At 43.7% G+C, this 71,866-nt stretch overlaps 4 protein-coding genes and 2 pseudogenes across 4 annotated transcripts in view; 4 read left to right on the top strand and 2 right to left on the bottom strand.

Moving 5' to 3' along the window:
- LOC115374348 (protein asteroid homolog 1-like) overlaps window positions 1-10,424 on the top strand; it is a 10,783-nt gene extending 359 nt beyond the window's left edge. Inside the window, exons 1-4 of the mRNA XM_030073205.1 lie at window positions 1-853; window positions 1,798-1,993; window positions 4,286-4,430; window positions 10,142-10,424. The exon at window positions 1-853 is cut by the window's left edge and continues 359 nt beyond it. Of these exons, the coding sequence (XP_029929065.1) occupies window positions 1-853; window positions 1,798-1,993; window positions 4,286-4,430; window positions 10,142-10,424 (1,477 nt within the window). The remainder of the gene's footprint in view (window positions 854-1,797; window positions 1,994-4,285; window positions 4,431-10,141) is intronic.
- A 15,493-nt stretch (window positions 10,425-25,917) lies between these two features.
- Window positions 25,918-27,222, top strand: LOC115374347 (protein asteroid homolog 1-like). Its single transcript, XM_030073204.1, has one exon. It carries the CDS (start codon window positions 25,918-25,920, stop codon window positions 27,220-27,222), a length of 1,305 nt encoding a protein of 434 aa, XP_029929064.1.
- A 10,432-nt stretch (window positions 27,223-37,654) lies between these two features.
- Window positions 37,655-45,440, top strand: LOC115374346 (protein asteroid homolog 1-like). Its single transcript, XM_030073203.1, has 4 exons — window positions 37,655-37,872; window positions 43,156-44,185; window positions 45,087-45,260; window positions 45,411-45,440. Exons 1-4 carry the CDS (start codon window positions 37,655-37,657, stop codon window positions 45,438-45,440), a joined length of 1,452 nt encoding a protein of 483 aa, XP_029929063.1.
- On the bottom strand, window positions 45,348-45,498 carry LOC115374549 (uncharacterized; annotated as a pseudogene).
- Window positions 45,499-55,951: 10,453 nt separating this feature from the next.
- Window positions 55,952-56,102, bottom strand: LOC115374554 (uncharacterized; annotated as a pseudogene).
- Window positions 56,103-62,331: 6,229 nt separating this feature from the next.
- On the top strand, window positions 62,332-68,320 carry LOC115374291 (protein asteroid homolog 1-like). The gene is made up of 4 exons (XM_030073144.1): window positions 62,332-63,659; window positions 64,745-64,940; window positions 66,182-66,326; window positions 67,655-68,320. Exons 1-4 carry the CDS (start codon window positions 62,424-62,426, stop codon window positions 67,935-67,937), a joined length of 1,860 nt encoding a protein of 619 aa, XP_029929004.1. The 5' UTR covers window positions 62,332-62,423; the 3' UTR covers window positions 67,938-68,320.
- The last annotated feature ends 3,546 nt before the right edge of the window (window positions 68,321-71,866 follow it).

Here is a 71,866-nt window from a genome sequence, read left to right as displayed (position 1 = left end):
CGATCAGACCCTGGTCCGGCTGGAGGTCCCGGTGGTCCGGTGCTTCTTAGAGGCAGACCGGGAGGTTGCTGCTCTGGCAAGTGAATGGAAGTGTCCAGTGCTCTCCAAAGACGGCGACTTCTACATCTTTGACCTGCCGGCGGGGCTGCTGCCCATCCCCCATTTCCAGTGGCAGAAGGCGGCGCAGAGAGGCTTCGTCCCCTGTAAGAAATACACCGCCTCCAGCTTCTGCTCCTTCTACAACATCCAGCCCCGCGTCCTGCCCGCCTTCGCCGCGCTGGCTGGGAACGACTTTGTGAAGGGGGTGACCATCCAGCTGGAAACCCCAGAGAAAGGCAGACCAGCCTTCCTCATGGAGCTGCTCCGCCGCCTGAGGGACTTCCAGGAGCCCCAAAAGGCCCTGGAGGCGGCGCTGACGTGGATGCGGGGGGTGAGCAGGGATAAAGAGGCGGAGGTCCTGCAGAGCTTGTCTGTGGGCATGGAGGAGTACCAGCTGCCTCCCAGCGCCCTGAGCCGGTTCCTTACTGATGGGACAGTGCCTCCCCTCCCCCCGGAGGACCAGGCTCTGGTCCCGGACTGGTTCCGCCTGCCTTTCACCGAGGACCGACTGGACAAAGTCATCCTGAACGTGCTGCGGCTGAGGAGGGTCCGCCTTCCTGTCATGGTGGAGCACAGCAGCCTGCCCAGCTCCCATCTCACCTCCCGGCCGATCCGCCAGGTGATGTACGGGCTGCTGCTGGGCGAGGAGGAGGTGGAGGAGTACGACCGGGAGGGCCTCCAGCTGACCAGGTGCATGGTCCGGCCGGTCTGCAAAGGAGCCGCTCGGCAGCTGAGCCTGGACTCCCTGGATAAGGTATCTCATTTTTACCGTCACAATATACTGTCACCTTACTACTACGAGCAGCAACAGTAATAGCCTAATGGTATTGAAGAGCACATCACATCAGTACGATGTGATATTAGTACTACTGTAGGGAGAAATTATTTAGGCTACGGGAAAAGTCTCAAATTTCAGGTTTTTGTCTCATAAATATGTGAGATTTTTTTTTCTTGTAAATTTATGTTTTTAACCTCAGATATTCCATAAGCGGATCCAGAAAGAAAACCCAGTAGGCTGGAATAATGCATCCTGATGCCTGAACATGACTTAAGATCTGCCCGCTTGCCTGTCTGTCTGTCTGTCTGTCTGTCTGTCTGTCTGTCTGTCTGTCTGTCTGTCTGTCTGAGCGAACTGTGCTCCAGCAGCAAATATTTTGGACCAGCCACGAGTCCAAAGATATTTTAAATGTCCTAAATGATTGAATCTTCTGTGAGAACCAAATAACATCGGCGCCCTTGCTTGTGTTGATCTGTGGATTTTGGAGACTTCAGCTTCTGTTTTGCCGTGAACCGAGTCACAGAATCCACACACAGTAGTTAATCAGTCAGGCTGACTGAGAGGGTCAGTTATAAATATATTTTAAAAAATGAAATAAACGATTGTGATTGACAGTGACCGAAAGAGCGCTGCAGATTGAGAGATCTTTCTAAAGTTATTATGAATAGTTCTTTGGCTGCTGTTCACTTCTGAAGACATCACTTGGAGCTCTGATTACTCCTCATAAACATGAATTATTATTTTGGACTCCTTACAGACTAAATTATCAGTCAGTTAATTGAAAAAAATTAAAAATCAATAACAATCAACAATGAAAAGCGTCATCAACCGTCTTAATTTTTGACCTTTCCTTCCTGCCTTCCGTTTTTTCCTGTGAGATAAAACACATTTGTGTTGCACTGTCTGTCCCGCTCCACCAGGCGGAGCCCTCACAGCGTGTCCGGGTGTTGATGGAGGTTCTGGAGGTGGAGCCGTCCTGTTTTCAGGGCGTGGAGCCTCACCTGCGCCTCCTGGTGGCTGTTACCTGCTACTGGATGCAGAATGCGAAACCCACTCCACACCAGCACCTGCTGCAGGCTCTGCTGCTGGGACTGGTGACCACACACACCAGCACAGGTAGGACACACACACACACACACAATTCAAGCAATTCAAAGTGCTTTACAGAGGCATAGAAATACATTAAGGAATATAAAATCTTTTGAAATCATGAAAAGTTTAACACCAATCAAAGCAGAAAAATATAAAATAATCAAAGCAAAAACATAACAAGAGAAGGTTAAAAATGATAAAAGAAGAAACAAAACAAGAACAAGCAAAAAAGTGACGCTACGATTAAAAGGTGCTGTAGTAGTATTTTATTTTTCCAGACGTCATGCGCTAACAGATGCCCCGTCCACATGGGCCTACAAGACACAACAAACCAGTTCAGACAGGAGCAATAACTTAACGAGAGCAAAGGAACACATATAGTTCAGCCTCATGTGTGTTAAACAATATCCAGAGCAGGAATGAATAACAAGCCTGCTCCTCCAACGCCTCAGCTAAAAAACATAACTCAGACCATCTGAGGCAAGGACTGTGCATTTATCATTTTTAAACATAAAGCGTCCACATGAATCGTTGATGGACATTTAACTGAAACTGAGCCTGGAGAAACAGCTGATCTGTGAACAGATCCTGCAGTCTGCACACATCAGGAAACACATTTTTAGGAGAAGCCTGTTTCTGAGATGATGATACAAAGCACAATAAAACAACAAGAGCATTTTCCACTTCTCCCCGATCACACAGTCGACACTGTCCTTACACACACACACACATACACACACACACACACACACATACACACACACACACACACACACACACACACACACACACACACACTCACACGCACACACACACACACACACACACACACACACACACACATACAGTGCTCTGTAAATATTCTTAATCAGACTGCAGGTTCTTCATTTTGGTTTACACAGTATTTCTTCTGACCATTTCTGTTAATAATTTTTTAATAGTGCTGTTTTAATTTGACTGACACTAAAAGATAATTTATTTTTACATACATAAGACCTGCCTTGGCAAATATTTCTGCAAGCTCCCTTGCCCAAGCATAATGAGAAGAGACACATAACCTGAGTTTTATCTTCAGTCTCCATTTCTTACACCAACAGCACACCATGTCATTTTCAGGACTGTATCATCTGCATACAGAGTGCAAACCATACAGCCTCCCACTCCGACACCAGCAGCTGCCTTCTGGATTCTAGAGCTAGACCGTTGATATAAATGGCAAACACAGCAGGAGAGAGCACACCCCCGTTTTACACCAAAGCAAGCAGCAACATTTACATTTTAATGAAACACTTAAGCGGTTGGTGAAATTTTGGACTGCAGAAAGCAAACTTTGACATGCCTGACCTTTAGGGTGGCCATACGTCCGGATTTAGGCCGGACAGTCCGGAATTTAAATGCCTTGTCCGGCGTCAGGCGCAGCCTCAAGCCGGACGCTTATTTGTCCTCCTTTTTGGAGTTGCACTTGAACGCAACGCTGGCCCGGACTGTACATCGATATCAGTCATATTTTTCGTCATAGACTCCAGAAAGTGCATTAATTGGATGCGCGTTAGTTTTTCTCCTCCTGCGCTGCTGTGTGCTCATGCCGGAGTGCGTGTGTGTGTGCGGCGCTGTCTGAAGTCACTGGCTAACAGCAGCACACTGGCTTAGCTTGTCTATTCAGAGAAGAGCTATCACTTCGGCTTATTTTTCAATCTATGTCATCACATGCATACTACTGCTCATTCATAGGTAGCTGAATTGTTAGGTCTGTTTGATAAGTAATTTACATTTTTAAAATAATAATTTAAAATATTGTTAAATTTAAAAAAAAGCCAACATAATGCAGGTCAAAGACTAAAAAAGAATATTGACTAAAACTATTGACTAAAACTAGACTAAAATACTTTGGATTTTCTTCGACTAAAACTAGACTAAAATGCCAAGACTTTTCGTCAACTAAAATGTGACTAAACAAAAAAGAATTCAAGTTGACTAAATATGAATAAAAGTAAAAAGTGCATTTGACACTAGACTAAGACTAAAACTGAATTGAAAATACCTGATGAAATTAACACTGGTGGACCTGACTCGACAACCTGACTCGACAACAACCCCCCCCACCCCCCAACCCCCCACGGGCCCGCATCGCCACCCCCCAAAGTGTCCTCCTTTTTGGTGTTGTGGAAATGGCCACCCTACTGACCTTTGACCTTAGATATATCTATACATGTACAAATACCACTGCTACACCCACATACACTTTGGGAGCCACAAGCCAACAGCTTCTCCAAGTACAGCATGTGGATGAACTGTTGAGTGATGTGTGTGTTGTAGCTTTGCAGGTGGAGAACACAGATGCTAAACCCAGTCTGGATCAAGATGTGGCTCACGCCTTCAACCAGTGGCACTCCTGTGTGATGTTCAGCGTTCAGCTCAACCAGCTGCTGGGCGTCCCTCTGCCTGAGCCTCAGGTCATCAGGTGAGACTGCACAGCCAATCACTATAACCAACACCAGACCACAGTCACTAACAGCATCATAAAGAGTGTTTGGGTCAAACTATCAAGCGATGGGTCAAGTTTCCCAGCACGTCAGCCGACTGGACAGAAACCTCGCTCTGCAGCTGAAAGTGACTGAGCAGCAAACAGCAGCTCTGTAGTCAGTGCTGCAGGTTTCTCTGCTATCTGAAGCTCAGTATCAGGACAGTAATGCTCACCTACAACAGACTCAGTACAAGCCTTTAGAAGCAGGAGCCTGGAGCAGCTCAGCCTTTTGTCCAGCGTTCAAACAGCAGCAGGGACTCGGAGCCTGAAGGAGCTGCAGCAGGCAGGAAGTGTAAAACGGTGGGGGCTCGTTCAGCCCCAGTTCACACTCATGAGTCTGCTCTAGCTGATGTTGTGTGGCTCCAACTGTCTTCTATTGATGTTCTCCAGGTTGTGCGGGGGAAAGCTGTTCCACCAGCTGGTCCATAGGCTGAGGGGGGGAATGCAACCTGAGCATTTTCTGACGAGGACGCCCTCCAGCCTGGAGCTCTACCAAACCCTGCTGGCCGCCATGCAGCAGGCCTAAGGAGGCAGCGATGGCAGACCAGGGTGGAGGCTGGTAGCGGGTGACTCGCCGCAAAGCCAAAAAGCGAGGCCACCAGCCCAAAAACTCAGAGCTCGGCCGCAAAAAGGAGCGCCAAGGCTGGAACTGATTCTCTGTGGTTGGAACGTGTCCAGTAATCAATCCGAGTTTCAACATCCTGTCTGTGTCCTTTATTTATTTTGGACAGAAAGAAGCAGACAGAGACAGCCAAACTTTTCTTGGTGCAAAATTTTTTTTTTTAATTATTTGGATGAGATTACTTTATCTGACCTGTTCCACAGGCAGATAGTCAGGAAGGCTAATGCCATTCTATCAGACGGTTCCCACCTGTTACATTCTGAGTTCCAGTTTTGGCCCTCTGGCTCCCAGCTCTGATTTGCTTCTGTTAAAAGCAACAGGTACAAACACTCCTTTATCCCCTCAGCCATTTCCAGTCTAAAGTCACATCAGGGGAGGAGTTGTATTTAACTTGTACCTGTGGCTATTTACCTGGCTGCTGTTCTTGTTGTTGTTTCTTGACTTATTGTTGAGCACTATTAGTGCTGCATCATGATGGTGACGGTGGTGGTGATGATGGTGGTGATGGTGATGGTAATGGTGATGGTGGTGGTGATGATGATGGTGATGGTGATGATGGTGGTGATGGTGATGGTAATGGTGATGATGGTGATGGTGATGATGGTGATGGTGATGATGGTGGTGATGGTGATGATGATGGTGATGGTGTTGATGGTGGTGATGGTGATGATGATGGTGATGGTGTTGATGACGATGATGATAACGCTCGCTGTTTGCACTTTTGCTGCCTTGTATGGGCTGTTCTGGACGCTGCTTCACATGCATTTTGCTCAGTTAGTTTATTTTATGTACCATCTTTAACTTTTTTGTTTGTTTGTTTGTTTTTTACTTTTTAGCTTCTTAATGACTGTGTCCAGTCCTGTTGTTTTAGCACACTGCATGTGTGTGTATGTGTGTGTCTACATTCATCAGTAGAACAGAGGGCGTCAAGGTTCTGTCTTTTAAACGCTGTTGTAATTTCACATCTGATTGTTTTATGAATATATTCTCCAATAAATGCCGTCAGCTGCATTTCCTCCCTGTGTTTGTGTGTTTCATCTTCATTTAACCCTTTAAAACCCAGATGGACGAAATTAATAAAAGGTCACAAGTAGCCTAAATGATCTGGAAGTTATGTGCCTACTGATTATTTTTGCCAATTTTCTGGGAATGTTTTATTCATGTTCTATTAGACTGTTAAAGACAATGCACGCCCATTACACCTGCAAACCACCGTTCAAGTTACTTAATTATGAAGTCAATAAATTGTGTGGCGTTGTGGCATATAATATAACGTTATACAATCTAAATAATGGTATGATGCGACGCCACATAACTGGGAAACTTTGTCTTGTAGCCCCTCAGAGTCAGAAGCCAGATCCAGCACCAAGCACCAGGCATGAGCCCACAAAGTGGGCAGGTAGGATTGCTCATTGAGTAACCCGAATTCCTGCTCATGTACAGGTGATGACATGAGGAAATGAAAACAAGTTTCATAGCTTCATCCAGATTTCATGTCCTGGCAGCTCCCTGCCTCAATTAGTGCGGTCAGGAAAGTAAAACTTAAGGAATAGAAATCTGGCCATTTAAATATAGCCTATTGTTTTAATAATTGTAAATATAGTTCTCTTTAAAAAAAAAAAAAAACTTTTTATTTTCAGGTATTTTCCCCCTTATTTATCTATTTAGTACTATTTATTTATTTTTGGCATTTTGTTCCCTAATTTGCTGATCAGATCTCATATAATTTTCATATCAGACTCTGTAGAGCAAAATCCCTCGGTCTGGTGGTGTGACTCTTACCGACAGTTGGTCAAACAGTCTGATGTGTCCAGAGTGGGCAGGTAGGACTGCTCATTGAGTGAATATTATTAGAATTAATATAATGAAGAGTATGGTGTAGACCTGCTCTATATGAAAAGCATCCTGAGATGCTAGATGATTCAGCACTACATTAATGAAACTGACCTGAATTGATCAGAAGGCTTTGTAAAAAGGGGAGATTTGTGCTGAGAATTATGACAGTTTTTAAAATGTGATTTGGTGTCAGAGCCAGGAACCAGTAGTGATGAGGGGATTGCTCCTGTCAGTATGGAAGGAACGGGTGAGCTGTTCTAACAGAGTGTGTGAACAAGCAAGCATTAGTTCCAATATAACCACTTTCTATGCTCAAACGATAGTAGTGACTCGTTATATTTTTTATCATTAAAAGTCAGATAGTAAATACACTAAGCCCACAATTGAAAGGGAGTAGGATGAAAGTAATATGAAATAAGCCTGCATATTTTGCCATTGAAAATATCTTAACTACTTAAGTCAAAATGTGTTTTCCATATAAAATGTTATTTTTAAGGTTTGGATATCTGTGAACACTTATTTGAACAGAATATAGATTCTGATATGGTTGAAAAGGATGTGTTGTAAAGAATAATGTTGGAGGTGTGCACTCATGTTGAAATAAATCTACACTGTGAAGCAACCCTTACTTGCACTGAATTGGAAATATTTTAGAAAAATGCACTGAATTACAAAGCTTTACAGAACAGTGCGCTATTGTAAACTTAAGATTTAGGTTATAATTACATGATTTAAATAATAATAGGTCGTGATCTAAAGTGGGCCGGTTTGAGGCATGAAACTCCAGGGCTGAAAATGAGTCCCACTCCGGCCCTGCCGTCAGATACACATAAATCAAGCCCAACCCCAATTCCTGTTAACTTACAGGTGAGGAAATGAAAACAAGTTTCATAGCTTCATCTAGATATCATGTCCTAGCAGCTCCCTGACTTAATTAGTGTGGTCAGGAAAGTGAAACTTTCCTGAGCTGCTAGGACATATCATGTCCTAGCAGCTCCCTGACTTAATTAGTGTGGTCAGGAAAGTGAAACTTAAGGAATAAAAACTTAATTCTGGTGTGTAGAGTGCTGCTCCGGCTTTGTTGCACACATCAGGATGGGGATTCAGCTTCATCGAGGCCAACAGTCAGATCTACCAGGATGTCCGGTTCAGGGACAGCCGGCTGGTGGTGGATGGCTGTAACCTGTCCTTCCACCTGTACCCTACCGCGGTTCAGGTACAGACGTACGGTGGGGTTTATGCTGCAAATGCGGACCAGATTGAGAAGTTCATCAAAGCGCTGAGGGTCTCCGGGATCCAGCCCTGCGTGGTGCTGGACGGGGGCGATGACCACACTGATAAGAAGCTGGAAACCAAGAAAAAATGATCCGAGCCACTGATCCAAGCAGCCCATGAAAAGTCAGTGGGCATGTCGACCCAGGGGGGCATCAAGGCCCCGATGCACAACTGGCTGTTCAATCAGACCCTGGTCCAGCTGGAGGTCCCGGTGGTCCAGTCCTCCTCTGAGGCAGACCGGGAGGTCGCCGCCCTGGCAAGTGAGTGGCAGTGTCCGGTGCTCTCCAAAGACACCGACTTCTACATCTTTGACCTGCCAGCAGGGCTGCTGCCCATCCCCCATTTCCAGTGGGAGGTGGCGGAACAGAGAGGCTACGTCCCCTGTAAGAAATACACCGCCTCCAGCTTCTGCTCCTTCTACAACATCCAGTGCCGCGTCCTGCCCGCCTTCGCCGCGCTGGCTGTGAACGACTATGTGAAGCTGCGGGACATGGGGGTGTCCCTCCAGCTGGAAACCCATGAGAAAACCAGATTAGGCTATCTGGAGGCGCTGCTCCGCTTGCTGAGGGGCTTCCAGGAGCCCCAGGAGGCCCTGGAACACACACACACACACACACACACACACACACACACACACACACACACACAAACACACACACACACACACACCTCTGCGCTCTGTTCAGGTTTCAGAGTACTCTGTAAATATTCTTAATCAGACTGCAGGTTCTTCATTTTGGTTTACACAGTATTTGTGTTTATAGTTTTTTAATAGTGTTGTTTTAATTTGACTGACACTAAAAGATAATTTATTTCTACATGAATATTGAAGACCTGCCTTGGCAAATATTTCTGCAAGCTCCCTTGCCCAAGCATAATGAGAAGAGACACATAACCTGAGTTTTATCTTCAGTCTCCATTTCTTACACCAACAGCACACCATGTCATTTTCAGGACTGTATCATCTGCATACAGGGTGCCAACCATACAGCCTCCCACTCCGACACCAGCAGCTGCCTTCTGGATTCTAGAGCTAGACCGTTGATATAAATGGCAAACAGCACAGGAGAGAGCACACCCCCCTGTTTTACACCAAAGCAAGCAGCAACATTTACATTTTAATGAAACACTTGAGCAGTTGGTGAAATTTTGGACTTGTACATTTTCTCCAGTCCTGCGGAAAGCAAACTTTAACATGCCTGACCTTTGACCTTAGATATATCTGCACATGCACAAATACCACTTTGAGAGCCACAAGCCAACAGCTTCTCCAAGTACAGCATGTGGATGAACTGTTGAATGATGTGTGTGTTGTAGCTTTGCAGGTGGAGAACACAGATGCTAAACACAGACTGGATCATCGTGTGGCTCACACCTTCAACCATTGGCAGTCCTGTGTGATGGTCAGCATGCAGCTCAACCAGCTGCTGGGCGAACCTCTGCCTGAGCCTCAGGGCACAAGGTGAGACTGCACAGCCAATCACTACAACCAACTCCAGACCACAGTTACTAACAGCATCATAAAGAGTGTTTGCGTCAAACTATCAAGCGATGGGTCAAGTTTCCCAGCACATCAGCCGGCTGGACGGAAACCTCGCTCTGCAGCTGAAAGTGACTGAGCAGCAAACAGCAGCTCTGAAGTCAGTGCTGCAGGTTTCTCTGCTGTCTGAAGCTCAGTATCAGGACAGTAATGCTCCCCTACAACAGACTCAGTACAAGCCTTTAGAAGCAGGAGCCTGGAGCAGCTCAGCCTTTTGTCCAGCGTTCAAACAGCAGCAGGGACTCGGAGCCTGAAGGAGCTGCAGCAGGCAGGAAGTGTAAAACGGTGGGGGCTCGTTCAGCCCCAGTTCATACTCATGAGTCTGCTCTAGCTGATGTTGTGTGGCTCCAACTGTCTTCTCTTGATGTTCTCCAGGTTGTGTGGGGGAAAGCTGTTCCACCAGCTGGTCCACAGGCTGAGAGGGGGGGTGAACCCTGAGCGTCTCCTGACGGCCTCCAGCCTGGAGCTCTACCGAACCCTGCTGGCCGCCATGCAGCAGCCCCAGCACAGGAGAACCACACACAGTCTGGAGGATCTGACCGCCAACCTGGAGCAGCTGAACCTCCCAGACGAAGACGAGGAGGCGGCAAGGAGCGCAGGCCGCCAGCCCAAAAACCCAGAGCTCGGCTGCAAAAAGGAGCGTCGAGGCTGGAAATGATTCTCTGTGGTTTGAACCTGTCCAGGAATCAATCCATCTGAATTTCAACGTCCTGATTGTCTTTTTTTTTTTTCTTGACAAAAAGAAGCAGATAGCAACAGCCAAACATTTCTTAGTGCAAATTTTTTTAAATTATTTGGATGAGATTACTTTATCTGACCTGTTCCACAGGCAGATAGTCAGGAAGGCTAATGCCATTCTATCAGACGGTTCCCACCTGTCACATTCTGAGTTCTAGTTTTGGCCCTCTGGCTCAGATTTCCTTCTGTTAAAAGCAACAGGTACAAACACTCCTTTATCCCCTCAGCCATTTCCTCTCTGAAGTCACATCAGGGGAGGAGTTGTATTTAACTTGTACCTGTGGCTACTTACCTGGCTGCTGTTCTTGTTGTTGTTTCTTGACTTATTGTTGAGCACTATTAGTGCTGCATCATATGATGTTGACAATGATGGTGGTGATGGTGATGATGGTGGTGGTGATGATGGTGGTGATGGTGATGGTGATGATGATGATAATGCTCGCTGTTTGCACTTTTGCTGCCTTGTATGGGCTGTTCTGGATGCTGCTTCGCATGCATTTTGCATTTTGCTCAATTAGTTTATTTTATGTACCTTCTTTAACTTTTTTTTTTTTTTTTTTTTTTTACTTTAGCTTCTTAATGACTGTGTCCAGTCCTGTTGTTTTAGCACACTGCATGTGTGTGTGTGTGTGTGTCTACATTCATCAGTAGAACAGAGGGCGTCAAGGTTCTGTCTTTTAAAACGCTGTTGTAATTTCACATCTGATTGTTTTATGAATATATTCTCCAATAAACGCCGTCAGCTGCCTTTCCTCCCTGTGTTTGTGTGTTTCATCTTCATTTAACCCTTTAAAACCCAGATGGACGAAATTAATAAAAGGTCACAAGTAGCCTAAATGATCTGGAAGTTATGTGCCTACTGATTATTTTTGCCAATTATCTGGGAATGTTTTATTCATGTTCTATTAGACTGTTAAACACAATGCACGCCCGTTACACCTGCAAACCACCGTTCAAGTTACTTAATTATCAGGTCAATGAATTGTGTGGCGTTGTGGCCTATAACATAACGTTATACAATCTAAATAATGGTATGATGCGACGCCACATAACTGGGAAACTTTGTCTTGTAGCCCCTCAGAGTCAGAAGCAAGATCAAGCACCAAGCACCAGGCATGAGCCCACAAGTCCAGAGTGGGCAGGTAGGATTGCTCATTGAGTAACCCGAATTCCTGCTCACATACAGGCGATGACATGAGGACATGAAAACAAGTTTCATAGCTTCATCCAGATATCATGTCCTGGCAGCTCCCTGACTTAATTAGTGCGGTCAAGAAAGTAAAACTTAAGGAATAGAAACTTAACTCTGATGTGTAGAGTGCCGCTCCAGCTCTGTTGCACACATCAGGATGGGGATCCAGCTTCATCGAGACCAACAGTCAGATCTACCAGGATGTCCGGTTCAGGGAAAGCCGGCTGGTGGTGGATGGCTGTAACCTGTCCTTCCACCTGTACCCTACCGCGGTTCAGGTACAGACGTACAGTGGGGTTTATGCTGCAAATGCGGACCAGATTGAGAAGTTCATCAAAGCGCTCAGGGTCTCCGGGATCCAGCCCTGCGTGGTGCTGGAAGGAGGCGATGACCACACTGAAAAGTCACTGGGCATGCCGACTCAGGAGAACATCCTGCCCCTGATGTACAACCGGCTGTTCAGACAGACTCTGGTCCGGCTGGAGGTCCCGGTGGTCCTGTTCTTCTCAGAGGCAGACCGGGAGGTCGCCGCCCTGGCAAGTGAGTGGCGGTGTCCGGTGCTCTCCAAAGACAGTGACTTCTACATCTTTGACCTGTCGGAGGGGCTTCTGCCCATCCCCCATTTCCAGTGGGAGGTGGCGGAGCAGAGAGGCTACGTCCCCTGTAAGAAATACACCGCCTCCAGCTTCTGCTCCTTCTACAACATCCAGCGCCGCGTCCTGCCCGCCTTCGCCGCGCTGGCTGGGTCCCTCCGGCTGGAAGTCCATGAGAAAACCAGATTAGGCTACCTGGAGGCGCTGCTCCGCTGGCTGAGGGGCTTCCAGGAGCCCCAGGAGGCCCTGGAACACACACACACACACACACACACACACACACACTCACACTCACACTCACACTCACACACACACTCACACACACACACAAAACACAAACACATACACATACACACACACACACACCTCTGCACTCTGTTCAGGGTTCAGAGTACTCTCTAAATATTCTTAATCAGACTGCAGGTTCTTCATTTTGGTTTACACAGTATTTGTGTTTATAGTTTTTTAATAGTGTTGTTTTAATTTGACTGACACTAAAAGATAATTTATTTCTACATGAATATTGAAGACCTGCCTTGGCAAATATTTTTGCAAGCTCCCTTGCCCAAGCATAATGAGAAGAGACACATAACCTGAGTTTTATCTTCAGTCTCCATTTCTTACACCAACAGCACACCATGTCATTTTCAGGACTGTATCATCTGCATACAGAGTGCCAACCACACAGCCTCCCACTCCGACACCAGCAGCTGCCTTCTGGATTCTAGAGCTAGACCGCTGATATAAATGGCAAACAGCTCAGGAGAGAATACGCCCCCCTGTTTTACACCAAAGCAAGCAGCAACATTTACATTTTAATGAAAAACTTGAGCAGTTGGTGAAATTTTGGACTTGTACCTTTTCTCCATGCCTGTGGAAAGCAAACTTTGACATGCCTGACCTTTGACCTTAGATATATCTGCACATGCACAAATACCACTTTGAGAGCCACAAGCCAACAGCTTCTCCAAGTACAGCATGTGGATGAACTGTTGAATGATGTGTGTGTTGTAGCTTTGCAGGTGGAGAACAAAAACGCTACACAGAGACCGGATTATTTTGTGGCTCACGCCTTCAACCAGTGGCAGTCCTGTATGATGTTCAGCGTTCAGCTCAACCAGCTGCTGGGCGTCCCTCTGCCTGAGCCTGAGGTCACCAGGTGAGACTGCACAGCCAATCACTACAACCAAGTCCAGACCACAGTTACTAACAGCATCATAAAGAGTGTTTGGGTCAAACTATCAAGCGATGGGTCAAGTTTCCCAGCACATCAGCCGACTGGACGGAAACCTCACTCTGCAGCTGAAAGTGACTGAGCAGCAAACAGCAGCTCTGCAGTCAGCGCTGCAGGTTTCTCTGCTGTCTGAAGCTCATTATCAAGACAGTAATGCTCCCCTACAACAGACTCAGTACAAGCCTTTAGAAGCAGGAGCCTGGAGCAGCTCAGCCTTTTGTCCAGCGTTCAAACAGCAGCAGGGACTCGGAGCCTGAAGGAGCTGCAGCAGGCAGGAAGTGTAAAACGGTGGGGGCTCGTTCAGCCCCAGTTCACACTCATGAGTCTGCTCTAGCTGATGTTGTGTGGCTCCAACTGTCTTCTCTTAATGTTCTCCAGGTTGTGTGGGGGAAAGCTGTTCCACCAGCTGGTCCACAGGCTGAGGGAGGGGATGCAGCCCAAGCGTCTCCTGACGTCCTCTAGCCTGGAGCTCTACCAAACCCTACTGGCTGCCATGCAGCAGGCCTAAGGAGGCGGCGACAGCAGACCAGGGTGGAGGCTGGTAACGGGTGATTCGCCGCAAAGCCAAAAAGCGAGGCCACCAGCCCAAAAACCCAGAGCTCGGCCGCAAAAAGGAGCGCCAAGGCTGGAACTGATTCTCTGTGGTTGGAACGTGTCCAGGAAGCATCCATCCATCTGAGTTTCAATGTCCTGTCTGTGTCCTTTATTTATTTTGGACAGAAAGAAGCAGACAGAGACAGCAAAACCTTTCTTGGTGCAATTTTTTTTAAATTATTTGGATGAGATTACTTTATCTGATCTGTTCCACAGGCAGATAGTCAGGAAGGCTAATGCCATTCTATCAGACGGTTCCCACCCGTTACATTCTGAGTTCCAGTTTTGGCCCCCTGGCTCCCAGCTCTGATTTGCTTCTGTTAAAAGCAGCAGGTACAAACACTCCTTTATCCCCACAGCCATTTCCAGTCTAAAGTCACATCAGGGGAGGAGTTGTATTTAACTTGTACCTGTGGCTATTTACCTGGCTGCTGTTCTTGTTGTTGTTTCTTGACTTATTGTTGAGCACTATTAGTGCTGCATCATGATGGTGACGGTGGTGGTGATGATGGTGGTGATGGTGATGGTAATGGTGATGATGGTGATGGTGATGATGGTGGTGATGGTGATGGTGATGGTGACGATGATGATAACGCTCGCTGTTTGCACTTTCGCTGCCGTGTATGGGCTGTTCTGGATGCTGCTTCGCATGCATTTTGCATTTTGCTCAATTAATTGATTTTATGTGCCTTCTTTAACTTCTTTTTTTTTTTTTTTTTTTTTTTTTTTTTTTTTTTACTTTTTAGCTTCTTAATGACTGTGTCCAGTCCTGTTGTTTTAGCATATGTGTGTGTGTGTGTGTGTGTCTACATTCATCAGTAGGACATAGGGCGTCAAGGTTCTGTCTTTTTGTCTTTTAAACGCTGTTGTAATTTCACATCTCACTGTTTTATGAATATATTTTCCAATAAACGCCGTCGGCTGCCTTTCCTCCCTGTTTTTGTGTGTTTCATCTTCATTTAACCCTTTAAAACCCAGATGGACGAAATTAATAAAAGGTCACAAATAGCCTAAATGACCTGGAAGTTATGTCCCTACTGATTATATTTGCCAATTTTCTGAGAATGTTTTATTCATGTTCTAGATGCTTGTTCAGATGCCTTTGACAAGCATTAAACACAAGAAATCTGGCCATTTAAATGTAGCCTATCGTTTTAATAATTGTAAATATAGTTCTCTTTAAAAAATATATATATATATATATATATATATTTTTTTTTTTTTTTTTTTTTTTTTTTTTTTCAGGTATTTTCCCCCTTATTTATTTATTTATCTATTTATTTACTGTTCATTTATTTTTGGCATTTTGTTCCCTAATTTGCTGATCGGCCGGTGTTCACTTTTTTAATTTACAAATTTTTGGGGGGCCGGTGTTCAGTCACGGCAGTGGGTTGATTACATATGCTGCTTACCGCTGTCCCTGGGCCGCCTCCGCCTCCACTGGCAGCTCTTTTTTTTTTTTTTTTTTTTTTTTTTTTTTTTTTTTTTTTTGCAGACGCACCCTGACGTAATGCATCCGTGCATTTGGTCAGTGGTGTTTGAAAGATGGAAAATAGAAAGAGCAAGGGTGGCGCGAAGAAGGCAAGAATTAAAAAGAGGGAGGCTCTGGAAACAGACGCAGCCAAATCTGCTAAAATTGGCAACTTTTTCACTAAAACGAGCTCGCCGTTTGAAGCGACAAATGAGGACGATGAAACGGGTAAGGCAAGATGCTGAACTTTGCCTGCAAACCACCGTTCAAGTTAATTAATTATCAAGTCAGTGAATTGTGTGGCGTTGTGGCCTATAACATAACGTTATATAATTTAAATGATCATATAATGCGACGCCACATAACTGGGAAACTTTGTCTTGTAGCCCCTCTGAGTCAGAAGCAAGATCCAGCACCAAGCACCAGACATGAGCCCACAAGTCCAGAGTGGGCAGGTAGGATTGCTCATTGAGTAACCCGAATTCCTGCTCATGTACAGGCGATGACATGAGGAAATGAAAACAAGTTTCATAGCTTAATCCAGATATCATGTCCTGGCAGCTCCCTGACTTAATTAGTGTGGTCAAGAAAGTAAAACTTAAGGAATAGAAACTTAACTCTGGTGTGTAGACACATCGGGATGGGGATCCAGCTTCACATCTATCAGGATGTCCGGTTCAGGGACAGCCGGCTGTTGGTGGATGGCTGTACCTGAACCGCAGTTCAGGTACAGTCGTACGGTGGGGTTTATGGAAACCAAGAAAAAACGAAATAAAAACGAAATAACCCTAAAACCGGGAGATCGCCGCCCTGGCAAGTGAGTGGAAGTGTCTCCAAAGACAGCGACTTCTACATCTTTGACCTGCCGGCGGGGCTGCTGCCCATCCACCATTTCCAGTGGCAGGTGGCGGGGCAGAGAGGCTACGTCCCCTGTAAGAAATACACCGCCTCCAGCTTCTGCTCCTTCTACAACTTCTTAATGACTGTATCCAGTCCTATTGTTTTGGCGCACTGCATTACCCCCAAGAATATATATTCCAAGATTTTCAAGATTAAAGTCAGAAAATGTATGAGCAAAAAATTACAAATTTATGGAAAAAAGTAAAAATTCTGACACTATAAAGTCACACATTTACAGAGAACAAACTCATAGCATTTTTTCCCTCCTTTGTCGGCGGCCCCACATGTGCTGCCCCCTGCTGGCCGTGTCTCAGGCCTGCAGCTGATCATCTCAGCAGATTCTACTCTGACATTTATTTATTTATTTATTTGATTAGGACAATGCACATTAATCAACATATCAGCAAAAAGCACCAATGTAAATATGCCAGAGTTAGTGCCGTTGCTAAATTTCATCCGCTGTCCTAAGGCAGATGTCATAAAAACATACAGACAATACACCAATACACCATGACAAATAGATAAAACATGTAGAAGTCTTACACAAAAAGTATGTCCCAATTCACATTAAAAGTCCATATACAAAACAGAAAAGACAAAAAGGTTGCCCATGAGAGCAGGTCTGGCTTGTTATTAATCACTGTTTAAGGGTCTTTTTAAAAGGTGGTGTAATTGTCACAGTTTCTAATATGAGCTGGCAGTGTGTTCCATGACTGTGTTTAGTCCTGCACCGTTGTTCATCACAGTCTCCTCTAGTCAGTGCTCTGGTGTTTACTCTGGAAGATTTTTTCTTTATGAAGTCCTGTAATGGTGGAGGGTCTAGACCATTCAAAACCTTAAAGATGAGACAAGCATCCATAAACAACCGGTAGCTATCAAAGTCCAAGATTTTGTACTGTAATTTCACAATAATGGGATTCAGGAACAAGGAGATCCTGCTGATTTGAGCCCAGAATCAGCAGATTGTTGTCTTCTGAATCGGCCCAAGTCACTGCAACGTCTCTTCAGAGTCCAGATGCTGAGGAGGAGATTGGGGTTCTGGACTCAGACCAGCAGGATTTCCTTCAGACTGGATCCCACAGGAGGACAAACTGGTTTCACTGTTTTTTTTTTCCTCATAATTTTGTGATTTTATAATCTTGAAAATGTTCAGGGTTTTTTTTCTCATAAATTTACCACTTTAATCTCAAAATTTCTGATTTTTTTCCTTATCGATATGATATCATATCGATATCTTATCGATATCATATCGATATCATATCGATATCATATCGATATCATATCGATCTATCACCCAGCCCTGATTCCTGTGCAACGTTACTTTCTGCAATTTGTAAAACTGCTGCCATCGATTTTGTGATTCTGGTATTTTTCGGAGTTTGACTCGTCTGCGCAGGTTTTTTTTTAATGAAAACAAACTCAGGGCGTGACCGGGGGCGGGGCCACACAGGTGTCACGCAGGTGAGTCAGCTTCACCATCCAGGCTCACCTGTCCAGAGGAAGGAAACGGGTCTCTGATTGGTCGGTCATATCTGCGTCAGTGACGGAGCTTGTCTGTTCTGCCATGACTGTCCACGGTGGATTTTCATGAGCGGTGGAGGAGTTTCCCAGCAGCTTTAGCTCTGCAGAACAGATGCAGTCTGGGACTGCTGGTGTTTTTTATTCTGTGACAATGAATTCCAACATGTTAGAGAAAACTGAAGTCGGCTGTGTGGTCGGGCCTCGGAGCTTTGAAACCACAATAAATTTGCTTATTTCTGTGCCAAAACTGCCTTTGGTGTCACTGTGTTTTTTGAACAGCCCTCGGTTACCTGCTAGAAATCAGAATGTAATTCAGTCCATTTCTTTATTTTGTGAAGTAGAAACAAACGGCTAATGATAATTAGCCCTCTGCTCTCTGCCCATGCTGCTGAAATATGCCAATAGTATATGTCTGCAGACCCGGAGACTGAAGATTCAGGCCCGCAGTTTTGGGACCCGCAGTTCTAGGCCCCTCACAGCGACACCTACTGGACTGGACGACTGTAAAACTGCACCGCGGTCCTGGACCTGCAGTTCTAGGCCCCTCGTTTTTCCGCGACAGCGCCACCTACTGGATGACTGCAAAACTGCAAGAATTTCCCTCAGGGATCAGTAAAGGAGAGCGCCACCTACTGGACTGGACCCGCAGTACAGGACCCGCAGTTCTAGGCCCCTCGTTTTTCCGCGACAGCGCCGCCTACTGGATGACTGCAAAACTGCAAGAATTTCCCTCGGGGATCAGTAAAGGAGAAGCTTTGAAGGTTTATTACACCTTCAATTCTAACAGTTTAAATGTTTATTGTACCCCAATACTGCACTGGTTTAACGTTTATCACACCAAAATACTACATACTAACAACTGATTAAAGGTTTGTTACACCTCAATATGTTTTCGCATGCACACATATGCACCACAGGAGCAGGAACAGGAGCCTGTGTGATTCCCCTGACTTTTATTCATTGCTCTTACGTGTACAGGCACACTCATGCAAATGGCTTCTCTTCTGGCTTTTATTTTGAAAGTTCAGAGGAAAAGCTAAGGTAAATTCCTGCTTGATGAAGAACTCAGTCCCTGTCTGGTCACATGTCTCCAGGCTGCACTCCGAGCTGCTGCTTGGTATCAGGAAAGTGAAGGACAAGAGAGCAAGGAGTTGAACGACAGGCGGGACACACACCTCCGGACACACACCTCCGGACACACACCTCCGCACACACCTCCGCACACACACCTCCGGACACACACCTCCGGACACACACCTCCGCACACACCTCCGCACACACACCTCTGCACACACACCTCCAGACACACACTCCCGCACACACACCTCCGGACACACACCTCCGGACACACACCTCCGCACACACACCTCCGGACACACACCTCCGGACACACACCTCTGCACACACATCTCTGCACACACATCTCCGGACACACACCTCCGGACACACACCTCTGCACACACACGTCCGCACACACACCTGCTGATGCTGATCACCTGAAACGTCTCCATCAGCTGCAGCCTCACAGAGGAATTCAAACACTCAGTCTACACACTTCAAATCAGTTCAACAGCATTTATTTGAATATCTAACAGCATATTGTCATAAAAAAGGGAAGCCTGCAATTTAAAAAGCCCTTGTAGCTGCCTGCACAGTGGCGCCACCTGCTGCAGAAATGAAGAGACACAGAAGTGGACTAGGAGACTGAATGACCTGCAGCACCAGACCAGCAGCTCAGGCTGATGACACAGAGCCTAGAGGCAGCTACAGGTCTAATAATCCCCTTTTGTTTTGGAGATTGTTGAAGTGAATGAGCGGGTTGAGACCAGAGAGAGAGAGAGAAAGAGAGAGAGAGACAGCGAGGGGGAGAGAGACAGACAGATTTCTCCCTGTCACTACAGAATATCCTGCTGTAAAGATTAACTTTCAAGATTTTTTAAAGAAACACTCTAAAAAATATCTGAGCACAGTCCTCTTTTCCCCTCTTCCCCAGACTGAGACCAGATGTTGGACACCATCTCCACCTCTGGACATCCAGTGGTTCAGCTCCTATGGGTAGCATTTCCTGTTAGCTTAGCATAAAGACTTGAAGTCTATGGGAGTCGTTAGCCTGGCAAAAAAAAAAAAGTGCAAAAACAAACCTTCCAGCAGCTCTGAAGGTGTTTTTATTTGAACAGACGTCTTGGGCTAACAACCACCATAGACTTCAAGTGTTTATGCTAAGCTAAGCTAATGCTGCCCATATGATCAGAAATGCCTGAGTGTTTGTACCAGGCTTGTCATTTTTATCTTCATCTATTTAATTTTCTATTTTAGCCTATTTCCCCTCAGGGATCAATGAGTAAAGTATTTCTGATTCTGATAAGGAAGTCGGGGCTCATTTGCATAGTGGGCGTGGCGATGATAATTCCTCCCTGATTGCCTGCTCTTGTGTCAAAGCAGCTGGGTTTGATTGGCAGGCGTCAGATTGACCCGCCTCCAGGTCACCGAGGGAAGGAGGAGGCGTTTTGACGGGACGCGCCCTACACTTTTAAAGGACTTCATTACCCAGAAACCCTAGAGCCCACACAGGCGACTGCAGGTTTACAGGAAAAGAGCAGATTTAAACTCCAAAAGGCATTTTCTTTGTCAGGTGTGATTCCAGAGGCCTCAAACTGGGCCAACACATTCCCATGAGCCTTTGCAAAAGGGCCGCCACAGACGCCGCAGGAAAAACTCTCCCGAGAACCATCGCAGACCAGCGGCACATGGACCACAATGCACTGCTGCTGCCTCCATACACCACATTACAATGCAGCAATAACAGATTTTAAAACACGATGTCTTCAAACAGTTGCAATAATGTCCCTGTCACTAGAGTTCTCATCGGGCCTGAAAATTAAGACCCGACCCAACCCGGGCCGGACTGGGCCAGCCCGAGGCCCGACCCAACCCGACTAATTAGCCGAACTTTAGGCCCGACAGCCCGATAAAGCCCGAAAAAAAAAAAAAAAATCGCCCCTAATCGCCAAATTCGCCATTATTTAGCAGAGCCGGTCGGCCGCGGCACCGGGGCACCATCAGTTGGTATCAGGCGGGCCGGCCGCGGCACCGGCCAGCATCAGGCAGCTCACCTGTCAGATCCGGCAGACCTGACCGGTGGGCGCGGTATCGGACGGTGCCGCGGCCGGCCCGCCTGATGCCGACTGATGGTGCCGCGGCATGTGCGGGTCAATACGGTAGTCTAGAAAACTGGAGATTTTTCTTTTTTGCTCGTGCGCCCCCAAGTAGATTGCGCCTTGGGCAGTTGCACTGCCCATAGCAAAAACCGGCCCTGCTGCCAAGTGTGCCAGCACAGCGGGATGCTGCTGCAACTCTCTCTCACTTGTTTGCGCTGCGCTCGCACAGCTGGTTGTCTGTCTGTCACTGAAAGTTTAGCCTCCAAATCCAATCCAGTCTCTCACTCTCTCCACCAGTCACATAAAAATGAAACGTCATAATCAATAACACAACACATAATTCTATTTTTTTTATTTAAAAAAAAAAAAAAAATCCCCCACAGAACCCGAAGCCCGACCCGACCCGCCCAATTCACGTAAATTTTAGGCCCGACCCGACCCGAAAATGTCGGGTCGGGTCGGGTTCGGGCAGAATATGAGAACTCTACCTGTCACAAGGCTTTTTTTGTAATATAGAAAAAACAGGGTCCACTTTTTTCCCTCTGTCCTTTTTTAATTTTGTTCTTTTTGCTTGTATTCTGCCACGATCACTAGTCATGCTGAAAGGCATTCTGGGAAATGTAGGAAATCACTACCTGCAGTAGAAACAGATGAGCAGGTTGATGGAGTTTACAAAAAAACCTTCATCACCGATCGCTGCGTCACAAAATGATTCTCGCTTCTATAGACAGCATGCTGGGTGTGTGTGTGTGTGTGTGTGTGTGTGTGTGTATGTGTGTGTGAACTCAGACATGCTGTGGATTTCAGCAATATTTTTGAAAAGCTGGTATATTTGCATGTTTATTAAAGGAGCAGTCCACCTAAAATACACAGATAAAAAGGCAGTTTTAGCTGTGTGATTTGGCGGGGTTTCCCCGGACCGACTAACGGCTGGTTTATGGTTCTGCGGAGACTCAACACAACGCGCACGCAGTTGCCACGCAGGGCATGTGTCCAACATCCCTCTGCGAAACACGCTAAGCAATTCTCCGCCAAAACTTTATGGGGCGCGTTTTTTTTCTGCAGACCTACATAGACCCTGTGGCGTATGGTCACTGCTCTTCCTGTTGTTGTGCCGGCAGCGCCATTTTTAAAAGGAGCAGCAGTAGATCCAGATCCAGCATGATCCAAACTTTCCAAACAATTTGAAATCAACCGACGAGTCGAGATGCGATCACAACAGCAGTTCTTTTAAAAATGACACTGCCGGCACAACAATAGGACATGACTCCGGAGGGGCGAAATGCCCGAAATGCGGTCGCACAACCACCGTAAGCTTCGCACAACCCCCATACACTCCACTTACGCAGAAGCATAATTCGGCCTTAATGGCAGACAGAAGCAGGGGTTGCTATTATTCGGCAGGAAGTAGTTCCCAAATCCACCACATTCCACAGAAACTGTAAGACAGCATGACCTGCAGGGCGCCCCCTGGTGGGAAAGGGATTTGTGTGTTTTGAGTGGACTACTCCTTTAACTCACAGAGACAATCAGGCTGTTTGTAAGATCTGACTCTCCTCAGTCAGAAATCAGAGCGGAGAGAAACTTTCCTGATTTGGCCTGAAGGCATCGCATCTGATGTCACTTCCTCCTTAACTCCAGGAAGCGCATCACAGCCGGCCTCAGTCTTGATTGGCTCCCCTCACTAAAGAATTCCTGGTATCTATCCAATCAGGTCAGTTGCCAGCAGAATCCAGTATTGCGATGACTTCATATTCATTCAGTTTAATTTGTTGTTTTTTATTTATTTGATTTTTTTCATTTAATGAAATCATGAAAACGGTGTAACGTGGAGCTGCAAGGTCAGACCGTCTGTTTATCTGTGCTTTTAATTTGAAAACCTGTGACAACCTCCATGAAAATGAAAATGAAAATGATATTAGGGTTAACCCTAACCTTATGGCCTGATTAGATTTTGGTGGTCAAAGGTCAAGGTCACTGTGATTGATACAATTCATACCCTAATTATGACAAGGTTTCAGACCAATGTCAGATAGGACAAAAAGATGAAGTTGTGACATTTCACATCCAAAACATCAACTTCATGGTGACTTTTATGGCCATTATTCTATGCCATAACTCATAACAGCGGACTTCCTGTAACTCTGGTCGTCCACCTATGGTTATGCTCAGGGGCGTCGTAGTGGGGGGAAAAGCAGGACTGATTACGCAGGGCCACACTGGGGGAGGGGGCCCTCGAAAGGCCTGGAATAAAAAGGTCGGCTATACAAGGGCCCAATAAGATTTCTTTTCATGGGGCCCAAAATCCCTGGCGGCGCCCCTGGTTATGCTGATATTGAGCTTCAGGTGATTTTTGTTGCACCATGTGATGAAATAATTCTGGCAGGCAGTAATTCTGGTATAATCTGATTTATTCTAGGACCCATGAGATGCCTCTGAGGTGACTCTGAGATGCCTCATTGAGTATATGGGAGAGAGTGCACAGGAGCTCATCTCTTACTATCAAGTAAGTGTAAAAGAAATAGTTAGATATTTTGGAAAATGTATTCTCAGAATGAGGTATCTCATGTCTATGTGGTAAAAGGGACAGAAATATTGTGCACATTGAAGGTCCATATTTAGGAGTCCAAGTCAAAATGGGCTGGGGGTTGTGCATTGCAGCCAAGCATAGCTCCCAGTCCCAGAGGTTATTATTATTATTATTATTATTATTATTATTATTACTATTATTATTATTATTATTATTATTATTATTATTATTATTATTATTATTCCATCAGTAAAACTAGATTTGGAGCCTAAACCATAAAAGTTATGTAATTGAAATTTGAGGGCCAGGTACAAGTACTTCTGACACAAAAAATTACACATTTCCATCCACAGGGGGTGCTACAGTTCCCTGTTTTTATTTTTTTTTTCTTTCTCCAAAACATGCATGGCACACCTTTTCAAAGTCCTCCTAGGCCAGGGGTGTCAAGCTCGTGCCATGGAGGGCCAAGAGGCTGCAGGTTTTCATTCCAACCAACAACTCCCCCAGGTGATTTCACTGATCACCCTACCTCCAAACAGAGAGGCGGGACTAATCAGTGAAATCACCTGGCGGAGTTGTTGGTTGGAATGAAAACCTGCAGCCTCTTGGCCCTCCATGGCACGAGTTTGACACCCCTGTCCTAGGCCATAAGTCTGATCCTCAGGGAACTTGGCATATACAATCTCAGACACTCAAACTAAGAAGTTATCAAAAGAATTTTGATACGACAAAAACTGTGAAAGTTATAAAGGAACAACTTACTCCACATGGCACTCAAAACAGGAAGTGTTTCATATTTCAGCAACAATTAGTCTGATCAACATCAAATTCGGTTGAGCAGTAGTAGACACACAATACTGAGCATCTATACAAAATGTGGTACAGATAGCTGCTAAATGAGGTGTGTGCAAATTTTATGCCGCTAGATATTGTTTTTCACAAGAAAAACATTTCAAACATATTTGTCAGTCACATTAACTCTTTTTGGCTGGGCAGACCCCAGCCAACATTCATTCTTTCAGAGGCTCTATCGGGTTCAGTTTTGACACCACAGGAAAGATATAGAAAAGCTTCGTCACACTTAGTCTCTCCTCAATACTGCATGTTAAGCCTTGCTCATCGCTGCTCTGGACCTGAGACTTGCCTCAAATGTGTGGGCCTGCAGATCTGGCTTGTGTGCACTCCTGGATGCATACACGTGGAAAATCTCAAATGTAGATATGGAAATATTAAATATTTTATATTGTGTTCTGCAGATATGATATGCTGGGTTCCGATGAAACTGATTGATTGCAATTTGCTGTCTGTCTGTTCTGTAGTCTTTGTTGCTAAATATGTTCCATGAGTATCTGTTGTCCACTTGCATATCTTATAATGTTGTGAACGCACTGGTTGCTGCTAATGTTAATTAAATAATGCATTAACATGTATACAATTCCTGCTTTCTTTCTGTTTGTTTGTTTAAATACGTAATGTCAAAACAGTAAATTTGGCATACAGGTTGATACAATTCACTCACTGTTTTGCTTGAATTTTACTTAATTAAATAACCTAGGCTGAGCTACATATTTCACTGACAGTGAAATACATATTAGTGAGTTCACCCAACCTAAATTTCTTCACTGTTTCTTGTAGGCTGAACTCATATTTTACACCTAAAGTGAAATACATGTTAGTGAGTTCACTCAACTTAAATTTCTTGACAGTTTCTTGTAGACTCTACTTATTTTTTACACTTAGAGTCTCTTGTACAAAATATGCGGAAGTTCACCATACCCCTAAAAAATGCTTAGAAAATGTTGCCTCATTTTTTATAAGTTTTGCCGAGGCAGCATTTTTTACAGTGTAGAGCAAAATCCCTCGGTCTGGTGGTGTGACTCTTACGGACAGTTTGTCACACAGTCTGATGTCCTGCAGGTTTCTGAGCCGCAGGCCTCATGTTGCTGCCACTTTCCACAGACAGTCAGTAAACACACCAAGCAGCAGTACTGCACAGCGTCTGGTCAACGGCAGATACACACAAATCAAGCCGTGCCCAAATTCCTGCTCACTGGCAGGCAAGGAAAAGAGGAAATGGAAACAAGTGTCAGAGCTTAATCCAGATATCATGTCCTGGCAGCTCCCTGACTTCATTAGTGCGGCCACGAAAGTAAAACTTAAGGAAAAGAAACTTAACTGTGGTGTATAGAGAGCCACTCCAGCTCTGTTGCGCACATCAGGATGGGGATTCAAGGCTTGATCAGCTTCATCGAGGCCAACAGTCAGATCTACCGGGACGTCCAGTTCAGGGACAGCCGGCTGGTGGTGGATGGCCGTAACCTGACCTTCTACCTGTACTACACCGTGGGTCTGGAGCAGACGTACGGCGGGGAGTATGCTGCGTTTGCGGACCTGATCGAAAGGTTCGTCAAAGCGCTGAGGGGCTGCGGGATCCAGCCCTACGTGGTGCTGGACGGAGGCAGTGACCACACTGATAAGAAGCTGGAGACCAAGAAAAAACGATCCGAGGCACTGATCCAAACAGCCCATGAAAAATCACTGGGTAGGCGGACCTGGGGAGAGATCCTGCCCCCAATGTGCAGCTCGCTGTTCAGACAGACCCTGGTCCGGCTGGAGGTCCCGGTGGTCCAGTGCTTCTTAGAGGCAGACCGGGAGGTCGCCGCTCTGGCAAGTGAGTGGCAGTGTCCGGTGCTCTCCAAAGACAGCGACTTCTACATCTTTGACCTGCCGGCGGGGCTGCTGCCCATCCCCCATTTCCAGTGGGAGGTGGCGGAGTGGAAAGGCTACGTCCCCTGTAAGATCTACACCGCCTGCAGCTTCTGCTCCTTCTACAACATCCAGCGCCGCGTCCTGCCCGCCTTCGCCGCACTGGCTGGGAACGACTATGTGAAGCTGGAAGACATGGGGGTGACCCTCTGGCTTGAAACCCATGAGAAAACCAGATCAGGCTACCTGGAGGCGCTACTCCGCTGGCTGAGGGGCTTCCAGGAGCCCATGAAGGCCCTGGAGGCGGCGCTGAAGCTGATGGGAGAGGTGAGCAGTCAGAAAGAGGCGGAGGTCCTGCAGAGCTTGTCTGTGGGCATGGAGGAGTACCAGCTGCCTCCCAGCGCCCTGAGCCGGTTCTTTACTGATGGGACAGTGCCTCCCTTCCCTCCGGAGGACCAGGCTCTGGTCCCGGACTGGTTCCGCCTGCCTTTCACCGAGGGCCGGCTGGACAAAGCCATCCTGAACGTGCTGCGGCTGAGGAGGGTCCGCCTTCCTGTCATGGTGGAGCACAGCAGCCTGCCCAGCTCCCATCTCACCTCCCGGCCGATCCGCCAGGTGATGTACGGGCTGCTGCTGGGCGAGGAGGAGGTGGAGGAGTACGACCGGGAGGGCCTCCAGCCGGCCAGCTTCATGGTCCGGTCGGTCTGCCGAGGAGCCGCTGGGCAGCTGAGCCTGGACTCCCTGGATAAGGTATCTCATTTTTACAGTCACAATATACTGCCACCTTCCGACTACGAACAACAACAGCAATGCTATTGAAGAGCACATCACATCAGTACGATGTGATGTGAGGACCACTGTAGGAAGAAATTATTTACAGGAAAAAAAAATCATTCATTCATTCATTCATCTTCTAAATCGCTTATCCTCACTAGGGTCGCGGGGGGTGCTGGAGCCTATCCCAGCGCTCATAGGGCTAAACCCTCTAAATTTTCAAGTATTTTTCTCATAAATTTGTTTGTTTTTTTTATGTTTTTAATCTCGCAAATTCCATCTTCACTGATCCAGAAACAAAACATGACACAAGATCTGTCTGTCTATCTGCCTGCCTGTCTGCCTGTCTGTCTGTCTGTCTATCTGCCTGCCTGTCTGCCTGTCTGTCTGTCTGTCTGTCTATCTGCCTGCCTGTCTGCCTGTCTGTCTGTCTGTCTGTCTATCTGCCTGCCTGTCTGTCTGTCTGTCTGTCTCTCTGTCTGTCTGAGCGAACTGTGCACCAGCAGCAAATATTTTGGACCAGCCACCAGTCCAAAGATATTTTAAATGTCCTAAATGGTTGAATCTTCTGTGTGAACAAAATAACATCGGTGCCCTGGCTTGTGTTGATCATAGGCGGCGCCAGCAATGGGCCAGGGTGGGCCTGGGCCCACCCAATCAGAACAATATGTTTTCGGAATTAAAATGTTCATCCTATTTCCAGCCTTAGCAGAGCTCATGTGACGCTAGCTTCTCAGGCAATCAGCAGGGGTGTATTCAGCGTAGACGCACGGTATGTAACGTCAAGCTAACAGAAACAAAAAAGTTCTGAACAACCTGTTGCATTAAGCAAGCGTTGCATGTATGGAAGCCCAGAGGGCCATTCTCCTCGCGATTGTAGCCGAAGAACTGTCTGAGCAGGACATTACATGGATCATTAATTATAGGGGTACTGCAATACATTCAATGTCCACTATGAAAAAAAAGTTATTGTTAAACATTGTTTCCAAGATTTGTACCATAGGCCTACACAAATGAGTTTTAAGTTGAATAAAAGTTGTCATATTATTGAGAAAAACAATAAACTATGTCTGATCTCTCATCATACTTACCACATACATGTGCTTTTACCTCTTCAAATGATGGGCAACATTTTAAACATAGGCTGCACTAATATAGCAGCTTGGAAGCCATAATGGAGCTCTATTGTTTTAAATCGCGGAGGCTTCAATACAGGCTGATGCTGATTGGATAACACCTGTGACACGCCCACAAAACGGAGGAAAACTACCTGTGAGGCATGTTGCTCTCTGTTACAAGACGTTACGACCAAACACATACTGTAAGAAATTTACTGTGGTTTTTACAGTAAATTACTGGCAGCAATTGGCCAGCAAGTTGCTGTAATTATTATTTACAGTAGAGGTATTCTATTTACAGTATTTAAAGTAAATACTGTAAAACAAATCACAATTAAATACTGTGATTTCACTTCTATTTACAGTATTTAAAGTAAATACTGTAAAACAATTCACAATTACATACTGTGATTTCACAGTAATAGTCTATTTACTGTAGAATGAATATCAATGAAATACTGTGATTCCAATTGTATTTACAGTATTAGTGTATTTACTGTAGAATGAATATCAATGAAATACTGTGATTTTAATTGTATTTACAGTATTAGTGTATTTACTGTAGGAAGAATATCAATGAAATACTGTGATTACAATCATATTTACAGTATTGGTGTATTTATCTGTAAAATAAACCCCTATTAAATGCTGATTCTAACTGTATTCACAGTTCTGTACAAATAAAAATAGTTAAGCAGTTATTTCTAATGGCATTGTATATGGCAATACAGTGCTATTAACAGTAGGTAACAGTTAATCTGTAAATTCAGTTTCTCGATTCAAATAATGTATCACCAATTCAATTCTTTATAGAGTGACCCATATTTAAAAAAGTTTCAATTACTTAACTACAGAAAATAACACATAACAGGGTCGCGGGGGGGTGCTGGAGCCAATCCCAGCGCTCATAGGGTGAAGGCAAGGAAACACCCTGGACAGGTCGCCAGTCCATCGCAGGCACACACGTTACTGTAGTCTGTTTTACTCGTGCCGTCATGGTGGGGAAGTAATATTATAATCCCACTAATTTACGCATTGACACAGTCGGCGACTTTTTGCCACCATTCCTTGCGGCTTTTGGCAGCTGCAACTGTGTTGCTTTTTGCCTGGATTATTGATTTATATTCCTCGTATTTATTAATGATTATTGTCTACTCCTCGGTTGTGACATATGCAACTCGGGTAGATTTTTCCATGTCTGCGATTGGTCGCATGCAGCAAACTCCGCCCTTTTTATGTGAGCGCGCACAGATCTAGATTGGAAAGCCTGGGTTGAATTAGCGAGTTGATAACCGGCTTTATGGTACCGAAAATCCTGAGTGCTGATGTCTCGTTAAGTGAAGCCAGATAAGTAAGAGAAAGCCCGACTATGTCAATCCAGCTTTATGGTACAGGCCTCTGGTGGAGGTCTTGGTTGGAATGAAAACCTGCAGCCTCTCGGCCCTCCATGGCACATGATTGGTGACCCCTGGTGTAAGTCAAACACATAAAAACTTTTGAAACGTGTGTCCACAGCAGCGAGAGTTTCAATGGCCTTGCTTGAGATCACAGCAAAGGCCTAAGAGCACAGCATCCCATCTGCAAGCAGCAGCACAAACAGGTACGACCTGTATGATTCTGCTTGCTCCAAATATTCCACCATGTTGGTTCCGACCTATGATGAGAAACAAAAGAAAAAAGGTAAGTATTTGTACCGGTGCAGAGCAATTGTCATCAACTCTCTACTGAAGCTCTTTCAACCCCTCCCACCACCATCAGCTGATTTAGTAGAGCTCTATAGGGAGAAGTGTGACACCCCTAAATTCAATGGCGTGTTCTTTAACAATTTAGTTAAAGGGCGTGGCCAGTCTTCTTATGTGTGGTCTATGGTTTATACATCCCATGTCACTATGGAGTAACAACTTACACCGAGTTACAACTTGCAAGAATAGTGCTTCATGAAATGAGTAACACTGCAACATTAATAATCAGTAAACATTCGGACACCCCTACAAAATGGCGTAATCACTATACAGTGCACTATATAGTGGTTAGGGAGTGATTTTGGACACAGGCTATATGCTCAGTATTGAGCAAGATAAACATTAACTCCCTGTTGAGATCACAGGAAAAAAATAACAGATGCTTATTTATTCCAACTGACTGTTTTATTTGAGGCTCGAACAACAGGTCGGCTTTCATCAACAGGCCCAACACTCTCAAAATACGTATATGAAAATAGAAAATATGGCAAAATAAAAATGAATAAAATATATATAACAGGGACTGTGTGATCTTTTGGGGACAGTTCTGTCAGTGTGGAGGCCTGACTACCTTTGTGACCAGAGGCCTGTATCACTAAGCAAGCTTAGTTTTCCCTGGATTGCTCAGACATATCCACCAGGTGATTTCACTGATTAGTCCCGCCTCTCTGTTTGGAGGTAGGGTGATCAGTGAAATCACCTGGTGGAGTTTTTGGTTGGAATGAAAACCTGCAGCCTCTTGGCCCTCCATGGCACGAGTTTGACACCTGTGGCCTACACTAATTGAGACCATGGTGATCAGGGATAACCGGTCTCATGACGCTGGTTATCAACTCGCTCATTCGATCCAGGTTTGCCTCATCAAGAGCCGTGAACGCGCACGTATAAGGGGCGGAGTCTGAGGCAGCAGACCAATCACAAACATGAGTGACAAGGAAAAATGCACGGTGGAGGAGCAGCGTATTATACTGGAAAAGTATGAGGAGGAAAAACAACATTTACACACTAAATTGAACACCGCGGCGGCCGCCAAGAGAAGGTAGAACGCTTGACAATGAATTGCCAACTGCATAAATGCGCATTTTGATTGAGCTTTGGCTCCGTCGAAAGACGAAATCATTAAGTTGATTTGCAATCCATAAAACATCTAGTTACTCTTTGCAGGGGTGTTTTAGATGCTAACACGGCACACGGTGTTCCCACAGTATTTAGCATAACAGGTTTACGGTGAGCGTCCTCATTTAGCGTGTGCACGCGAAATCATTAAAATAGCTTACACTTCCCGACAAAAAAAATAAATCATCATTACACCAATGCTCTTTTGACAGGTCTATCATATATATTTCTCATCAGTTTTGTCTCTTACCTCACGCTTCTTGACCGGCGGCAGGTAAAACAAGTCTGTCCGGCGTTCGTCCGTCCACTGACTTGAAGTTCTGTCAGCAGGTGTGGGTTGGGTTGCTGATTTTGGTACAGCACTCACTCGACACGCGCAAGCTGCTCGATACACACACACACACACACACACACACACACACACACACACACAAAATGCAGAGAGAAATGGAGAAAACGCACCCCTGATTGAGGTGGCACCGTTCAAACACAGTTTGAGTGGCAGACCTGATTCAAAGTTTGTGTCACAAGACCTTGATCTACACATCTCTTAATTACAAGTTTTTGCCATCTTGTACTGTTTTTGAGCTGTGGCAGTTTTAGTTTGAGAGTTGTCTCTGCTCTCTCTGTCTGACAGTGGGTTTGTGTTGGGAAGGCTGCAGGCAGCTGCAGTGACACAGGAGTGGAGGAGGGGAGAGCACAGCACATCAGGCTGAAAGAGTGTTAAACAAGTCTTCACAGCGGCCAGACACTTGGTCAAATGAAAACAAAAATGGCATACTTTTGTGGGAATTTTCGTCCTCTTTCCATCTGCATAGGTTTGAAAGCAGACTTTTACTTTAGTCACCAGGGGCCTAATTAGTGCCAGGTGCCTGCCAATTGCCTGCCTATTCACACCAGAGTCCACAGGAAAAAAGGAGATGTTGGTGTTGGCCAGTCCAACTTTGAGGGCCCTCTTCCAGAGAGGGAGGGCCCTAAATATATAAAGTCAACTATATGGTAAAACAATAGTGGGCATGTAACAAACCTTGCTTTGTACAGAAAAGAAGGGGTGGAGGTGAATGCTTCAGAGGATCAATGTTTGAAATGTTTAGAACAGATGAACTCAGGTGCTCTTCAAGGGAAAAATGTCCAGAAACCAGTTAGGAGAAAAACTGACTGTCTTGCTGAATTGTGTGCTGCAGTCATGGAGGGAGGTCCCGAGGCACTCTGGAGTGTGAATATATAAAATCTTCTTTTCGAACTGGAAGACCCAACACATTTCAATGATTACATCTTCATCAGGGGTGTGTGAACATCAAGTGCACAGGTGTATATTTAAAAGGTGAGGAGTGGTGACATGACCCTGTCTTAAAGGACTACAACCAGTAGTTCATACACATGAAAATAAAACCAAGCATGCTAAAAACAACATTACCTGAGCAAATACTTGAAAGCCCATATCACAAACCACAATTTTAAAACAAGAAAGCACATGAACATAATGAACAAGGCTAAGAAAGGTTGGCCAACCTTGGATGAGCATCAATACAAGTAAACCATAAACAGAAAAACCTTGATGACCTTAAACCAAAGGATTACTATGTCTATGGATTACTATGTCTTACCCTTTGGATAGGTTTTCATTTTATTTATGTCTTTCACTGGCGGAAATGTAAAATACTGATAAAACATCCAACTAATAAACCCTGTTTAGATTTGATCTGTGTTATATGTGTATATATGTACACGTGTGTGTGTAAGAAAAAAAATAAAACAAAGTAGTTTACTGTACTATTTACAGTTATATACTGTCTATTGTGATTTGTTTTACAGTAAAGTTTTATTACTGTAATGTTTACAGCAATGCCTTTACTACTGTGGATTTCTACAGTAATACTTTTTTGTTGTAAAATACACAGTATTTTACTGTGAAAATTGTTCACAGTTCCGATATCGTGTTAAATACAGAAAATAACTGTAGATTTCACAGCCATTTTTTACAGTGTGTGTGTGTCTACATTCATGAGTAGAACAGAGGGCGTAAGGTTCTGTCTTTTAAACGCTGTTCTAATTTCACATCTGATTGTTTTATGAATATATTCTGCAATAAACGCCGCCGGCTGTCGTTCCTCCCTGTGTTTGTGTGTTTCATCTTTATTTAACCCTTTCAAACCCGGATGGACGTCAGATTTTTTTCTTTTCTTTTAAACGCTTGTGAAAGATGTTTTTCACGGAGAAATGAAACAGGAATTTATATGAAATGAATAAAAGGTTAGAAAATGACCCGGAAGTTTGATTCAAAAAAGATATTTTTTTTAAATCATCAAATAGAATAAAAACAGAAAAATGGCAAAAAAAAAAAAAAAAGTGGAAAACTATATACAGTACAGGCCAAAAGTTTGGACACACCTTCTCATTCAATGCGTTTTCTTTATTTTCATGACTATTTAGATTGTAGATTCTAACTGAAGGAATCAAAACTATGAATGAACACATGTGGAGTTATGTACTTAACAAAAAAAGGTGAAATAACTGAAAACATGTTTTATATTCTAGTTTCTTCAAAATAGCCACCCTTTGCTCTGATTACTGCTTTGCACACTCTTGGCATTCTCTCCATGAGCTTCAAGAGGTAGTCACCTGAAATGGTTTTCACTTCACAGGTGTGCCTTATCAGGGTTAATTAGTGGAATTTCTTGCTTTATCAATGGGGTTGGGACCATCAGTTGTGTTGTGCAGAAGTCAGGTTACTACACAGCAGACAGCCCTATTGGACAACTGTTAAAATTCATATTATGGCAAGAACCAATCAGCTAACTAAAGAAAAATGAGTGGCCATCATTACTTTAAGAAATGAAGGTCAGTCAGTCTGGAAAATTGCAAAAACTTTAAATGTGTCCCCAAGTGGAGTCGCAAAAACCATCAAGCGCTACAACGAAACTGGCACACATGAGGACCGACCCAGGAAAGGAAGACCAAGAGTCACCTCTGCTTCTGAGGACAAGTTCATCAGAGTCACCAGCCTCAGAAATCGCAAGTTAACAGCAGCTCAGATCAGAGACCAGATAAATGCCACACAGAGTTCTAGCAGCAGACCTACTCTAGAACAACTGTTAAGAGGAGACTGCGCCAATCAGACCTTCATGGTCAAATAGCTGCTAGGAAACCACTGCTAAGGAGAGGCAACAAGCAGAAGAGATTTGTTTGGGCCAAGAAACACAAGGAATGGACATTAGACCAGTGGAAATCTGTGCTTTGGTCTGATGAGTCCAAATTTGAGATCTTTGGTTCCAACCGCCGTGTCTTTGTGAGACGCAGAAAAGGTGAACGGATGGATTCCACATGCCTGGTTCCCACTGTGAAGCATGGAGGAGGAGGTGTGATGGTGTGGGGGTGTTTTGCTGGTGACACTGTTGGGGATTTATTCAAAATTGAAGGCACACTGAACCAGCATGGCTACCACAGCATCCTGCAGCGACATGCCATCCCATCCGGTTTGCGTTTAGTTGGACCATCATTTATTTTTCAACAGGACAATGACCCCAAACACACCTCCAGGCTGTGTAAGGGCTATTTGACCAAGAAGGAGAGTGATGGAGTGCTGCGGCAGATGACCTGGCCTCCACAGTCACCGGACCTGAATCCAATCCAGATGGTTTGGGGTGAGCTGGACCGCAGAGTGAAGGCAAAGGGGCCAACAAGTGCTAAACACCTCTGGGAACTCCTTCAAGACTGTTGGAAAACCATTTCAGGTGACTACCTCTTGAAGCTCATCAAGAGAATGCCAAGAGTGTGCAAAGCAGTAATCACAGCAAAGGGTGGCTATTTTGAAGAAACTAGAATATAAAACATGTTTTCAGTTATTTCACCTTTTTTGTTAAGTACATAACTCCACATGTGTTCATTCATAGTTTTGATGCCTTCAGTTAGAATCTACAATGTAAATAGTCATGAAAATAAAGAAAACGCATTGAATAAGAAGGTGTGTCCAAACTTTTGGCCTGTACTGTATATATATATATATATATATATATATTTGTATTATTTTTCCATCCCTTCAGTCATGACTGTGACTCAGCCTAACGACTCCAAACACGATCAACACGACTGGATTAATCTGATAATCTGTGAGGTAGATATTCAGTTCATAGAGATGTAGAGATTAAACCTCTGAAACCTGACCTCCGAAACATCGTGTGGGAAAAGCGATGAACAAATTAGCATGAAAATTAGTGCACAAAAAAGCAGAAAATGAGTGACATCCATAGGCGGAGTTTGAAATTTGCACGCGGGGGGGCAAACATTTTTTTTTTAATTATTATTTTATTTATTACAATACCAAACATAATGTAATTCAGATTTATTTCTGAAAATAATCTTATTTTATTGCATTGCTTAAATGTTTATAGATATGTATACAGGAAAAAAAAAATATTGGACCTATTTTTGACTCAATGTAGTGACACATTTCAGACGCTGCCCCCCTGCCCCCCGCAAACTCCGCCTATGGTGCCATCACATGGAAATGAGCAGAACGGCGCTGCAAAACGATGTGAAGAGTTTTGATTGTAATTTTCCTGTAATTTAATGGCAAGTATGTAATCGTAATAAATATATTTCTGAGTCTTTTTAAGATTGCTAATTTGATGGCCTTTTCTTAAAAAAAAAAAAAAAAAAAAAAAAAAACTGGAATTTTGTGGCAGTTGCACGGTGATGTTCTTGTAATTTGATTTTTGGATTTCAGAGGGTTACATGTGTTTCTGCGGGAGGAAATGGAGGTTCTGAAAATTTCATGTACCTAAATACAGTTTTTTTTTCTTAAAGAATTTCCGCTTTTATTGTTTGTTATTATAAATATCCGTGGAAGCGCAGACGAAGAGTTTTGAACCTCAGAGTCAACCTCCAAACTAACGTGTAGACACGAAACGGGAATTAATTAATGAAAAATGAAAACTATGAAATGTAAACACAAAGTCTCGCAGAAGTCATATCCAATTATTGTAATGTTTTTATTATTATTATTATTATTATTATTATTATTATTATTATTATTATTATTACTTCACGTCGTGTCATTCCCAGCTGTTGGATCTCCATCAGGGAAATAAAACCACAGTAACACGTGAATCTGCATGATGTGGTCTGAACTGTGCAAAAGACTTTTTAAAAATGTCTTTCTTTATCAAATTAAATAATCCAGCCGGATGTTTTCGGACAAAACCTTCAGTTCACGTGTTCATGTCCACGTCACAAGATTAAAATATTAACTCAGAAAAAGTTTCCATCATAGAGCCTGGATGTTTTGTTAAAGTGTGTGTGTGTGTGTGTGTGTGTGTGTGGCTCTACATTCATCAGTAGAACAGAGGGCGCCAAGGTTCTGTCTTTTAAACGCTGTTGTAATTTCACATCTGATTGTCTTATTAATATATTCTTCAATAAACGCCGTCGGCTGCCTTTCCTCCCTGTGTTTGTGTGTTTCATCTTCATTTAACCCTTTCAAACCCAATGGACGTCAGATCTTTTTCGTTTGTTTTAAAAGCTTGTGAAAGATTTTTTTCACGAAGAAATGACCCAGGAATTTATATGAAATTAATAGAAGGACACAAGAAAATGACCCGGATGTTTGATTCAAAGAAGAGATTTTTTTTAATTATCAAATAAAATAAAAACAGAAAAATGGCAAAAAAAAAAAAAAAAAAAAAAAAAAAGTGGAAAACTATAGGCTATATCTATTTTTATTATATAGCCTATTTAAATTTCTGACAGTGCGTTTTTTGCATTTTGTCATTTTTTGTGCTTTTTTTGGGCCTACTTTTTGCCAATTTTCTGAAAATGTTTTATTCATGTTCTGGATGCTTGTTCAGATGCCTTTGACAAGCATTAAACACAAGAAATCTGGCCATTTAAATATAGCCTATCGTTTTAGTTCTCTTTTTTAAAAAATACTTTTTATTTCCAGGTATTTTTTCCCTTATTTATTTTTTTACTATGTATTTATTTTTGGCATTTTGTTCCCTAATTTGCTGATCAGATTTAATATAATTTTCATATCAGACTCTGTAGAGCAAAATCCCTCGGTCTGGTGGAGTGACTCTTACCGACAGTTTGTCACACAGTCTGATGTCCTGCAGGGTTTCTGAGCCGCAGGCCTCCTGTCGCTGCCACTTTCCACAGACAGTCAGTAAATACACCAAACAGCAGTACTGCACAGCGTCTGGTCACCGTCAGTCAGATATACATGAATCTGGCCCCTCAGAGTCAGAAGCAAGATCCAGCACCAAGCACCAGGCATCACAAGTCCAGAGTGGGCAGATACAATTGCTCATTGAGTAACCCAAATTTCTGCCCACGTACAGGCGATGACATGAGGAAATGAAAACAAGTTTAATAGCCTAATCCAGATATCATGTCCTGGCAGCTCCCTGACTTAATTAGTGCGGTCAGGAGAGTGAAACTTAAGGAAAAGAAACTTAACTCTGGTGTATAGAGTGCCGCTTCAGCTCTGTTGCGCACATCAGGATGGGGGTTCAAGGCTTGACCAGCCTCATCAAGGACAACAGTCACATCTACCGGGACGTCCAGTTCAGGGACAGCCGGCTGGTGGTGGACGGCAGTAACCTGTCCTTCCACCTGTACTGCACCGCGGGTCTGGACCAGACATACGGCGGGGACTACGCTGCGTATGAGAACCTGATCGAGAGGTTCGTCAAAGCGCTGAGGGGCTGCGGGATCCAGCCCTACACAGTAAAAAATGGGGTGTCAATATTTCAGTGTAAACCTATTTTAACCTAGACAGAGTATTTACAACTATATGGAGAGTAAATCAACTCCAAGAGTATAGTTAAAAGTCAGTGTAAAATCCTGCAGACCTGCAGTGAAAAATTCAACTCTACAGAGTGCTTCCAACCGCCAGTAGACCTACGAAGAAGCAGCAGAACTCTACAGAGTGTTGATTTGCCTGTCTGCACGAGGGGCTGGACGCTCCGCTAGCATTAGGAGAGAGTAGTGCCACTGTCGGGTAAGTAACGTTATCATTCCTATGTTGGCAACATCGTTTAATAATTGTTTTTCAACTAAACTGGCGTTTATAGTTTAATAGATGTCGACTGAGGATATGTTGGCAATATGTGCGTTCTGTTTGATATTGTCGAGTAGCTATAGGCTCTGCTAACAGTTCAGAAGTTCGACATGCTCTCATTGAGTTACGATGCACCTATCTGTAAAATGTTAACAGCATATTTTTTCTGAATGCTGCTGGGATATGGATACATACTGCTTTTGTTATGGCAACGTTTTAGCTACTAAATTATTGTTTATTAGTATGCTAATCGCTAGCCAAGCTAATCGCTAATTCGCTTGAAGAAAATGGATTATATCACGGCATAGCGGCAATTAATTAGCTTGTGCCAGAGACGGTTGATAAGATAAGATAAGATAAGATAAGATAAGATAAGATAAGAGGATGAATAAAGTTATTCTGCTGCTTGTTCTGCTGCTGCTGCTACAATAATTAGCTAGCACTAGCAGCTACCTGTTACTGTATTGTCTTCATACGGCAGCAGCAAAGTAATATTAACTTTGAAGTAAAAAAAAATAACATAACTTCTGAAGCACATTAAAAGGTAACTCTTGGTCTAACTATTTTTTTTTTCTTGGTTGTTATTTTTTCCCTTTGTTTATTTTAACAGAATATGCTGCTGCGTGTTTTGTTTGGCGGGGAGCAGAAGTATGTTAGGCTGTCTGACCTAACATTTGATGCCTTCAAGACGGAGGGTTAGTTAGTACATCAGGATAAAACAATATCACAACTTTTTACTTGGTTAATACACCTAATTCATCATACGAATTCATCATAAAACCATTCCATCTGAACTACTTAAGTTGATAATTGTTTCTGCTGTGCCTTAAAATGGATGGGAATGACCTATTGACTTGAGCTTCAACTCAACAGCATTTTGTGAAGACATGAGGCTTACTTAGTTGGTGCTTTGATTCTCATCAAAGGAAATGGTCTTTCAAAATTTGAAACAATTTCTGTAATGTCTTCTTTTCCTTTTACTTAAGTGTGCCTAAAATTTAAGATACCAGAAGGCAGGAAGCTAGATATGAAGGTGTATGACCAATCTCACACAGAGGTTGACGAAGACGTTTTTGAAGAAATAGTGAAGGAGTCACCTGGAACCTTCCGAGTCATGTTGAGCAACGAAGAACTTGGTAATCACTGACAGTTCACAAATGTGTTCATATTAAACTTAAAGGTGTGGATTGGAGGATTAGCAGTTCCATTTAATATGCTTCTGTTTTGTTCATATGCCTTAATGCACAGATGCTTCTCTATCATCATCATCATCATCATGCTCAGCAGCATCTGACGATACAGTCATTCTGAACTTCACCATGTGTGACCCTCCGGAAGAAGCAGCCGCTGCTGAAGGAAGTCAACCTAAAAGGCCATGCCACATAAGCTATGAGGCAAAAGCGGTGGGTAGTGGACATTTTTGTTCAGTCTAATCTGGATGTTGTTCCATTTGACGGGAATTGTTTTTATGTAATTATTTTCCAGTCTTGCGTATGGTTTAAAATTTTCTGTCTGCATATTTTATTTCCATTTAAGTTGATTGAAAATATCCTAACAACAAAGCCCGGTGGTGAACACATCATACAAGAGTATGCAAGAACCAAATCTCTGAAAGATGTTACCAGAAGACAGATGATAAACATACTTGCTGCTGAGATGACACAAACACATGGGTAAGAATCATACAATACATGTAGGCTGTAAAGAAACATAGTTAGTTTTTGATTGTTTTTAATTGCGTCTAATTGAGTGTCATCATTGAATTCATACATTAGGACATCCCCCCCTAAAAGTGTCAGAGTGAAGTATGCGCAGGGGATAGTTGCTCTGTTTCCATATCTGGAAGACCCATATTCACAACATGGATATGTAAGTAAAAAAGGTCCTTACAACATTAAACACATAATTGCCCTTAAAAATGTTGATGGTATAATCGGTCTGCATGTATTTAATTACATAGGAACATTTCTACGATCCAGAGAGCGGTTCAGGATACCTTGCATGGCAGCTGAAGACCATTCAAAGAAAAACTGCAGAAGAAAGAGGTGCCTCAGTTAGCAAATCTCCCAAAAGTAAGTTTACTTATCAGTTACATATGATATTGATTAAATGTGTAGTCAGGAGTCACTAAAATTGTGTTTTCTCTTAAGTTGGGGGGCCAGGCCATGGTCAACCCAGACCCTTCACCGCTGACAAAGTGTTATCTGATGAGGATGTGGAAGCAGCTATTGCTGTTTTGAAACACTCTGCTGATGAAGACACTGTCCGTGTGAAGATGAAAGCTACCTTCATGTATCGTCGTTCACTGGTCAATGATGAAAAGAAAGCAGCAGATGTCTTCTCAGTCTTTCCACGGTTTCTGGACACACCAGGACTGGTAAGATATCTTTATTAGTTGAATCGCTGAAATATCCCATGCAGCATGCAGTTTCACTCATCACTCCTTTCTATGCACTGTATTTTTGCATTACAGATAGAACAAGATTTCAGGCTCCTGTTTGGTGAGGTCACTGCCAACAAATTCTTGGAAAGGTGGCCCACCAATTTCAGAGCAAAAGTTATAAAGGAAAGCCATGGACTGGTGCCCACCACAGAGCTCTTGGAATTAATGCGCAATGCTGAGTCAGCTGCTGAAGTTGAGAATGGTATGACTGGAGCTGTTTTTAATTGCTGTTGTTGGTTATATAGATAATTGTGCCAATTTAATGTACATGTAGCATACCGCTAACCTGGTGTTTGTTTTTCAGTAGGCTGGGACAGTGACATGTGTGCTATCTTGCTGCTGCTACATCTGTTACCACCATCTGCACAAGGACGAAAGAGGCCAGGAAAGATGTCTGCATCACAAGCTGTAGATCACCTCATCAGATTCATCAAAGTAAGAATAAGAATTACTTTATTTATCCCGAAAGTGAAATTCAGAAGTCTCTCAGCTCATCTATTTAACAAAGATTCAGAGCTACCACTTTGCTGCTACCAGTTGATGTGCATGTTCCGGAAAAGAATGCTGAGAAGAATGAAAAAAAAGATAAGAATGCTGAGAAGAGTGCTGAACAGTTGTTTAAATGATACTTTCCATCACCCCAATTTCATGCACAGTTTGATGTGATCTGATCTATTGTCAGAGGTTTGTTACTAAATACTGCTGTTGAATGTGTTCTAGGCTGGAACCAGTGTACAGCAGCATCTTGATGACATCACCCAAAGCAGTCAGCCCTACCTTCTTGCTCAGGGACCCACAAGAAGCAGCATTCACACCTTCTTCATTGTGATTGACAAGCATGGACTTCCATGTAAGGCGACAGGTTCAGTGGGAGCCCTTGACGAACTCTTTAAGGCCCATTATGTCTTTGGTACGTCATACAGTTCTTCCCTGACCAACTTTTTCACTTTTCTGCAAACAACCATTTATAACATTGATGTTGGAGAAACAAAGGAAAATCCCAGAGTTGCAGAGTTGCGAGCAAGAATGGTGCGTTAGTATCTGGTGAGATCAAACAATGAAGTGTTTTCTTTGCAAAAGTGACCATGGTAGACCAAACAGCCTTATAAAGCACCTTAAGGTAATTCATGGTCTCTGTACTGGCAGGACTCTTCATCTTAAATGTGGCCAAGTGGGATGCTCATGTTCTTTTGGTAGCTTTTCTGGCTTTAGGAAGCATCTAAACAAGTGTCATGTAAGCGGTTCATTTGAGTCTGTTGAAGAAGGTGATTTTTCACCTCGTCAAAGTGTTCTTGACACAAGTAATGCCACTGATGTTGACGTGTCGTCTGAAAATTTAGAGGCTGAGTCAGAATTATCTTCAGCAAACCTTGTAAATAGTTGTGCAGTTGTAATTTCTGATTTAAAGGCAGCAGGTGTAGGCCAAAGTGTAGTGACTTCTTTAGTGATTTCCATGGAAGAGATTGTTCAAGATATCCAGCAGCATGCTAAAGAAACTGTCATTAAGCATGTATTTAGTGATGAAAGAGAAACTGAAGTGTGCAAGAAAGTTGAAGCATGTTTTGAGGAGTTAGAGAATCCTTTCACAATTCTTAATTCAGAATACAAGCGCTCAAAATTTTTCTCAGGCAAGTGTGAAACTGTAGAACCAGTTGAATGTGTAATTGGCTCAAGATTTGACACAAGGCGAAATAAAGAGACTGGAACATATGATCAGACAATTGTTCAAAATAAATTCATGTATGTTCCAATTGTATCTACATTGGAGTCAGTATTTAAAAGTCAGTATATTGCAGAAATGTTGAAAAGCTCAGCAACTTTTTTTCAGAACATTTCCATGCATATGAAGTGACCAGGACAAAGCAAGATTTTGTTGTCTTTCATGTTGACAACCTGCATTATCCAAGGCCTTTTGACATACAAATGTCATATGGAGTGAATGACACAGCTCTCTTTGTTGTCCCATATTGTTTTCTCTGGTGAGCACTGTGTTGTAAAAATGACATTATAGTCAAGGCAAGTATGGGTAACTGTTATGTTAATTCACTGACAAAAACATAATAAATGCTGTTACTGTAACATTGTATGTTTGTGTTTATTTCCATTTGATAGGTTGGATCACAGCAATTCACTATAGCATAATAGTAAATAGCATCATATGACCTAGATGTAAAAAAAAAAAAAAAATACACTGTAGAGAAATAACAATTAAATATTATTACACATTAGAGTGTCACTTGAAAAACTAAATTTGGAGTAAAATTAACTATGTGTAAGTGTAATCATATTACTCTGAACAGTGTGAACAAACCACAGTGTTAAATATTTTTACACATTTCATTGTTAATTTCGACACTGAATTGAGTAGAATTAACTCTGAAAATTTGACACTGGCCATAGAGTAAATTTTACTCTATTTTTGAGTGGGACCAAATGTTATCTGAAACGGAGTTAAATTCAACTCTCTAAGAGTTAAATTGACACTCTGTTTTTTACTGTGTACGTGGTGCTGGACGGAGGTGATGACCACACTGATAAGAAGCTGGAAACCAAGAAAAAACGAGCCAAGGCACGGATCCAAACAGCCCACAAAAATTCACAGGGCTGGCGGAACGGTGCCATCATGCCCCTGATGTGCATCTCGCTGTTTAGACAGACCCTGGTCCGGCTCGAGGTCCCGGTGGTCCGGTGCTTCTTAGAGGCAGACCGGGAGGTCGCCGCCCTGGCAAGTGATTGGAAGTGTCCGGTGCTCTCCAACGATGGTGACTTCTACATCTTTGACCTGCCGGCGGGGCTGCTGCCCATCCCCCATTTCCAGTGGCAGAAGGCGGCACAGAGACGCTACGTCCCCTGTAAGAAATACACCGCCTCCGGCTTCTGCTCCTTCTACAACATCCAGCGCCGCGTCCTGCCCGCCTTCGCCGTGCTGGCTGGGAACGACTATGTGAAGCTGGAGGACATGGGGGTGTCCCTGCGGCTGGAGCACCCTGTTCGGGCACCCAACATTTCTTGGAGACGGAGTCACCTGGAGGCGCTGCTCTGCTGGCTGGGGGACTTCCAGGAGCCCCAGGAGGCCCTGGTGGCGGCGCTGAAGCTGATGGGGGAGGTGAGCAGGGAGAAAGAGGCGGAGGTCCTGCAGCGCTTGTCTGTGGGCATGGAGGAGTACCAGCTGCCTCCCAGCGCCCTGGGCCGGTTCTTTACTGATGGGACAGTGCCTCCCCTCCCCCCAAAGGACCAGGGTCTGGTCCCGGACTGGATCCGCCTGCCTTTCACCGAGGGCCGACTGGACAAAGTCATCCTGAACGTGCTGCGGCTGAGGAGGGTCCGCCTTCCCTCCATGGTGGAGCACGGCAGACTGACCAGCTCCCACCTCACCTCCCGGCCGATCCGCCAGGAGATGTACGGGCTGCTGCTGGGCGAGGAGGAGGTGGAGGAGTACGACCGGGAGGGCCTTCTGCTGACCAGCCGCGTGGTCCGGCCGGTCTGCCGAGGAGCCGCTCGGCAGCTGAGCCTGGACTCCCTGGATAAGGTATCTCATTTTTACAGTCAAAATATAATATAGGCTACTACCACCTTACTACTACGAGCAGCAACAATAATAATGGTATTGAAGAGCACATCACATTAGTACGATGTGATGTTAGGACTACTGAAGGGAGAAATTATTTGCGGGAAACTCTCAATTTTCAGGTTTTTGTCTCATAAATATGTGAGCTTTTTTCTAGTAAATTTACGTTTTAAATCTCGGAATTTCCATCCGCGCTGATCCACAAACAAAACCCAGTAGGCCTATGATTGATTCATCATGATGCCTGATCATGACGCAAGATCTGTCTGTCTGTCTGTCTGTCTGTCTGAGCGAACTGTGCTCCAGCATCAAATATTTTGGACCAGCCACCAGTCCAAAGATATTTTAAATTTCCGAAATGATTGAATCTTCTCTGTGAACCAAATAACATCGGTGCTCTGGCTTGTGTTGATCTGTGGATTTTGGAGACTTCAACTTCTGTTGTGCCGTGAACCGAGTCACAGAATCCACAAACAGCAGTTAATCAGTCAGGCCGGCTGAGAGGGACAGTTATAAATGTAAAAAATAAATGAAATAAATAAATGATTGTGATTGACAGTGAAAGAGCGCTCCAGTTTGTGAGATCTTTCTTAAGTTCTTATAAATAGTTTTTGGCTGCTGTTCACTTCTGAAGACATCACTTGGAGCTCTGATTACTCCTCATAAACATTAATTATTATTCTGGACTCCATACAGACTAAATAATCAGTCAGTTAATTGAAAAAATAAGAAAATCAATATTAATCAACAATGAAAACCGTCATCAGCTGCAGTCTTAATTTTTTACCTCTCCTTCCTGCTTTCTGTTTTTTCCTGTGAGATAAAACACATTTGAGTTGCACTGTCTGTCCCGCTCCACCAGGCGGAGCTCTCACAGCGTGTCCGGGTGTTGATGGAGGCTCTGGAGGTGGAGCCGTCCTGTTTTCAGGGCGTGGAGCCTCACCTGCGCCTCCTGGTGGCTGTTACCTGCTACTGGATGCAGAATGCGAGCCCCACTCCAGATCTGGAACTGCAGCATGCTCTGCTGCTGGGACTGGTGGCCGCACACACCAGCACAGGTAGGTAGATAGATAGATAGATAGATTTACTTTATTGATCCCAAACTGGGAAATTCCCACTTTATCAGGGGAGTCCCCCACTACCATAAATTATGCAGTTGAGATTCCCACATTTGGGGAATTCGCAGGGGTCAGCACAGCCGGAGTGCAATGGCTGAGCCTCGCCCTGGGTGCACCACCTTCTTGATCATGGTATCACCCCTGCCAGGACACACACACACATGCACGCACGCACACACACACACACACACACACACACACACACAAACACACACACACACGCACACATACACACAATTCAAGCAATTCAAAGTGCTTTACAAAGGCATAGAAATACATTTAGGAATATAAAATCTTTAGAAATCATGAAAAGTTTAACACCAATCAAAGCAGAAAAATATAAAATAATCAAAGAAAAAACAAAACAAGAGAAGGTTAAAAATGATAAAAGCAGAAACAAAACAAGAACAAGCAAAAAAAAAAAAAAAATGACGCTACGATTAAAAGGTGCTGTAGTAGTATTTTATTTTTCCGGATGTCATGCACCAAAGGATGCCCCGTCCACATGGGCCTACAAGACACAACAAACCAGTTCAGACAGGAACAATAACTTAACGAGAGCAAAGGAACACATATAGTACAGCCTCATGTGTGTTAAACAATATCCAGAGCAGGAATGAATAACAAGCCTGCTCCTCCAACGCCTCAGCTAAAAAAACATAACTCAGACCATCTGAGGCAAGGACTGTGCATTTATCATTTTTAAACATAAAGCGTCCACATGAACCGTTGATGGACATTTAACTGAAACTGAGCCTGGAGAAACAGCTGATCTGTGAACAGATCCTGCAGTCTGCACACATCAGGAAACACATTTTTAGGAAAAGCCTGTTTCTGAGATTATGATACAGAAGACAATAAAAAAAACAAGAGCATTTTCTCCTCGATCACACAGTGGACACTCTGTCCTCACACACACACACACACACACACACACACACACACACACCTCTGTGCTCTGTTCAGGGTTCAGAATGCTCTGTAAATATTCTTAATCAGACTGCAGGTTCTTCATTTTGGTTTACACAGTATTTCTTCTGACCATTTCTGTTTATAGTTTTTTAATAGTGTTGTTTTAATTTGACTGACACTAAAAGATAATTTATTTCTACATGAATATTGAAGACCTGCCATGGAAAATATTTCTGCAAGCTCCCTTGCCCAAGCATAATGAGAAGAGACACATAACCTGAGTTTTATCTTCAGTCTCCATTTCTTACACCAACAGCACACCATGTCATTTTCAGGACTGTATCATCTGCATACAGGGTGCCAACCATACAGCCTCCCACTGCGACACCAGCAGCTGCCTTCTGGATTCTAGAGCTAGACCGTTGATATAAATGGCAAACACCGCAGGAGAGAATACGCCCCCCTGTTTTACACCAAAACAAGCAGCAACATTTACAATTTAATGAAACACTTAAGCGGTTGGTGAAATTTTGGACTGCAGAAAGCAAACTTTGACATGCCTGACCTTTGACCTTAGATATATCTGTACATGCACAAATACCACTGCTACATCCACATACACTTTGAGAGCCACAAGCCAACAGCTTCTCCAAGTACAGCATGTGGATGAACTGTTGAGTGATGTGTGTGTTGTAGCTTTGCAGGTGAAGAACAAAAACGCTACACAGAGTCCGGTTTATTTTGTGGCTCACGCCTTCAACCAGTGGCAGTCCTGTGTGATGGTCAGCATGCAGCTCAACCAGCTGCTGGGTTTCCCTCTGCCTGAGCCTCAGGTCATCAGGTGAGACTGCACAGCCAATCACTACAACCAACACCAGACCACAGTTACTAACAGCATCATAAAGAGTGTTTGGGTCAAACTATCAAGCAATGGGTCAAGTTTCCCAGCACGTCAGCCGACTGGACGGAAACCTCGCTCTGCAGCTGAAAGTGACTGAGCAGCAAACAGCAGCTCTGCAGTCAGTGCTGCAGGTTTCTCTGCTGTCTGAAGCTCATTATCAGGACAGTAATGCTCCCCTACAACAGACTCAGTACAAGCCTTTAGAAGCAGGAGCCTGGAGCAGCTCAGCCTTTTGTCCAGCGTTCAAACAGCAGCAGGGACTCGGAGCCTGAAGGAGCTGCAGCAGGCAGGAAGTGTAAAACGGTGGGGGCTCGTTCAGCCCCAGTTCATACTCATGAGTCTGCTCTAGCTGATGTTGTGTGGCTCCAACTGTCTTCTCTTGATGTTCTCCAGGTTGTGTGGGGGAAAGCTGTTCCACCAGCTGGTCCACAGGCTGTGGGGGGGGGTGCACCCTGAGCTTCTCCTGACAAGGACACCCTCCAGCCTGGAGCTCTACCGAACCCTGCTGGCCGCCGTGCAGCAGCCCCAGCACAGGAGAACCACACACAGTCTGGAGGATCTGACCGCCAACCTGGAGCAGCTGAACCTCCCGGACAAAGACAAGGAGGCGGCAAGGAGCGCAGCCCACCAGCCCAAAAACCCATCCATCTGAATTTCAACGTCCTGATTGTCTTTTTTTTTTTTTTTTTTCTTGACAAAAAGAAGCAGATAGCAACAGCCAAACATTTCTTAGTGCAAATTTTTTTAATTATTTGGATGAGATTACTTTATCTGAGTAATCTAGTCAGGAAGGCTAATGTCATTCTATCAGACGGTTCTCACATTCTGAGTTCCAGTTTTGGCCCTCTGGCTCAGATTTCCTTCTGTTAAAAGCAACAGGTACAAACACTCCTTTATCCCCTCAGCCATTTCCTCTCTGAAGTCACATCAGGGGAGGAGTTGTATTTAACTTGTACCTGTGGCTGCTTACCTGGCTGCTGTTCTTGTTGTTGTTTCTTGACTTATTGTTGAGCACTATTAGTGCTGCATCATGATGGTGACGGTGGTGGTGATGATGGTGGTGATGGTGGTGGTGTTGATGATGATGGTGGTGGTGTTGATGACGATGATGATAATGCTCGCTGTTTGCACTTTCGCTGCCATGTATGGGCTCTTCTGGACGCTGATTCGCATGCATTTTGCATTTTGCTCAATTAGATTATTTTATGTACCATCTTTAACTTTTTTTTTTTTTTTTTTTTTACTTTTTAGCTTCTTAATGACTGTGTCCAGTCCTGTTGTTTTAGCACACTGCATGTGTGTGTGTGTGTGTGTGTGTGTGTGTGTGTGTGTGTGTCTACATTCATCAGTAGAACAGAGGGCGTCAAGGTTCTGTCTTTTAAACGCTGTTGTAATTTCACATCTGATTGTTTTATGAATATATTCTCCAATAAATGCCGCTGGCTGCCTTTCCTCCCTGTGTTTGTGTGTTGCATCTTCATTTAACCCTTTAAAACCCAGATGGACGAAATTAATAAAAGGTCACAAGTAGCCTAAATGACCTGGAAGTTATATGCCTACTGATTATTTTTGCCAATTTTCTGAGAATGTTTTATTCATGTTCTAGATGCTTGTTCAGATGCCTTTGACAAGCATGAAGCACAAGAGATCTGGCCATTTAAATGTAGCCTATCGTTTTAATAATTCTAAATACAGTTCTCTTTAAAAAAAAAAAATATATATATATAGTTTTTCAGGTATTTTTCCCCGTATTTATTTATTAATTTATTTACTCTTTATTTATTTTTGGCATTTTGTTCCCTAATTTGCTGATCGGCCGGTGTTCACTTTTTTATTTTTATTTTTTTATTTTTTGGGGGGCCAGTGTTCAGTCACGGCAGTGGGTTGATCACGTATGCTGCTTACCGCTGTCCCTGGGCCGCCTCCGCCTCCACTGGCAGCTCTTTTTTTGTTGTTTTGTTTTTTTTGTTGTTTGTTTGTTTTTGTTTTTTTGTTGTTGTTTGTTTTGTTTTTTGTTTTTGCAGACGCACCCTGACGTAACACGTCCGTGCACTCGGTCAGTGGTGTTTGAAAGATGCAAAATAGAAAGAGCAAGCGTGGCGCGGAGAAGGCAAGAATTAAAACGAGGAAAGCTCTGGAAACAGATGCAGCCAAATCTGCTAAAATTGGCAACTTTTTTTCACTAAAAAGAGCTCGCCGTTTGAAACGACAAATGAGGACGATGAAACGGGTAAGGCAAGATGTTGAACTTTGCCTGCAAACCACCATTCAAGTTAATTAATTATCAAGTCAATGAATTGTGTGGCGTTGTGGCATATAACATAAAGTTATATAATTTAAATAACAGTATGATGCGACGCCACATAACTGGGAAACTTTGTCTTGTAGCCCCTCAGAGTCAGAGGCAAGATCCAGCACCAAGCACCAGACATGAGTAGTGAGGGGTCGGTCGAGAACGAACCGGCTCTAAGAGCCGGCTCTTTGAAGTGAACGACGGGAACCGGCTTCTGATTGGGAGCCGGGTTTTTTTTCGGGAGCCGATTGGTTATTTTTTCTGCGAAAGCCGCACATGATTGGTCAAGATGAGGGGTGCCATCTGTCTGTGCTGAGCGCTTCACCCCGGACCGGCAGTTACACAGACACAGACACACACACACACACACACACACACACACACACACACACACACACACACACACACACGAACAGGAGGGAGGGAGACGAGAGAGAAAGAGAGCGAGGGGCCAGGAGAGACAACACGAACGCGCTGGAAAGGTGGAGTTAAGAAAATGAGTGACAGCAGGAAAAGGAGTAAAATCTGGACCCAGTTCAGTTTTATTGACAATACAAAGGCAGAGTGTAGAGTGTGCAAGAAAAAATCTCTTATCGAGCCGCTCCACAAACAACCTGCACAGGCACGTGAGAACTGTCCAGCCATCAGTGCAATGGGAAGAAAAAACACAAGCAGCTGAACCTGATATTACTGAAGGTGCCAGTGTGTCTACTGCTGCTGCTGCTGCTGCTGCAGTGTGTACAGCAATTCAATTCAACTGTAAATAGTTAAGTTTGTTTTGTATTTTATAATATATGTTTTGTAGCACTATGTAGAGTGAATAAATAAAGGCATATTTATATAATAAACATATATAAATAATAATAAAAAAAAAAAACATACCGCATGTTTTTTTACATTAGTAATTCATTTTGCGCATAATTTTACATTATTGTTGGTAATAAATTAATTAAGCAACAAAAAAATCTGAAGAGCCACTTGGGAGCCGAAAGAGCCGGCTCTTTTTAGCGAGCTGAGCCAACAGAGCCGGTTCTCTAAAAAGAGCCGGAATTCCCATCACTAGCCATGAGCCCACAAGTCCAGAGTGGGCAGGTAGGATTGCTCATTGAGTGAATATTATTAGAATAAATATAATGAAGAGTATGGTGTAGACCTGCTCTATAGGAAAAGTGTCCTGAGATGCTAGATGATTCAGCACAACATTAATGAAACTGATCTGAATTGATCAGAAGGCTTTGTAAAAAGGGGAGATTTGTGCTGAGAATTACGACAGTTTTTAAAATGTGATTTGGTGTCAGAAGCAGAGCCAGGAACCAGTAGTGATGAGGGGATTGCTCCTGTCAGTATGGAAGGAACAGGTGAGCTGTTCTAACAGAGTGTGTGAACAAGCAAGCATTAGTTCCAATATAACCACTTTCTATGCCCAAACGATAGTAGTGACCCATTATATTTTTTTATCATTAAAAGTCAGATAGTAAATACACTAAGCCCACAATTGAAAGGGAGTAGGATGAAAGAAATATGAAATAAGCCTGCATATTTTGCCATTGAAAATATCTTAATTGGTTAAGTCAAAATGTGTTTTCCATATCAAATGTCATTTTTAAGGTTTGGATATCTGTGAACACTTATTTGAACAGAATATAGATTCTGATATGGTTGAAAAGGATGTGTTGTAAAGAATAATGTTGGAGGTGTGCACTCATGTTGAAATAAATCTACACTGTGAAGCAACCCTTACTTGCACTGAATTGGAAATATTTTAGAAAAATGCACTGAATTACAAGGCTTTACAGAACAGTGCGCTATTGTAGACTTAAGATTTAGGTTATAATTACATGATTTAAATAATAATAGGTCGTGATCTAAAGTGGGCCGGTTTGAGGCATGAAACTCCAGGGCTGAAAATGAGTCCCACTCCGGCCCTGCCGTCAGATACACATAAATCAAGCCCAACCCCAATTCCTGTTAACTTACAGGTGAGGAAATGAAAACAAGTTTCATAGCTTCATCCAGATATCATGTCCTAGCAGCTCCCTGACTTAATTAGTGTGGTCAGGAAAGTGAAACTTTCCTGAGCTGCTAGGACATATCATGTCCTAGCAGCTCCCTGACTTAATTAGTGTGGTCAGGAAAGTGAAACTTAAGGAATAGAAACTTAATTCTGGTGTGTAGACACATCAGGATGGGGATCCAGCTTCATCGAGGCCAGCAGTCAGATCTACCAGGATGTCCGGTTCAGGGACAGCCGGCTGGTGGTGGATGGCTGTAACCTGTCCTTCCACCTGTACCCTACCGCGGTTCAGGTACAGACATATGGTGGGGTTTATGCTGCGTATGCGGACCAGATCGAGAGGTTCGTCAAAGCGCTGAGTGGCTGCGGGATCCAGCCCTACGTGGTGCTGGACGGGGGCGATGACCACACTGATAAGAAGCTGAAGACCAAGAAAAAACGATCCGAGCCACTGATCCAAGCAGCCCATGAAAAGTCAGTGGGCATGTCGACCCAGGGGGGCATCAAGGCCCCGATGCACAACTGGCTGTTCAGACAGACTCTGGTCCGGCTGGAGGTCCCGGTGGTCCAGTGCTTCTCAGAGGCAGACCGGGAGGTCGCCGCCCTGGCAAGTGAGTGGCAGTGTCCGGTGCTTTCCGGTGACAGCGACTTCTACATCTTTGACCTGCCAGCGGGGCTGCTGCCCATCCCCCATTTCCAGTGGGAGGTGGCGGCACAGAGAGGCTACGTCCCCTGTAAGAAATACACCGCCTCCAGCTTCTGCTCCATCTACAACATCCAGAGCCCCGTCCTGCCCGCCTTCGCCGCGCTGGCTGGGTCCCTCCACCTGGAAACTCATGACAAAACCAGATTAGGCTACCTGGAGGCGTTGCTCCGCTGGCTGAGGGACTTCCAGGGGCCCCAGGAGGCCCTGGAACACACACACACACACACACACACACACACACACACACACACACACACGCACACACACATACACACAATTCAAGCAATTCAAAGTGCTTTACAAAGGCATAGAAATACATTTAGGAATATAAAATCTTTAGAAATCATGAAAAGTTTAACACCAATCAAAGCAGAAAAATATAGAATAATCAAAGAAAAAACAAAACAAGAGAAGGTTAAAAATGATAAAAGCAGAAACAAAACAAGAACAAGCAAAAAAAAAAAAATGACGCTACGATTAAAAGGTGCTGTAGTAGTATTTTATTTTTCCAGACGTCATGCGCCAACAGATGCCCCGTCCACATGGGCTTATAAGACACAACAAACCAGTTCAGACAGGAACAATAACTTAACGAGAGCAAAGGAACACATATAGTACAGCCTCATGTGTGTTAAACAATATCCAGAGCAGGAATGAATAACAAGCCTGCTCCTCCAACGCCTCAGCTAAAAAACATAACTCAGACCATCTGAGGCAAGGACTGTGCATTTATCATTTTTAAACATAAAGCGTCCACATGCACCGTTGATGGACATTTAACTGAAACTGAGCCTGGAGAAACAGCTGATCTGTGAACAGATCCTGCAGTCTGCACACATCAGGAAACACATTTTTAGGAAAAGCCTGTTTCTGAGATTATGATACAGAAGACAATAAAAAAAACAAGAGCATTTTCTCCTCGATCACACAGTGGACACTGTCCTCACACACACACACACACACACACACACACACACACACACACACACACCTCTGTGCTCTGTTCAGGGTTCAGAATGCTCTGTTAATATTCTTAATCAGACTGCAGGTTCTTCATTTTGGTTTACACAGTATTTCTTCTGACCATTTCTGTTTATAGTTTTTTAATAGTGTTGTTTTAATTTGACTGACACTAAAAGATAATTTATTTCTACATGAATATTGAAGACCTGCCATGGAAAATATTTCTGCAAGCTCCCTTGCCCAAGCATAATGAGAAGAGACACATAACCTGAGTTTTATCTTCAGTCTCCATTTCTTACACCAACAGCACACCATGTCATTTTCAGGACTGTATCATCTGCATACAGAGTGCAAACCATACAACCTCCCACTCCGACACCAGCAGCTGCCTTCTGGATTCTAGAGCTAGACCGTTGATATAAATGGCAAACACCTCAGGAGAGAATACGCCCCCCTGTTTTACACCAAAACAAGCAGCAACATTTACATTTTAATGAAAAACTTGAGCGGTTGGTGAAATTTTGGACTTGTACCTTTTCTCCATGCCTGCAAAAAGCAAACTTTGACATGCCTGACCTTTGACCTTAGATATATCTGTACATGCACAAATACCACTTTGAGAGCCACAAGCCAACAGCTTCTCCAAGTACAGCATGTGGATGAACTGTTGAATGATGTGTGTGTTGTAGCTTTGCAGGTGGAGAACAAAAACGCTACACAGAGTCCGGTTTATTTTGTGGCTCACGCCTTCAACCAGTGGCAGTCCTGTGTGATGGTCAGCATGCAGCTCAACCAGCTGCTGGGTTTCCCTCTGCCTGAGCCTCAGGTCATCAGGTGAGACTGCACAGCCAATCACTACAACCAACACCAGACCACAGTTACTAACAGCATCATAAAGAGTTTTTGGGTCAAACTATCAAGTGATGGGTCAAGTTTCCCAGCACGTCAGCCGACTGGACGGAAACCTCACTCTGCAGCTGAAAGTGACTGAGCAGCAAACAGCAGCTCTGCAGTCAGTGCTGCAGGTTTCTCTGCTGTCTGAAGCTCATTATCAAGACAGTAATGCTCCCCTACAACAGACTCAGTACAAGCCTTTAGAAGCAGGAGCCTGGAGCAGCTCAGCCTTTTGTCCAGCGTTCAAACAGCAGCAGGGACTCGGAGCCTGAAGGAGCTGCAGCAGGCAGGAAGTGTAAAACGGTGGGGGCTCAATCAGCCCCAGTTCATACTCATGAGTCTGCTCTAGCTGATGTTGTGTGGCTCCAACTGTCTTCTCTTGATGTTCTCCAGGTTGTGTGGGGGAAAGCTGTTCCACCAGCTGGTCCACAGGCTGTGGGGGGGGGTGCACCCTGAGCTTCTCCTGACGAGGACGCCCTCCAGCCTGGAGCTCTACCGAACCCTGCTGGTCGCCGTGCAGCAGCCCCAGCACAGGAGAACCACACACAGTCTGGAGGATCTGACCGCCAACCTGGAGCAGCTGAACCTCCCGGACAAGGATAAGGAGGCGGCAAGGAGCGCAGCCCACCAGCCCAAAAACCCAGAGCTCGGCCGCAAAAAGGAGCGTCAAGGCCAGAACTGATTCTCTGTGGTTGGAACCTGTCCAGGAATCCATCCATCTGAATTTCAACGTCCTCATTGTCTTTTTTTTTTTTTTTTTTTTTTTCTTGACAAAAAGAAGCAGATAGCAACAGCCAAACATTTCTTAGTGCAAAATTTTTTAAATTATTTGGATGAGATTACTTTATCTGACCTGTTCCACAGGCAGATAGTCAGGAAGGCTAATGCCATTCTATCAGACGGTTCTCACATTCTGAGTTCCAGTTTTGACCCTCTGGCTCAGATTTCCTTCTGTTAAAAGCAACAGGTACAAACACTCCTTTATCCCCACAGCCATTTCCACTCTGAAGTCACATCAGGGGAGGAGTTGTATTTAACTTGTACCTGTGGCTGCTTACCTGGCTGCTGTTCTTGTTGTTGTTTCTTGACTTATTGTTGAGCACTATTAGTGCTGCATCATATGATGTTGACAATGATGGTGGTGATGGTGATGATGGTGGTGATGGTGATGATGGTGGTGATGGTGATGGTGATGATGGTGGTGATGGTGGTGGTGTTGATGACGATGATGATAATGCTCGCTGTTTGCACTTTCGCTGCCATGTATGGGCTCTTCTGGACGCTGATTCGCATGCATTTTGCATTTTGCTCAATTAGATTATTTTATGTACCATCTTTAACTTTTTTTTTTTTTTTTTTTTTTTTTTTTTTTTTACTTTTTAGCTTCTTAATGACTGTGTCCAGTCCTGTTGTTTTAGCACACTGCATGTGTGTGTGTGTGTGTGTGTGTGTGTGTGTGTCTGTCTACATTCATCAGTAGAACAGAGGGCGTCAAGGTTCTGTCTTTTAAACGCTGTTGTAATTTCACATCTGATTGTTTTATGAATATATTCTCCAATAAATGCCGCTGGCTGCCTTTCCTCCTTGTGTTTGTGTGTTTCATCTTTATTTAACCTTTTAAAACCCAGATGGACAAAATTAATAAAAGGTCACAAGTAGCCTAAATGACCTGGAAGTTATATGCCTACTGATTATTTTTGCCAATTTTCTGAGAATGTTTTATTCATGTTCTAGATGCTTGTTCAGATGCCTTTGACAAGCATTAAACACAAGAAATCTGGCCATTTAAATGTAGCCTATCCTTTTAATAATTCTAAATACAGTTCTCTTTAAAAAAAAAAAAAAAAAAAAAAAAAAAAAACTTTCTATTTAGATAGATAGATAGATTTACTTTATTGATCCCAAACTGGGAAATTCCCACTTTATCAGGGGAGTCCCCCACTACCATAAATTATGCAGTTGAGATTCCCACATTTGGGGAATTCGCAGGGGTCAGCACAGCCGGAGTGCAATGGCTGAGCCTCGCCCTGGGTGCACCACCTTCTTGATCATGGTATCACCCCTGCCAGGACACACACACACACACGCACGCACGCACACACACACACACACACACACACACACACACACACACACACGCACACATACACACAATTCAAGCAATTCAAAGTGCTTTACAAAGGCATAGAAATACATTTAGGAATATAAAATCTATAGAAATCATGAAAAGTTTAACACCAATCAAAGAAGAAAAATATAAAATAATCAAATTAAAAACAAAACAAGAGAAGGTTAAAAATGATAAAAGCAGAAACAAAACAAGAACAAGCAAAAAAAAAAATGACGCTACGATTAAAAGGTGCTGTAGTAGTATTTTATTTTTCCAGACGTCATGCGCCAACAGATGCCCCGTCCACATGGGCTTATAAGACACAACAAACCAGTTCAGACAGGAACAATAACTTAACGAGAGCAAAGGAACACATATAGTACAGCCTCATGTGTGTTAAACAATATCCAGAGCAGGAATGAATAACAAGCCTGCTCCTCCAACGCCTCAGCTAAAAAAACATAAGTCAGACCATCTGAGGCAAGGACTGTGCATTTATCATTTTTAAACATAAAGCGTCCACATGCACCGTTGATGGACATTTAACTGAAACTGAGCCTGGAGAAACAGCTGATCTGTGAACAGATCCTGCAGTCTGCACACATCAGGAAACACATTTTTAGGAAAAGCCTGTTTCTGAGATTATGATACAGAAGACAATAAAAAAAACAAGAGCATTTTCTCCTCGATCACACAGTGGACACTCTGTCCTCACACACACACACACACACACACACACACACACACACACCTCTGTGCTCTGTTCAGGGTTCAGAATGCTCTGTAAATATTCTTAATCAGACTGCAGGTTCTTCATTTTGGTTTACACAGTATTTCTTCTGACCATTTCTGTTTATAGTTTTTTAATAGTGCTGTTTTAATTTGACTGACACTAAAAGATAATTTATTTCTACATGAATATTGAAGACCTGCCATGGAAAATATTTCTGCAAGCTCCCTTGCCCAAGCATAATGAGAAGAGACACATAACCTGAGTTTTATCTTCAGTCTCCATTTCTTACACCAACAGCACACCATGTCATTTTCAGGACTGTATCATCTGCATACAGAGTGCCAACCATACAGCCTCCCACTGCGACACCAGCAGCTGCCTTCTGGATTCTAGAGCTAGACCGTTGATATAAATGGCAAACACCTCAGGAGAGAATACGCCCCCCTGTTTTACACCAAAACAAGCAGCAACATTTACATTTTAATGAAAAACTTGAGCGGTTGGTGAAATTTTGGACTTGTACCTTTTCTCCATGCCTGCAAAAAGCAAACTTTGACATGCCTGACCTTTGACCTTAGATATATCTGTACATGCACAAATACCACTTTGAGAGCCACAAGCCAACAGCTTCTCCAAGTACAGCATGTGGATGAACTGTTGAATGATGTGTGTGTTGTAGCTTTGCAGGTGGAGAACAAAAACGCTCCACCCAGACCGGATTATTTTGTGGCTCACGCCTTCAACCAGTGGCACTCCTGTGTGATGTCCAGCATGCAGCTCAACCAGCTGCTGGGTTTCCCTCTGCCTGAGCCTCAGGTCATCAGGTGAGACTGCACAGCCAATCACTACAACCAACACCAGACCACAGTTACTAACAGCATCATAAAGAGTTTTTGGGTCAAACTATCAAGCGATGGGTCAAGTTTCCCAGCACATCAGCCGACTGGACGGAAACCTCGCTCTGCAGCTGAAAGTGACTGAGCAGCAAACAGCAGCTCTGCAGTCAGTGCTGCAGGTTTCTCTGCTATCTGAAGCTCATTATCAGGACAGTAATGCTCCCCTACAACAGACTCAGTACAAGCCTTTAGAAGCAGGAGCCTGGAGCAGCTCAGCCTTTTGTCCAGCGTTCAAACAGCAGCAGGGACTCGGAGCCTGAAGGAGCTGCAGCAGGCAGGAAGTGTAAAACGGTGGGGGCTCGTTCAGCCCCAGTTCATACTCATGAGTCTGCTCTAGCTGATGTTGTGTGGCTCCAACTGTCTTCTCTTGATGTTCTCCAGGTTGTGTGGGGGAAAGCTGTTCCACCAGCTGGTCCACAGGCTGTGGGGGGGGTGCACCCTGAGCTTCTCCTGACAAGGACACCCTCCAGCCTGGAGCTCTACCGAACCCTGCTGGCCGCCGTGCAGCAGCCCCAGCACAGGAGAACCACACACAGTCTGGAGGATCTGACCGCCAACCTGGAGCAGCTGAACCTCCCGGACAAAGACAAGGAGGCGGCAAGGAGCGCAGCCCACCAGCCCAAAAACCCAGAGCTCGGCCGCAAAAAGGAGCGTCAAGGCCAGAACTGATTCTCTGTGGTTGGAACCTGTCCAGGAATCCATCCATCTGAATTTCAACGTCCTGATTGTCCTTTTTTTTTTTTTTTTTTTTCTTGACAAAAAGAAGCAGATAGCAACAGCCAAACATTTCTTAGTGCAAATTTTTTTAAATTATTTGGATGAGATTACTTTATCTGACCTGTTCCACAGGCAGATAGTCAGGAAGGCTAATGCCATTCTATCAGACGGTTCTCACATTCTGAGTTCCAGTTTTGACCCTCTGGCTCAGATTTCCTTCTGTTAAAAGCAACAGGTACAAACACTCCTTTATCCCCACAGCCATTTCCTCTCTGAAGTCACATCAGGGGAGGAGTTGTATTTAACTTGTACCTGTGGCTATTTACCTGGCTGCTCTTCTTGTTGCTGTTTCTTGACTTATTGTTGAGCACTATTAGTGCTGCATCATGATGGTGACGGTGGTGGTGGTGATGGTGATGATGGTGGTGATGGTGATGGTGATGATGGTGGTGATGGTGGTGGTGTTGATGACGATGATGATAACGCTCGCTGTTTGCACTTTCGCTGCCATGTATGGGCTGTTCTGGACGCTGCTTCGCATGCATTTTGCATTTTGCTCAATTAGATTATTTTATGTACCATCTTTAACTTTTTTTTTTTTTTTTTTTTTTTTTTTTTTTTTACTTTTTAGCTTCTTAATGACTGAGTCCAGTCCTGTTGTTTTAGCACACTGCGTGTGTGTCTGTCTACATTCATCAGTAGAACAGAGGGCGTCAAGGTTCTGTCTTTTAAACGCTGTTGTAATTTCACATCTGATTGTTTTATTAATATATTCTCCAATAAATGCCGCTGGCTGCCTTTCCTCCCTGTGTTTGTGTGTTTCATCTTCATTTAACCTTTTAAAACCCAGATGGACAAAATTAATAAAAGGTCACAAGTAGCCTAAATGACCTGGAAGTTATATGCCTACTGATTATTTTTGCCAATTTTCTGAGAATGTTTTATTCATGTTCTAGATGCTTGTTCAGATGCCTTTGACAAGCATTAAACACAAGAAATCTGGCCATTTAAATGTAGCCTATCGTTTTAATAATTCTAAATACAGTTCTCTTTAAAAAAAAAAAAAAAAAAAAACTTTCTATTTTCAGGTATTTATTTATTAATTTATTTAGTCTTTATTTATTTTTGGCATTTTGTTCCCTAATTTGCCGATCGGCCGGTGTTCACTTTTTTTATTTTTATTTTTTGGGGGGCCAGTGTTCAGTCACGGCAGTGGGTTGATCACGTATGCTGCTTACCGCTGTCCCTGGGCCGCCTCCGCCTCCACTGGCAGCTCTTTTTTTTTTTTTTTTTTTTTGTTTTTTTTTTGTTTGTTTGTTTTTTTTTTTTTTGTTGTTGTTTGTTTTGTTTTTTGTTTTTGCAGACGCACCCTGACGTAACACGTCCGTGCACTCGGTCAGTGGTGTTTGAAAGATGCAAAATAGAAAGAGCAAGTGTGGCGCGGAGAAGGCAAGAATTAAAACGAGGAAAGCTCTGGAAACAGATGCAGCCAACAAATTCAAGTTAATTAATTATCAAGTCAATTCATCAGTAGACCAGAGGGCGTCAAGGTTCTGTCTTTTTGTCTTTTAAACGCTGTTGTAATTTCACATCTGATTGTTTTATGAATATATTCTGCAATAAACGCCGTCGGCTGCCTTTTCTCCCTGTGTTTGTTTCATCTTTTTTTTAACCCTTTCAAACCCGATGGACGTCAGATTTTTTTTTTTATTTTGTTTTAAACGCTTGTGAAAGATGTTTTTCACGAAGAAATGACCCAACAATTTGCAGGAAATTAATGAAAGGTCACAAGAAAATTACCTGGAAGTTTGATTCAAAAAAGAGATTTTTTATAAAATAAAAACAGAAAAATGAAAAAAAAAAAAAAAAAAAAAAAAAAAAAACATTTTGTCATTTTTTGTGCTTTTTTTGTGGAGTGGCGGAGGGGTTACCTAATGTGCCTACTGATTATTTTTGGCAATTTTCTGAGAATGTTGTTTTAAGAATTGTAAAAAAAAAAAAAAAAATGTTGTCAGGTATTTTCCACCTTAAGTATTTATTTACTATTTGTTAATTTTGTTTCCTAATTTGCTGATTGGATTTAATATAATTTTCATATCAGACTCTGTAGAGCAAAATCCCTCGGTGTGGTGGAGTGACTCTTACCAACAGTTTGTCACACAGTCTGATGTGCTGCAGGGTTTCTCAGCCACAGGCCTGAGTCAATATCAGTATAGAGTGCCATTGAGACTTCCCAATGTCAAACAAAAAAAGATGAGATTTTCCACTGAACTCCATATCCATTGTATAAAGTCGACCTTAAGCTGTTAGAAATGCATGTTGGTCAAGCTCCTGCACCTTTTAGAAATTGACTGCAAGCATAGAAAGTACAAGCGAATTGCAAAATGTGTCCACCCTGTCATGGGACAATTTCTAAATAGAGTTAATATGTTCTAATCATATATTGATTACAAAATGTACATTTTCAGAAAGGTATTTGGTCCCTCATTCAGGAATATATTTTAGTTTCTGGAAAACATCTCTCAAAAATACAGAAATTATGGAAAAATATGTTTGTATATGTAAAATCTGTGAAAGTTGTACTTTCTTTTCTGAATAAACTCTATAAATAAAGGTATCTGGTCAAACTTTGAAATAATACTGTTTGGCCCTAATCTCTTCAGAGCAAAATCACACAAAAGGTTTTGATAACTTGTGAAAATAATTATTTATTCATATAAAACATGAACATGACGGGGTGGACAATGACATGACGGGGTGGAACTTGGCATGACAGAGTGGACAGTAGTGAAGTGCCTCATATATATTTAAAGGAAACAATGTTATGGTTTTGTCAACAAATATTTTTTTGTCAAAACATGACTTTTTTCACCTACTGTATTTTGAATTGTGCACATGTAGGCTACATTTGGAAATGACACTCAGCAACAGCAAAAATAAATAAATGTAGGCCTACCACAAAAAGTATAAACATAGGTATCCTTTCAAATGGTTTCTTTCTCTGCATAATTTCTGAAAAGCATTTATATAGATTCATATTTTGCAATGACAGGGTGGACACATTAAGATTGAACACATTCAAGTTCAATCATAAAATGATGAAAATGTCAAAATATAAATGTTGATACGTACTCTCTCTGCAGGAGCTATTCTTCACTCCATTTGTAAAAGACAAAGCAGTGGTAGTGATGTCACTGATTACAGCAGGTGGTTTCTTATAGTGGCAGTAACCACCTAATGACGGGGTGGACAGCAAATCCAGGGACACATGCAAAACGTTTATTATTATTATTATGAAATTAGACCATAAATGATCCAATTGACTCATTTTATTCAAGTACTTGATGAGAGCAACAAGAGCATGTAAAAGGTTTGTACATCGTATATCATTTATCTACTTATTACACTCAATGAAGTTAGTAGAGAGGAGTTTGGGACATGGCAAAATCACATGCATCTAATCATAGAACATTTTTTTAAATATGAAAAACACCCTTTTAAAGATGTATCTCTGTACCAATGTGTGCTTAAATGTTTGGCCATTTATAATAAACCCTCAGAGTTTTGTTATTTTGCAAATTTTTCATGAAAAGTGAGTGATTTCTGCCCGAGACACCAAATGGTACTCTATATTGATATTGACTCGCCTCCTGTCGCTGCCACTTTCCACAGACAGTCAGTAAACACACCATCTGATCAAACAGCAGCACTGCACAGCGGCTGGTTACCGTCAGTCAGATAGACATGAATCAAGCCCAACCCAAACTGCTGCTCACTTACAGGCGATGAAATGAGGAAATGAAAACAAGTTTCAAAGTTTAATCCGGATATGTGCTGGCAGCTCTCTGACTTAATTAGTGCGGTCAGGAAAGTGAAACTTAAGGAATAGAAACTTAACTCTGGTTTATAGAGTGCTGCTCTGGCTCTGTTGCGCACATCAGGATGGGGATTCAAGGCTTGACCAGCTTCATCGAGGCCAACAATCAGATCTACCGGGACGTCCGGTTCAGGGACAGCCGGCTGGTGGTGGATGGCTATAACCTGTCCTGTCACCTGTACTTTACCGCGGGTCTGGAGCAGACGTACGGCGGGGAGTATGCTGCGTATGCGGACCTGATCGAGAGCTTCGTCAAAGCGCTGAGGGGCTGCGGGATCCAGCCCTACGTGGTGCTGGACGGAGGCGATGACCACACTGATAAGAAGCTGGAAACCAAGAAACAACGAGCCAAGGCACGGATCCAAGCAGCCCATGAAAGGTCAATGGGCATGCCGACCCGGGGGGACATCCTGCCCCTGATGTGCAAACTGCTGTTCAGACAGACCCTGGTCCGGCTGGAGGTCCCGGTGGTCCTGTCCTCCTCAGAGGCAGACCGGGAGGTCGCCGCCCTGGCAAGTGAGTGGCAGTGTCCGGTGCTCTCCAAAGACAGCGACTTCTACATCTTTGACCTGCCGGCGGGGCTGCTGCCCATCCCCCATTTCCAGTGGGAGGTGGCGGCGCAGAGAGGCTTCGTCCCCTGTAAGAAATACACCGCCTCCAGCTTCTGCTCCTTCTACAACATCCAGCGCCGCATCCTGCCCGCCTTCGCCGCGCTGGCTGGCAACGACTATGTGAAGCTGGAGGACATGGGGGTGACCCTCCGTCTGGAAGTCCATAAGAGATCAAGATCAGCCTACCTCGGGGCGCTGCTCCGCTGGCTGAGGGGCTTCCAAGAGTCCCAGGAGGCCCTGGTGGCATCACTGAGGCTGATGGTGGGGGTGAGCAGGCAGAATGAGGCGGAGGTCCTGCAGAACTTGTCTGTGGGCATGGAGGAGTACCAGCTGCCTCCCAGCGCCCTGAGCCGGTTCTTTACTGACGGGACAGTGCCTCCCCTCCCTCCGGAGGACCGGGCCGTGGCCCCGGACTGGTTCCGCCTGCCTTTCACCGAGGGCCGACTGGACAAAGTCATCCTGAACGTGCTGCGGCTGAGGAGGGCCCGCCTTCCTGTCATGGTGGAGCACGGCAGCCTGCCCAGCTCCCATCTCACCTCCCGGCCGATCCGCCAGGTGATGTACGGGCTGCTGCTGGGCGAGGAGGAGGTGGAGGAGTACGACCGGGAGGGCCTCATGCCGGCCAGCTTCATGGTCCGGTCTGTCTTCCGAGGAGCCGCTCGGCAGCTGAGCCTGGACTCCCTGGATAAGGTATCTTATTTTTACCGTCCCAATATACTGCCACCTTACTACGAATAACAACAGCAATGATAACAACAACAACAACAACAACAACAACAGTAATGATGATATTGAAGAGCACACCACATCAGTACGATGTGATGTTAGGACCACTGTAGGGGGAAATTATTCACGGATAAAACTCCACATTTTCAGGATTTTGTCTCATAATTTTTTTTTTTTTTTTTTTTTTTTTTTTTGTAAATTTACGTTTTTAATCTCACAAATTCCATCTTCACTGCTCCAGAAAGAAAACCCAGTAGGCCTATGAATGATGCATCCTGATGCCTGAACATGACGCATCATCTGTCTGTCTGACTGTCTAACTGTCTGTCTGTCTGTCTGTCTAACTGCCTGCCTGTCTGCCTGTCTGTCTGTCTGTCTGTCTAACTGTCTGTCTGTCTAACTGTCTGTCTGTCTGTCTAACTGTCTGTCTGTCTAACTGTCTGTCTGTCTGTCTAACTGCCTGTCTGTCTGAGCGAACTGTGCTCCAGCATCAAATATTTTGGATCAGCCACCAGTCCAGAGATATTTTAAATGTCCTATATAATTGAATCTTCTGTGAGAACCAAATAACATCGGTGCCATGGCTTGTGTTGATCTGTGGATTTTGGAGACGTCAGCTTCTGTTGTGCCGTGAATCGAGTCACAGAATCCACAAACAGCAGTCAATCAGTCAGGCCGGCTGAGAGGGTCAGTTATAAATGTAAAAAATAAATGAAATAAATGATTGTGATTGACAGTGACCGAAAGAGTGCTGCAGTTTGTGAGATCTTAAAGTTATTATGAATAGTTTTTTGGCTGCAGTTCACTTCTGAAGACATCGCTTGGAGCTCTGATTACTCCTCATAAACGTTAATTATTATTTTGGACTCCTTACATAGCCTATTAAACAATCAGTAAGTTCATTGGAAAAAAATTTAAAAAATCAATATCAATCAACAATGAAAACCGTCATCAACCGTCTTAATTTTTGACCTCTCCTTCCTGCTTTCTGTTTTTTCCTGTGTGAGATAAAACACATTTGAGTTGCACTGTCTGTCCCGCTCCACCAGGCGGAGCTCTCACAGCGTGTCCGGGTGTTGATGGAGGCTCTGGAGGTGGAGCCGTCCTGTTTTCAGGGCGTGGAGCCTCACCTGCGCCTCCTGGTGGCTGTTACCTGCTACTGGATGCAGAATGCGAGACCCACTCCACACCAGCACCTGCTGCAGGCTCTGCTGCTGGGACTGGTGACCACACACACCAGCACAGGTAGGACACACACACACACACACACACACACACACACACACACACACACACACCCCTCTGTAAATATTCTTAATCAGACTGCAGGTTCTTCATTTTGGTTTACACAGTATTTCTTCTTCTTAATTTGACTGACACTAAAAGATCATTTATTTCTACATAAATATTGAAGACCTGCCTTGGTAAACATGTTTGCAAGCTCCCTTGCCCAGTCATAATTAAAAAAAAAAAAAAAAAAAAAAACAGTGGACGGTTTGTTCAGTAAGTCTGTTAGGACTGAGGACGAGCACGGTGGAGTTTGTTTCACTGGTCGGCCAGCAACTGCAGTCCGTGTGCATCTGCAATTGTCAGCTGTTCATGTTGGGCGTTTGTTCTGCCTGAGTCACGTCAGCTGGACGGAGTTTAATATCACTGGCTGCATTTACATTCACATTTGTGTGTGTCTGCATGTGTGTGTCTGTGTGTGTCTGTGTGTGTGTGTGGATATAAGAAGTTTCTTTAGAAGTCAAAGTGGAAGTTACTCCAAGAAAACAGGCCCACTTTATTTATTATATTGCTGATGTGCAGTTGATAATAATGGTGATAATAATAGTCAACTGAGCTATTGATGTTTTTCTTGACTGTTTATTTTGTCAGGTGGCAGCTATAAAAAATAGTTCAGCATGCTTCTTTGAAATGAGAGCTTTTTGTCAGCCACATTGGTTGTCTATAGGGAAGCAGGAATGATCCATTTTTACTAACCATGATTTAAAATGTCAAGCTTATAGAACTGTAGAGCCTCAACAACACAGACTTTTTTTTCAAATAAGAGAAAGACAATGGGCATCAATGTGTGTATTTAGGTAAGCAGTGTCAAATATTTATTATATTTTATTTTATTTATGTTTATGTTTGATGTTGTTGATGTATACTACGATGCACAGTTGCACTAAAGATGAGAACTCTGTTAAATTGCCTGCTTGTCTTTCTTTAGTTGCCTTTAACTTACAACATTACAGAATTATTAAATGCTTGTAGTCAGTATAAATATTCATATATGCAGTATAAACATTAATGTCAATCCCTGAATAGTTTTTTTTCTGATTATAATTGTTTGTGTGTTTATTTGATCAGCTGTACATGACATGAAATTGCAGTCATAAATGCAAAAAACATCAACTTTCAGGGGCGCCGCCTTGGAGCGCTTTTATGTCCCCACCAATGTCCAAATCAAAGCTACGCCCCAGGTGATGTGTGTGTTGAAGCTTTGCAGGTGGAGAACACACACGCTACACCCAGACTGGATCGTGATGTGGCTCACGCCTTCAACCAGTGGCAGTCCTGTGTGACGGTCAGCATTCAGCTCAACCAGCTGCTGAGTGAACCTCTGCCTGAGCCTCAGGTCACCAGGTGAGACTGCACAGCCAATCACTACAACCAACTCCAGACCATGATGATCTGCTCGTGAGCTTTCACTCGGTGCACGAGCAGATCCGTCTCCTCTGCAGAGAAGCCTTCCTTCTTACCTGGAAAATCCTCCATTAGAACAGCATCCCATTAAGGTGTGACACACCTGGCTGTTAAAGGGGATGGGAGACGGCCTCTGATTGGTTTACTGCATGTTACACCCAAAACACAGCCAGGACTCATGAAGAGACTCAGGACAAGCCTTTAGAACCAGGAGCCTGGAGCAGCCCAGCCTTTTGTCCAGCGTTCAAACAGCAGCAGGGACTTGGAGCCTGAAGGAGCTGCAGCAGGCAGGAAGTGTAAAACGGTGGGGGCTCATTCAGCCCCAGTTCATACTCATGAGTCAATCAATCAATCTTTATTTATATAGCGTCAAATCACAACAAAAGTTATCTCATGTAAAGACCACGCTCTACAAACTACAGAAGAAAAAACAAAGAAACCCAACAGATTCCCTCCTGAGCTCTTGGTGACAGTGGCAAGGTAAAGCTATCCTTTAACAGGAAGAAGCCTCAGGTAGAACCAGACTCAGGAAGAAGCCTCAGGTAGAACCAGACTCAGGAAGAACCCTCAGGTAGAACCAGACTCAGGAAGAAGCCTCAGGTAGAACCAGACTCAGGAAGAACCCTCAGGTAGAACCAGACTCAGGAAGAAGCCTCAGGTAGAACCAGACTCAGGAGGAACCCTCAGGTAGAACCAGAGTCAGGAAGAACCCTCAGGTAGAACCAGACTAGGTAGATCAAGAATGTATGATTTAAATCAATAAATGATATTAAATAATATTTTGATTCTTTATTGCTACCTAGGCTACTATTTTTAGTCATCAAAAACCTTAGTCTTAAAATGCAACCATCCAATTTTAGTTTAGTTTTATTGTTTAGCAAGCACATATAAATCTGTGCACAAATTTGTGCAGGCTGTTTACGAAGCCTTTTTTGGGGTATAGAGGTCCTTGTTGGTAGGTCTAAAAATGTCATAAATTTCTGTTTTATGTCTAAAAATGAGGCGCTATGTAATGACCTTTTGCTCTTAGATTCCACCACATTGCTGCATTTCTATTTACAATCCCCCCCCCACCCCCTCCCACCCAAAAAAAAACCCCAAAAAACTGGGATATCTGTCCCCCCCAATGTTGAAATGGTGGTTTTGACCCTGGTCAGCGCCACAGGCAAAATTACTCCCTTGCGCCCTTCCGTGCCTGTCTGCCTGCTCTTGAGTCTGCTCTAGCTGATGTTGTGTGGCTCCAACTGTCTTCTCTTGATGTTCTCCAGGTTGTGTGAGGGAAAGCTGTTCCACCAGCTCGTCCACAGGCTGAGGGGGGGGGTGAACCCTGAGCGTCTCCTGACGTCCTCCAGCCTGAAGCTCTACCGAACCCTGCTGGCCGCCGTGCAGCAGCCACAGCACAGGAGAACCACACACACTCTGGAGGATCTGACCGCCAACCTGGAGCAGCTGAACCTCCCAGACGAAGACGAGGAGGCGGTGAGGAGCGCAGGCCACCGGCCCAAAAACCCAGAGCTCCACCGCAAACAGGAGCGCCGAGGCTGGAACTGATTCTCTGTGGTTGGAACCTGTCCAGGAATCCATCCATCTGAGTTTCAACATCCTGTCTGTGTCTTTTGTTTATTTTGGACAGAAAGAAGCAGACAGTTTGCACCTTTCTCGGTGCAAATTAAAAAAAAAAAATTATTTGGATGACAATTAGGCTTGTATGAGATTACAGAGCCAGGGAAAGGGGTGTGATATTCTTCTATACTTATAAATAAGAATTTTTAAGATTAAAATCAGAAAATGTATGAGGAAAAAACTTACAAATTTGTGGAAAAAGTAAAATTTCTGACATTATAAAGTCACACATTTACAAGAACAGACTCCGCCTGTGCTGCCCCCTGCTGGCCGTGTCTCAGGCCTGCAGCTGATCCCCTCAGCAGATCCTACAGGAACAAGGAGATCCTGCTGATCTGAGCCCAGAATCAGCAGATTGTTTTCCTCTGAATCGGCCCAAGTCACAGCAACGTCTCTTCAGAGTCCACATGCTGAGGAGGAGATTGGGGTTCTGGGCTCAGACCAGCAGGATTTTCTTCTGACTGGATCCAACAGGAGGAGAACAGCTGGTTTCACTGTTTTTTTTTCCTCATAATTTTATGATTTTATAATCCTGAAAAATTTCAGGTTTTTTTCTCAGAAATTTACCACTTTAATCTCAAAAATTCAGATTTTTATTATTTTTATTATTCATATTATTATCGTTATTGTTGATTAGCAGGGGCATCGTAGTGGGGGGGAAAGTGGGACTGATTACCCAATGTAATTAATGGGGGAGAGAACCCTCGAAAGGCCTGAAATAAAAAGGTCGGCTATACAAGGACCCAAAATCCCTGGTTGACCCCTGTTCATTAGTATATTATTTTTTTGTCATGAATCTGAGTTTTTATTGTCATAAATGTACCTCTTTAATCTCAGATTATATTCAGTGTTCATTCACTCTCATAAACTTACTACTTTTGATCTCAGAAATTCTGACTACACTGAGCCGACTTCTGTCGCTCATTTTAGGATGAGAAGAGAAACATTTCAGGTGATGGATCTGCTCTGCTCTGCTGTGTTTTTGCACCTCTTGTGAGTTGAACTATTACTTAGATGTAGACTTACCAACCACTGTTTAGAAAATGGAATAAGAGTGTTTTTTTTTTTTCTTTTGTCTAACCACCATCAGTAATAATCAGTAATGAGTGGTAATCATTTATCATACCTCTACACTCTTTCTATCCTTTCGGTGTATGGAAAGTGGCTCTTACTTAATATTTGCAGACCTAAGGGTGTAAAAAACAAAACAAAACAAAAAAAACAGTTATTGTTAAATCATTGTTTCCAAGATTTGTACCACATGCTTACACAAATGTGTTTTTAAGTTGAATAAAAGTTACCATATTATTGCAGAAAAACAACAATCTATGTCTGATCTCTCATCATACTTACCACATACATGTGCTTTTATTTTCCGATGATGGCTAACATTTTAAACATTGGCTTCACTGATATAGCAGCATATATATATACAGGATACAGGCCGATGCTGATTGGATAACACTGACATGCCCACAAAACCCATGCCTGCGAAAAAAATTTAAGCCATTTTTTCAGCTAGATTTAGAGGATTTAGAGATTTCTAAGTTCTCGCCACACCTACCTCTATGTTTTTGACATAAATCTATCCATCCATCTATCTCTCTGTCTGTCTGTCTGTGTGTCTCTCTGTCTGCCTGTCTGTCTGTATAGATAGATAGATAGATAGATAGATAGATAGATAGAAAGACAGACAGACAGTAACATGTGGTGGGGTCCTTGGCATGGCCAAGGGTCAGAACTCAAATTGCATAGCGCATACATATGAAATATCTATTATACAACACGTTGCCTATATCCGACCGACCAATCTGATTGGTCAATCAGGCGTTTAGAATGAGCTCAAATGATCATGGCAGCACGGCTAGCCGTGCTCACGTGAAAAATACCTCATCACTGAAAATATTACTCGCCTATACCTTATTACCCGAGTGTGTGTGGTTTCCATGGCAACACGAAACGTTTCACTGAAACCCGCATCAAAAGCCGCTGTAAACTTTATTAGTCTGCATAATGGACCGTTTTGTTGTCAATTTTGATTTCTTTGGCGATCAAAGTTTGGATAAATGGCTGAACGAGGAAGACAAGACAGAAGAGAAAAAGGAGAGATACGCAAGAGTGACGAGTGAAGAGCTGGATCAGCTGGAGAGGTCAGGAAATGAAGCCGGTACGGCCCGGTCAACGTCTTGGGCCGTCAAATGTCTCCAAGACTACCTGACAAACACCGGGCAAACAGCTGATTTCTCACCTGTAAGGAAAGAAGAGCTGAACAAGATCCTCCGTGAATTTTATGGAGCTTTAATTTCTATAATAAAGAGAATGAAATGCCTCAGCCGATTCAGCACCAGGGACAGTGCCTGCTGAGGTGGAGGCGGATTCAGCACCACGGACAGTACCTGCTAAGCAGATTCAGCACCACGGACAGTGCCTGCTGAGGTGGAGGCGGATTCAGCACCACGGACAGTACCTGCTGAGGCAGATTCAGCACCACGGACAGTACCTGTCAGATTTTCCACAGAGATGTGCGGCTGTAACTTTGTTCTTGTTATTAATGTGTTAATGTTATCAGTAATTAATTAGCCTATTAATCATTATTAATTTGTTTAGTCTTTATGAGTTTCCTAGGCCATTGATTTAATTAATTTGTCAATTTGTTTGCATCTGTACATTGAAATGAACATTTAATAAATCAACACATCTGTGAAACTGTGGTCTTTATTTCAGAGGTAAATTGATAACAGCCTGAAAAGGTGATTCTATAACTCTGTTCAGCCTTAATGTGACTGTTTACTGTCCTTACTTTTGCTGCTTAGCCACATTAATCGGAGCTGACGTTAAATTGGAGTGACACACCCCCAGCTGACATAAAACATCTGCCCGTGACTTTATGAAAAGACAAATGTTTGTTGTGGCCGACACTGGAAAGCAGTAGCCTATATTTAAATATAACTGTTAATATAAGTTGGTTGTAGATAAAGATCATCTGTGCTGCCGAGTCGTTGTCACGGCAACTGTTAGATTAAAAATGACTGAGAAGTCGGCAGAAGTATAACTATCAGTCCATGAAAAAATTATTTTTTCCAGCTGATATTCTAGTTCCAACATGATTGTGCTAGCAGAGCAGTTTTGTATTGCTATGTGATATTTATTCCGTTTGGGGAAATCACGATGTCTAGAAAACATGATAAGCCCAAGTTGGCTGACAAGGACTAGTCACCGTCAGACCTCATGTGTTTCATGTGAAACGGAGAGAATACGAGCAAAAAACTTTGATATTTTGAGAGCACACACACCTCTGCACACACACCTCCGGACACACACCTCCGGACACACACCTCTGCACACACACCTCCGGACACACACCTCCGGACATACACCTCCGCACACACACCTCCAGAAACACACCTGCTGATGAGACACACAGAAGTGGACTAGGACACTGAATGACCTGCAGTACCAGACCAGCAGCTCAGGCTGATGACACAGAGCCTAGAGGCAGCTACAGGTCTAATAATCCCCTTTTGTTGTGGAGATTGTTGAAGTGAATGAGCGGGTTGAGACCAGAGAGAGAGAGAGAAAGAGAGAGAGAGACAGCGAGGGGGAGAGAGACAGACAGATTTCTCCCTGTCACTACAGAATATCCTGCTGTAAAGATTAACTTTCAAGATTTTTTTGAGGAATACTCTAAAAAATATCTGAGCACAGTCCTCTTTTCCCCTCTTCCCCAGACTGAGACCAGATGTTGGACACCATCTCCACCTCTGGACGTCCAGCGGTTCAGCTCCTATGGGTAGCATTTCCTGTTAGCTTAGCATAAAGACTTGAAGTCTATGGGAGTCGTTAGCCTGGTGCCGTCA

This window comes from Myripristis murdjan, chromosome 16 (genome assembly GCF_902150065.1).
Source record: "Myripristis murdjan chromosome 16, fMyrMur1.1, whole genome shotgun sequence".
In the NCBI taxonomy this organism is placed as follows: Eukaryota; Metazoa; Chordata; class Actinopteri; order Holocentriformes; family Holocentridae; genus Myripristis; species Myripristis murdjan.
This window is presented reverse-complemented; position numbering and strand designations above follow the sequence as displayed.

Excerpts from the sequence above, each read along its gene's own strand:
- LOC115374291 (XM_030073144.1), top strand. The coding sequence starts at position 62,424 with ATGGGGATTCAAGGCTTGACCAGCTTCATCGAGGCCAACAATCAGATC. Across the intron at positions 63,660-64,744 it reads GCCTGGACTCCCTGGATAAG|GCGGAGCTCTCACAGCGTGT; the intron begins GTATCTTATTTT and ends CCGCTCCACCAG. Across the intron at positions 64,941-66,181 it reads GACCACACACACCAGCACAG|CTTTGCAGGTGGAGAACACA; the intron begins GTAGGACACACA and ends TGTGTGTTGAAG.
- LOC115374347 (XM_030073204.1), top strand. The coding sequence starts at position 25,918 with ATGGGGATTCAAGGCTTGATCAGCTTCATCGAGGCCAACAGTCAGATC.
- LOC115374346 (XM_030073203.1), top strand. The coding sequence starts at position 37,655 with ATGGGGGTTCAAGGCTTGACCAGCCTCATCAAGGACAACAGTCACATC. Across the intron at positions 37,873-43,155 it reads AGGGGCTGCGGGATCCAGCC|GTACGTGGTGCTGGACGGAG; the intron begins CTACACAGTAAA and ends GTTTTTTACTGT. Across the intron at positions 45,261-45,410 it reads ATGCTCTGCTGCTGGGACTG|GGGTCAGCACAGCCGGAGTG; the intron begins GTGGCCGCACAC and ends GGGAATTCGCAG.